A 62,401-nucleotide genomic window follows, 5' to 3' on the forward strand; every position below is an offset into this window, starting at 1 on the left:
CAGAAGGCAGTGGAGGCCAATTCTCTGAATGCATTCAAGAGAGAGCTGGATAGAGCTCTTAAGGATAGCGGAGTCAGGGGGTATGGGGAGAAGGCAGGAACGGGGTACTGATTGAGAATGATCAGCCATGATCACATTGAATGGCGGTGCTGGCTCGAAGGGCCGAATGTCCTCCTCCTGCACCTATTGTCTATTGTCTATTGTAAGAAAAGAACATTTAGTGCAAGGTAAAGCCAGCAAAGTCCAATCAAAGATAGTCCGATGAGATAGATAGTAGTTCAGTAGATAGTCTAAGCCTCGATCCCTGAGTTTAAATCACCCTGCCTCCTTGCCCCTGCAGTCTGGTAATTGCATTTCAATTATGTTTCTATCTGAATGCAGCCGATAATCGCGTTTTATTAACAATAGAGGTTTTTTTTTCTCTCGGCGATCGTCATCAGTTCCTGCCATTGCTTGGTTTCCATATTTACGCTCGCTTCCAATCTCGTTCTCCGAGCTTTAATTCACCTCTGTGCAGCCCTCTATATCCTCTGGCCCCCATCTGTCGTGCGGATCAAAGGGATTAGATTCCAATCTGTCCGTCTAGTTTACCGGCTCTTATCAAAAGCAAAACGCTGACTCGCCCAGAAGATTAATTACTTTGCTCTTATTTAGTCTCTGGCTAAATCTGAGTGATACAAGCAGGGTAGATTGGAACTGGCGGGCAAGATGCTCCATCCCATTTAGGTCAGGGGCTATTCTTTGTGTCTGAATGTTTTTGTTTTGGAGTGGGAGGGAGGGGAGGGAGGGGAGGGAGTGGGAGGGAGGTGAAAAGGAAACATTTTCTGCCCACTCCCCGTATATGTCCACACAAAATGCTGGAGTAACTCAGTGTGACAAGGATAGGTGACATTCCGCGTCGAGACCCTTCTTCAGACAGTCTAAAGAAGGGTCTCGACCCAAAATGTCACCCATTCCCTTCTCTCCGGGGATGCTGCCTGTCCCGCTGAGTTACTCCAGCATTTTGTGCCCATCTTCTCTCTCTCCCTCCCTCCCTCCGTGAAGGATGAGAGGAGATCTTATCGAAGCATATAAGATTATTAAGGGGTTGGACACGTTAGAGGCAGGAAACATGTTCCCAATGTTGGGGGAGTCCAGAACCAGGGGCCACACAGTTTAAGAATAAGGGGTAGGCCATTTAGAACTGAGATGAGGAAAAAAAATTCAGTCAGAGAGTTGTGAATCTGTGGAATTCGCAGCCTCAGAAGGCAGTGGAGGCCAATTCTCTGAATGCATTCAAGAGAGAGCTGGATAGAGCTCTTAAGGATAGCGGAGTCATGGGGTATGGGGAGAAACATAGACATAGAAACATAGAAAATAGGTGCAGGAGTAGGCCATTCGGCCCTTCGAGCCTGCACCGCCATTCAATATGAGAAGGCAGGAACGGGATACTGATTGAGAATGATCAGCCATGATCACATTGAATGGTGGTGCTGGCTTGAAGGGCCGAATGGCCTCCTCCTGCACCTATTGTCTATTGTCTATTGTCATTCCTCTCTTTCTCTCTCCCACTCCCTATCTCCACACCCCCCCCCCCCCCCTCTCTCTCTCTCTCTTTTCCCTTTGCCGAGCTGTGGTTCCAAATTTTTTCAGGATTCCAGCTCTGAAATTTGAGCACAGAATCCAGGTTCGCACTCCCAGTCTTGGAGTTACTGATGTTAAATCCAGGGAATGCTGCCCTTTCCAGTGGATGCAAAGAGCCCTTTTGTTGGAAGATCAAAGAAGTCTAGTTTAGTTTAGTTTAGAGATGCAGTGTGGAAACAGGCTCTTCGGCCCACCGTGTCCGTGCCGACCAGCGATCGACTAGCACTACCCTACACACACAAGGGACAATGTTACCAAAGCCAATTAACCTATAAATCTGTACGTCTTTGGAGTGCGGGGGGAAAACCGGAGAAAACCTGCGCAGGTCACGGGGAGAATGGACAAACTCCGTACAGACAGCACCCGTGGTCTGGATCGAACCAGGGGTCTCCAGAGCTGTAAGGCAGCAGCAAAATGGGATTAGTGTAGGTGGCGGTTGATGGTTAGCACGGGCATGATGGGCAGAAGGGCCTGTTTTTGATAATGAGAGATAGTGAGAGAGGGATGGAGAGAGATAGAGAGAAAAATAGAAAGAGCTAGGGAGAACGATCAATAGAGGGAGAGAGGGAAGGAGGGGGAGAGAGAGAGAGAGAGGAGAGGGACAGAGAGAGAGGGACAGAGGGAGGGAGAGAGAGGGAGGGAGGGAGGGAGAGGGACAGAGAGGGGGGGAGAGAGAGGACAGAGAGAGGGACAGAGGGAGGGACAGAGAAAGGGAGAGAGGAGGAGATAGGGAGGGAAGGAGAGAGAGGGGCAGAGATAGGGAGAGATCATTATCTCTGCAAAATTAGAAATGAGTGGATTTATCACCCCAACTGCTGGGTGACCACGTGAACAGTGCTGGTGTCCATCGGGGATATCTGCAGTCCCACAGCTTTGCAAAAACAAGCAGGATAAAAACATTTTTTTTTGTTGAAATCCACTTCAAGGGACCGAGCATTTAAACCGAGCCAGACCGTGCCCAGCACTAATCCTGACTGACACCAGTGTTACAGGACAAATAACCCCAGTCTCGCCTGCCCCAGCACGCTCCCTGTCCACCTCCCTCTCTCCCCCCCCCCCCCCCTCCCTCTCTCCCTCTCTGTCCCTCTCTCTCCCCCTCCCTCTCTCTCCCTCCCTCCCTCTCCCTCTCTGTCCCTCTCTCCCCTCCCTCTCCCTCTCTGTCCCTCTCTCTCCCCCCCTCCCTCTCTCCCTCTCTTCCTCTCTCTCCTTCTCTCTCCCTCCCTCCTTCTCTTCCTCTCTGTCCCTCTCTCCCTCCCTCCCTCTCTTCCTCTCTCTCCTTCTCTCTCCCTCCCTCCCTCTGTCCCTCTCTCTCTCCCTCCCTCTCCCTCCCTCTCTCTCCCTCTCTTCCTCTCTGTCCCTCTCTCCCACTCCCTCTCCCTCCCTCTCTCTCTCTCTCGCTCCCTCTCTCTCTGTTGAGAGACCTACTTTATATTTTGCCCTGCGGGGATCAAGTAATTACCAAACGGCAGTGATTAATTCTGAAGGGTTTGGAGCAGGTTCTAGTGCGGGGCAATACCAGGAAGAGAGGCGCCTTGCCTGGGAATCCTTTGACAGCTCAGCGACCTCACCCCCAGCTTTGAGATTTGCTCAGACAAACGAGGCCTCCCTTGTAATCTAATCAGGTTTGACACGCCCAGCTCAAATCGAGAAGAAAAGGAGGCCATTTCAGACGATGCCAGCAGGTCAAGAAGTTTATGGGTTCAATCCCCCTTCCCCTAGAGTACTGTGTGCAGTTTTGGTCTCCAAATTTGAGGAAGGATATTCTTGCTATTGAGGGCATGCAGCGTAGGTTTACTAGGTTAATTCCCGGAATGGCGGGACTGTCATATGTTGAAAGACTGGAGCGACTAGGAACAGCACCTCATATTTCGCCTGGGCAGTTTGCAGCCCAGTGGTATGAACATCGACTTCTCCAACTTTAGATAGTTCCTCTGTCCCTCTCTTCCCCTCCTCCTTCCCAGATCTCCCTCTATCTTCCTGTCTCCACCTGTATCCTTCCTTTGTCCCGCCCCCCTGACATCAGTCTGAAGAAGGGTCTCGACACGAAACGTCACCCATTCCTTCTCTCCCGAGATGCTGCCTGACCTGCTGAGTTACTCCAGCATTTTGTGAATAAATACCTTCGATTTGTACCAGCATCTGGAGTTATTGTCTTGTACTTATCAGTACATCAGTCTCCCCTCAGCGTCTGACGCTCCAGAGAGAACAATCCAAGCTGGCACAAAAGATCCTGTTCTGCGGAGGCAACTATTTTTATACGTGACGTGGCATCAATGTTTCTTTGATCATCCGCCCCAGAGAAGCTTTGTGATGCTTCAGAGCGTTATTTGATATTCAACGAGGTGCCACTTCAAAGGTCGGTGTGGAAGGTAAAGGCGTAGGATGTTGGAGGTGACACGCTGGCATGGGGAGAGAGTGGATGACTAACAGGAAATAGGCCATAAAATGGAGGCAAAACTGATGGAGAAAGCTAGAAAGCAAGTGGAGCACAGGAGTACCTTCCAAGATGCCTTGCCAAGATGCAGTACAGAACACCACAGGAGATCCTTCTTCCCTGTGGCTATCAAACTGTACAACTCCTCCCCCTTCTGCCTGGGGTAGACTGACTCCCCCCTTTGCACATCCCCAACCCTTTCCACTCATCACTTTAATTTCATGTTTCAAGTATTTTGTGTTTTATGACTGTTGCCAGATCAATTTCCCTCCTGGGATAAATAAAGTTCTATCGTATCGTATCGTAGATGCTGGTTTAAACCAAAGATAGACACAAAATGGCGGCACGGTGGCGCAGCGGTAGAGTTGCTGCCTTACGGCGAATGCAGCGCCGGAGACTCGGGTTCGATCCCGACTACGGGTGCCGTCTGTACGGAGTTTGTACGTTCTCCCCCTGACCTGCATGGGTTTTCTCCGAGATCTTCGGTTTACTCCCACACTCCAAAGACATACAGGTTTGTAGGTTAATTGGCTGGGCAAATGTAAAAATTGTCCCTAGTGTGTGTAGGATAGTGTTAATGTGCGGGGATCGCTGGGCGGCGCGGACCCGGTGGGCCGAAGGGCCTGTTTCCGCGCTGTATCTCTAAATCTAAAAAAAAAAGAAAAAAATCTAAAATGCTGGAGTAACTCAGCGGGTCAGGCAGCATCTATGGAGAGAAGGAATGGGTGACGTTTCAGGTTGAGACCCTTCTTTAGTCAGGGGAGAGTAGGGTTGCCAACTATCCCGTATTAGCCGGGACATCCCGTATTTTGGGCTAAATTAGTTTGTCCCGTACGGGACCGCCCTTGTCCCGTATTAGTAGGGTTGCCAACTTCCTCGCTCCCAAATAAGGGACAAAGGGTGACGTCACCGCCCCGCGCCCCACATGACCTCACCCAGCCAGCGGCCACGTGCTCCCGCTCCACCAATGGCGGCCGCCATTGGTGGAGCGGGAGCACATGGCCGCTGGCTGGGTGAGGTCATGTGGGGCTGTGACGTCACCTTGTCCCGTATTTGGGAGCGAGGAAGTTGGCAACCCGAGGGGAGAGAGAGACACAGATATAGAAGGGTAAGATGTGAAAAGGAGACAAAGGAGATGTGGATCAAGGAAAATGTTAGCTCGGGCAAGCTGACAACAGAGTATACAAAGATAACATTTAATCAGGAGGACAGTCAGACTGGTCCGAGAACTAGGATGGGGGAGGGATGGAGAGAGAGGGAAAGCAAAGGTTACTTGAAGTTAGAGAAGTCAATATTAGATGGGAGCAGGGAGAAGAAGGAATCACGGGGGTCAATAAGGATCAGTACTGGGGCCTCCACATTTGACCAGACATATATATAAATGAAGATAGACACAAAATGCTGGAGTAACTCAGCGGGACAGGCAGCATTTCTGGAGAGAAGGAATGGGTGACGTGTCGGGTCGGCAAATTTGCAGATGATACAAAGCTGGGTGGTAGTGTGAACTGTGAGGAAGATGCTATGTGGTTGCTGGGTGACTTGGACAGGTTGTGTGAGTGGGTGGATGCACGGCAGATGCAGTTTAATGTGGATAAGTGTGAGGTTATCCACTTTGGTGGTAAGAATAGGAAGGCAGAGTATTATCTGAATGGTGTCAAGTTAGGAACAGGGGACGTACAACGAGATCTGGGTGTCCTAGTGCATCAGTCACTGAAAAGAAGCATGCAGGTACAGCAGGCAGTGAAGAAAGCCAATGGAATGTTGGCCTTCATAACAAGAGGAGTTGAGTATAGGAGCAAAGAGGTCCTTCTGCAGTTGTACAGGGCCCTAGTGAGACCGCACCTGGAATACTGTGTGCAGTTTTGGTCTCCAAATTTGAGGAAGGATATTCTTGCTATTGAGGGCATGCAGCGTAGGTTTACTAGGTTAATTCCCGGAATGGCGGGACTTTCATATGTTGAAAGACTGGAGCGACTAGGCTTGTATACACTGGAATTTAGAAGGATGAGAGGAGATCTTATCGAAACGTATAAGATTATTAAGGGGTTGGACACTTTAGAGGCAGGAAACATGTTCCCAATGTTGGGGGAGTCCAGAACAAGGGGCCACAGTTTAAGAATAAGGGGTAGGCCATTTGGAACTGAGATGAGGAAAAACTTTTTCAGTCAGAGAGTTGTGAATCTGTGGAATTCTCTGCCTCAGAAGGCAGTGGAGGCCAATTCTCTGAATGCATTCAAGAGAGAGCTAGATAGAGCTCTTAAGGATAGCGGAGTCAGGGGGTTATGGGGAGAAGGCAGGAACGGGGTACTGATTGAGAATGATCAGCCATGATCACATTGAAAGGCGGTGCTGGCTCGAAGGGCCAAATGGCCTCTTCCTGCACCTATTGTCTATTGAATACTGTCTATTGTCTGTCCAGCTGAGTTACTCCAGCATTCCGTGTCTATCTTCAGTTTACACCAGCATCTGCAGTTCCTTCCTACACATATATAAAAATGACTCGGATACAGGCAATGAAGGTAGAGTCGCTGAGTTGACTGAAGACGCAAAGATTGGTTGGAAGAGGACATAGGGAAGATGTAGAGGGCAAAGTAGTCGTCAAAGTTCTGGCAGGTAGAGTATGATGTGGTAAAATATGAAATTGTTCACTTACGCAAGTAATACTAAAGAGAAACATATTTAAATGATGAGACATTTCAGAACAATGAGATGCAGAAGGAACTGCTTGTCCTAGTACACGATTTGCCAAAGGCTAGAACAGACAGTAATTAGGAAAACCAACAGAATATTTTTTAATTGAGTTTAGTTTAGAGAAACAGTATGGAAACAGGCTCTTTGGCCCACCGAGTCTTCACCGACCAATGATCTCCCGTTCACACTAGTTCTATGTTATCCCACTGCCTCATCCATTCCTACACACCAGGGCCAATTAGCCTACAGACCCACATGTCTTTGGGATGTGGGATGGCACAGGGAGAACGTGCAAACTCTACACAGACAGCACCTTTCAGTTGCGTTTAGTTCAGTTTAGTTTATTGTCATGTATACAGAGGTACAGTGAGAAGCTTTTGTTGCGTGCTGTGATGTAAGTAAAGTAAAGGGGGAGATGTGATGTAATTAAAGTCAAGGGGGTCATACATCACATATACATCACATCTCCCCCTTTACTTTACTTACATCACATCTCCCCCTTCAACGTTGGGGTCAAAACTAATAACCTAAAGCTCAATCCCAGAAAGTCGGTAATGCGCCCAAACGAGATTGAATATGTGGGACACGTCATCTCGCAAGCAGGCGTGTCGCCAAGCCCACCTCGTGTCAGCAGCACGCTACAAAAGGCCATACCCGACAAACAAGGCGAAGTGCAGACTTTCTTGAGGATGGTCACCTCCATGGCCAAGTTTATTCCCAACCTCTCGCCCCACTTAGACAGCTAACAGAAAAGGGAGTAGCGTGGCATTTTGAGCAGAAGCACAGACAGGCAGTAGACAAGCTGAAGTGTCTTCTCACATCGCCACCCGTACTCAAACCGTACGATGTGAACGCGCCCGTTTCAATTGCCACAGACGCTTCCAACAGCGGATTTGGAGCGGTCCTGATGCAAGACGAGAGACCGGTTGCATATGCATCACGGCCGAGCGCAATGATGCGACTATAGAGAAGGAGCTGTGTTCCATATTGTACGCGTGCAGAAAGTTTCATGACTTCATCGTTGGTCAATGCACAGTAATCCTTACTGACCACAAGCCATTAGTGGGCTTGCTCGCCAAGCCGCTACACAAATTAAGCCCCAGACTCCAGCGAATGCGAATGCACCTGCTACGGTACGACATGGAAATACGGTGGAAGCCGGGACGTGAAATGTTTGTCCCCGATGCCCTGAGCCGGCTGCCCCGTGCAGACACACCTGCGGAAGAGCACATCGCACTGCCGATCGTGATACAGGCTGTAGAAGCCATCCTACACATGTCAGACGAGCGCCTTGCGCAGTTCAGAGCTGAAACAAAAAAAGATCAAACCCTGAAGATCAAACCCTGACACTTGTGCGAGTTTATAAGAAAGGGTTGGCCTGGCCTAGTGACAGGCGTGATTTGCCCTCGGACTTGACTCCGTTTCATACATACCATGACGAGCTGGTTGAAGTCGATGGATTAGTCTTGAGGGAAAACCGAATCGTAGTCCCCCAAAGCATGCGGAGGCAGATGCTGAACGCGCTACATGAATCACATCTGGGAGTAGTGAAACTTAAACAACCAGCCCGCAATTTATTTGCGTGGCCAGGAATGAATGCACAGATTGAGGACACAGTGGGAACATGCTCGATATGCCAGGCGACTAGGAAAGCACAAGCAATCGAGCCGCTGCAACCACACCTCATCCCCAGCAGACCTTGGGCTAAGGTCGGCGCAGACATCTTCCATCTGGATGGAGTTGACCATTTGCTTGTAGTGGACTATTACTCCAAGTACCCAGAAATAGCGCAGTTGACAGACATAATAATGCATTAATAATGCATTACATTTATATAGCGCTTTTCAAACACTCAAAGACGCTTTACAGGGATTACTAGAACATAGAGAAGAAAGTAAATAGATAAATAAGTAAACAAACAGAAAAAGGAGACAGAAGGTGCGGTGACGGTCAGTGGTTGAGGGCAGTGCTGAACAGGTGAGACTTCAGTGATGTTTTGAATGTGGTGAGCGTGGGGGAGTCTCTAACGGTTTGGGGCAGTGAGTTCCAGAGGGTGGGAGCAGCGATGGAGAAAGCCCTGTCCCCCCAGGATCTGAGTTTGGTCCGGATGGGGGGGGGACAGGAGGTTGGCAGCAGCAGAGCGGAGGGTGCAGGTGGGAGTGTGCCTGTGGAGGAGGTCAGTCAGGTAGGATGGGGCCAGGTTATGGAGGGCTTTGTAGGTCATGAGGAGGATTTTGTACTGGATTCTCTGGGGGATGGGGAGCCAGTGGAGCTTGTAAAGGACGGGGGTGATATGGTCACGGATCGGGGAGTGGGTGAGTAGACGGGCAGCGGAGTTTTGAATGTATTGAAGTTTACTGATGATTTTTGAGGGTGCGCCATAGAGTCCAGACGGGAGGTGATGAAGGCGTGGATGAGGGTTTCTGCAGCTGTGGAGGAGAGGGATGGACGGAGACGGGCGATGTTTTTGAGGTGGAAGAAGGCTGTCTTGGTGATGTGTTTGATGTGTTTGTCGAAGGAGAGGGTTTGATTCCAAGATTCCGGATGTGAGGGGAGGTGGATGCTGGATGAACATGACGTCACATTCAGTGATACGTGAGATGATGGGCATGTTTGCCTGGAATGGCATTCCTGACTTGGTGATGACAGACAACGCGAGACAATTTGACTGTGCTGAGTTTCGAAGGTTCCAGGAGGACTGGGAATTTGCCCATGTCACCTCAAGTCCCATATATCCACAGAGCAACGGGCAGGTAGAGCGCTGTGTACAAACTATAAAAGGTCTCATGAAAAAAGCAAAAGGCAGCGGCCGAGACCCGATGTACGCCATCCTCGAATACCGCAACATCCCCCTTGATGGGACAGGCAGCTATGCCCCCTCACAGTTACTGAACAGTAGACTGTTAACAAGCAAATTGCTGTCGCCTCTATCGTTCTTATTGCCACATCATGTCCCTCCCATGGGACCGCAACTGGTCGCCCGGCAAGAAAAACAGGCAGCATACTTCAATGAGAAGGCAAGTGTCGAGCCGCTGCCCGCCTGGAATAACAACAACAACAGGTGTGGTTACGTGCCAAACCAACCGAGTGGCAACGTGGCCGCATTGCAAGAGAAAACCTGTCCACTCGGAGCTACGTCATCTCTACACCGAGCGGTACTGAGCTCCGCAGAAACAGGAAGGACATACGACCTGCGCACGAAGCAGCTGAGCAATGCCCTGGCAACACGCAGCAGACCAGCGCGAGCACTCTCCCACAAGGAGGAGCCCCTCTCCCAGAAGGAGCTCGTCTCCCAGATTCAAGAGGACTATCAAGAGGCGGCACGGTAGCGCAGCGGTAGAGTTGCTGCTTTACAGCGAATGCAGCGCCGGAGACTCAGGTTCGATCCTGACTACGGGTGCTGCACTGTAAGGAGTTTGTACGTTCTCCCCGTGACCTGCGTGGGTTTTCTCCGAGATCTTCGGTTTCCTCCCACACTCCAAAGACGTACAGGTATAATAATAATAATAATAATTCATTTATTTTATATAGCGCCTTATCGCATGCTCAAAGCGCTTTACAAAAACAATTAACATAGAAACAAACAGACAAACTATCCTGACGGAAAAGCGGCGAATACACAACGCCAGCGTCCTCTCACGTCAGGGTCCGGCAGTAGACATCAAAAAGCACAAGACACACAGATATAATTTTTTACACAAAACAGCCATCACAGTGATTGCTATAGGCATACCCTCACTGTGATGGAAGGCAAAGTCTTATCTCCTCCTCATTCTTCTCCCGTGGTGCCACGAGGTGATCGAGGCTCCCAACTTTTTGAAGCCCCCACCGGGCGATGGAAAGTCCCAGGGCCGAGCCGAGCAGGCCGATGAAAGTCCTGAGCCCCCACCGGGCGATGGAAAGTGCTGCGGCCGAGCCACGCAGGGCGATGAAGGGCCTGCGGGCGGTCGAAGCTGCTACGGCTGGAGCTCCCAAAAGCCGGTCGCCAGCCAGGGACCTGCGAACTCCCGATGTTGCGGTCTGCAGGGCCCACGGCCGAAGCCTCCGAGATGGTAAGTCCAGGCCCTGCGACCGGAGTCTTTGAGGTCGATCCCAGCTGGAGGCCGCCGACTCCACGATGTTAGGCCGTAGCGTGAACGGAGATACGACACGGTAAAGGTCGCATCTCCGTTGAGGAGGAGATTTGAAAAAAGGTTCCCCCCACCACCCCCCACATCCACAAAGTTAAAAAATATAACAAAACGTACATTTAACGACGACAATGACAAAAAAACAACAAAAAAAACAGAGAGACTGTAGGTATGTAGGTTAATTGACTGGGTAAATGTAAAAATTGTCCCTAGTGGGTGTAGGATAGTGTTAATGTACGGGGATCGCTGGACGGCAAGGACTTGGAGGGCCGAAAAGGCCTGTTTCCGGCTGTATCTATATGATATGATATGATATCACAGCCCACATCACAAGGTCCTGTGGTGGAGGAACCGGCTCAAAGCGAGCCAAGCCACACACGCATACAACATAAATACGTCACAGAACGGGTTGGAAATACGAGAAGTGGGCGATTGTCCAAACCCCCGGCACGGCTTGTTATGTAAGATTGATAGTTTTGTAGTTTCAAGAGCATTGTGTTATTTGTGGTGTTTCATCCACATTAAATTGATTAAAGCTTCAAGTTATTAGTTTTGACCCCAACGTTGAAGGGGGAGATGTGATGTAATTAAAGTAAAGGGGGAGATGTGATGTGTATGTAATGTAAATGCCAGTGCCCCCTTGAGGCCAAGAGCAGAAGCTGGCCAATGGGCTTGTGCCTTGTGACTGAGGTCAGAGGACCTTCTAGAATTTCTAGAAGGGTCTGGTGAAGGATCAGTAATAAAATCTTCTTACAAGATGTCGGGCGTATATTAATTGTGCTAGCCACAACAGGGTCTTACAGAGGACATTACATTGTTGCGTGCTAACCAGTCACTGTAAAGACAATACATGATTAACAGGGAGAACTTACAAACTCCGTACAGAGAACACCCCTAGTCAGGATCGAACCCGTGTCTCTGGCAGTGCTACCATTGCGCCACACCTGAGGTCAGGTTCTACCAGCTGTCCCTCTTGATATTGAGGGAGTGCAGCGTAGGCTCACCAGGTTAATTCCTGGGATGGCGGGACTGACATATAATGAAAGAATGGGTCGACTGGGCTTGTATGCACTGGAATTTAGAAGGATGAGAAGAGATCTTATAGAAACATATAACATTCTTAAGGGATTGGACGGGCTAGATGCAGGAAAAATGTTCCCGATGTTGGGGGAGTCCAGAACCAGGGGCCACACACAGTTTAAGAATAAGGGATCGTCCATTTAGGACTGAGATGAGGAAAAACGTTTTCACCCAGAGAGTTGTGAATCTGTGGAATTCTCTGCCGCAGAAGGCAGTGGAGGCCAATTCACTGGATGTCTTCAAGAGAGAGTTGGATTTAGCTCTTGGGGCTAACGGAATCAAGGGATATGGGGAAAATGCAGGAACGGGGGACTGATTTTGGATGATCAGCCATGATCATATTGAATGGCGGTGCTGGCTCAAAGGGCCGAATGGCCTACTCCTGCACCTATTTTCTATGTTTCTATGTTTTATAGATGCATCACGGAAACAGCCCCTTCAGCCCACCGAGTCTGTGGCGACCATTGATCACCCATTCACACTAGTTTTGTTTTATCCCACTTTCTCATCCACTCCTTATACACCAGAGGCAATTTACAGAGGGCCAATTAACCCACAAACAAAACTGTTTTTTTTGTGAGTGGAATTGAATGGGGAAGTACAACGTTTATGCTTCAGTTATTTAGGGCATTGGTGAGACTACGCCTGGAGTACTCAGTTCAGTAATAGTCTGTTTATCAAACAAAGAACATAAATGTGTTGGAAACAGTCCAGAGAATGTTTATGAGACTAATACCTGGAACGACCTGCTTTGTCTTTTGAGGAAAAGCCGGTCAGGTCAGACTTGTATACGGGGGAATTTGGAAACATGACGGTGTACTTGATTGTAACCTGAGGAGTCTTAATTAGATGTGTGAGAGAGGATTGTTTCTCTGCGTTGGGGAATCTAGAACCAGTGGTGAAGGAAGGAACTGCAGGCGCTGGTTTACACTGAAGATGGACACAAAATGCTGGAGTAACTCAGCGGAACAGGCAACATCTCTGGAGAGAAGGAATTCCTTCAATCATTCCCATTATTCCTTCTGTTAAATCCCATTTTTTCTATCCAGAGATGCTGCCTGCCCCGCTGAGTTACTCCAGCATTTTGTGTCTATCTTCGGTCTAGAACCGCGGGTCATAGTTTCAAAATGGTACATATAAATGACCAATCTGAATGGTGTCAGGTTAGGAAAAGGGAACCTACAACGAGATCTGGGTGTCCTAGTGCATCAGTCACTGAAAGGAAGCATGCAGGTACGGCAGGCAGTGAAGAAAGCCAATGGAATGTTGGCCTTCATAACAAGAGGAGTTGAGTATAGGAGCATACCCCCTTACAAGAGGAGTTGAGTATACCCCCTGACTCCGCTATCCTTAAGAGCTCTAACTAGCTCTCTCTTGAATGCATTCAGAGAATTGGCCTCCACTGCCTTCTGAGGCAGAGAATTCCACAGATTCACAACTCTCTGACTGAAAATGTTTTTCCTCATCTCCGTTCTAAATGGCCTACCCCTTATTCTTAAACTGTGGCCCCTTGTTCTGGACTCCCCCAACATTGGGAACATGTTTCCTGCCTCTAACGTGTCCAACCCCTTAATAATCTTATATGTTTCGATAAGATCTCCTCTCATCCTTCTAAATTCCAGTGTATACAAGCCTAGTCGCTCCAGTCTTTCAACATATGATAGTCCCGCCATTCCGGGAATTAACCTAGTAAACCTACGCTGCACGCCCTCGATAGCAAGAATAGCATTGATGGGCTTCCTAGTGGGCCTCTCAGGTGTTGTGTAGCCACAGCCTTATTATGGCACCAGTACTTCCAGTCTCCCTCCTGCTCTCTACCCTTCCCCAGGCCCCAAAGGCAAAACAAAAATAATCCTTCCATCTCAATTTTCTGATCTGCTAATCCCGGCAGAGTTTGTACGTCAAGCTAGGAGTGGTTGCAGGAGGCGAGAGGTGGCTGCTGTCAGATGCCGCCTCTCTAACAGCGCGAGTCCGGGCCTCAAGGAACAGCGGGTGCTGTGCTGGCTTGTCCAGCCCGACGCTGGGAAATTGCCGGGGGGGGGAAGGTGTTGGCGCTGGGCCCCGTTCCTGCTCCGCCTGCTCCTGAGGGGGGGGACTTCACATGCGGAGACTTCACGTCTGCCGTGGCACCTCCTGCCTGGCGGGATGGCACTAATCCAGACTCAGATTGCTGCAGGACGTTTCCCCACCGTTCTGTAATTACCTGTGTTTAGCTTTCCGACCTGTCATTCAGGACGTCTGCTCTGGTTCCTCAGGAAACATGATCTCCCCCGTCGCCCCCATCTCCCCTGCCAGCTCCCCCACCCTCCCCTTCCTTCACCATCCGCCCCACAGTTCTTGCATCGCTGCTGCTGCCTCACAATACCAGAGACCCCCCGGTTCGATCCTAACCTTGGGTGCTGTCAGGGTGGAGTTCGCACATTCAAGTCAAGTCAAGTCAAGTTTATTTGTCACATACACATACACGATGTGCAGTGAAATGAAAGTGGCAATGCCTGCGGATTGTGCACAGTTACAGCATATAAATAAAGTTAATAAAGTTAATATACAGCAGACAAAATTTAGTCCCTGGAGTTATAAAAGTCAACAGTCCTGATGGCCTGTGGGAAGAAACTCCGTCTCATCCTCTCCGTTTTCACAGCGTGACAGCGGAGGCGTTTGCCTGACCGTAGCAGCTGGAACAGTCCGTTACTGGGGTGGTAGGGGTCCCTCATAATCTTACTTGCTCTGGATCTGCACCTCCTGATGTATAGGTCCTGCAGGGGGGCGAGTGTAGTTCCCATGGTGCGTTCTGCCGAACGCACTACTCTCTGCAGGGCCTTCCTGTCCTGGGCAGAGCTGTTCCCAAACCAGACTGTAATGTTGCCGGACAGGATGCTCTCTACAGCACCAGAGTAGAAGCAATGAAGGATCCTCAGAAACACTCTGAATTTCCTCAGCTGTCTGAGGTGGTAAAGGCGCTGCTTTGCCTTACCCACCAGTGCGGCAATGTGTGTTGTCCATGTCAGATCCTCTGTGATGCGGACTCCCAAGTATTTAAAACTGCTCACCCTATCCACAATAATCCCATTTATCTCCAGTGGCGTGTACGTCCTTGGATGTTTAGCCCTTCTAAAGTCCACAATCAGCTCCTTAGTTTTAGTGACATTCAAGAGGAGGCTATTGTCCTGACACCAGAGTGCCAAATCAGCCACCTCCTCCCGGTAGGCCTTCTCATCGTTGTCGGAGATCCGGCCCACCACCACAGTGTCATCAGCAAACTTGATGATGGAGTTTGAGTTTGAACATTCACCCCGTTGTCTCTGGAACTGGTGCGTTACAATGCTGAGAACTACTGTATATGGTGCACCCTGTATCTTCCCCTTTGCTCTACCTGTTGTACTTGAGTCATAGAGTCATGCAGCGTGGAAACAGGCCCTTCAGCCCAACTTGCCCACAGCGACCAACATGCCCCATCTACACTAGTCCCACCTGCCTGCGTTTGGCCCATATCCCTCTAATCCTGTCCTATCCATGTCCCTGCCTAACTGTTTCTATAGTCCCTGCCTTAACTACCTCCACCGACAGATCGTTCCATACACCTACCACCCCTTGTGTGAAAAAGTGACCCCTCAGGTTCCTATTAAGTCTTGTTCAAGATTGCACTGTCGGAGGGCACGGCTTCGACAGTGGAGTGGGCCGCTGGAGGCCCTGCAGCAGCCTGGGGCTTGGCTGGACCAGGCGCCATTCCAAAAGGCCGAGCACGTGGGCCGCACACGTCCTACAGCGGTGGAGCAGCGGCGGAGGACACCACAGCTACGCTTGGCCTGGTCCACCCGCCAGGACAACAGAGCTTCATGGTCAGATCAAGATCCCAGCACTTACAACAACTGGGACTTCGAAATGGCGCCAAACCGGCGACTCTGTACACTGTCTCAGCGTACTACTGCTGTACACTTGTACCGTATATGAGATGCTTATCCAGTATGTATCTAAGTGCTTATGTGAAGTGACACATACTGAAATGTACACAAAAATGAATTTCACTGTTCCTCGGTACGTGTGACAAGAAAGGTACACATACCATAATCCTCCAAATAAAGTACCATAAATAAACAACCACAAATAAGTACCACAAATAAAATGCCATACTAATCCTACTATAGTATTTATCTAAGGTATTTATTCACAAAATGCTGGAGTAACTCAGCAGGTCAGGCAGCATCTTGGAGAGAAGGAACGGGTGACGTTTCGGGTCGAGACCCTTCTTCAGACTGGAAGTATTTATCTATAGCATTATCTGGTACAGTTTGTAAAATACATCAGTGTAAGTAGAGGAAGTAGGTCTCACCATTCCATTTATGCCCGGACGCTGTAGGCCCGGACACTGTAGGCCTGGACGCTGTAGGCTCGTGGGCCGCTGTGGGCCTGGACGCTGTAGGCCTGGACGCTGTAGGCTCGTGGGCCGCTGTGGGCCTGGACGCTGTAGGCCCGGACGCTGTAGGCTCGTGGGCCGCTGTGGGCCCGGACGCTGTAGGCCCGGACGCTGTAGGCCCGTGGGCCGCTGTAGGCGTGGACGCTGTAGGCCTGGACGCTGTAGGCCTGGACGCTGTAGGCCCGTGGGCCGCTGTAGGCGTGGACGCTGTAGGCCTGGACGCTGTAGGCGTGGACGCTGTAGGCCTGGACGCTGTAGGCCTGGACGCTGTAGGCCTGGACGCTGTAGGCGTGGACGCTGTAGGCCTGGACGCTGTAGGCCTGGACCCTGTAGGCCTGGACGCTGTAGGCCCGTGGGCCGCTGTAGGCCCAGACATTGTAGGCCCAGGGGCCGCTGTAGGCGTGGACGCTGTAGGCCTGGACGCTGTAGGCGTGGACGCTGTAGGCCTGGACGCTGTAGGCCTGGACGCTGTAGGCCTGGACGCTGTAGGCGTGGACGCTGTAGGCCTGGACGCTGTAGGCCTGGACCCTGTAGGCCTGGACGCTGTAGGCCCGTGGGCCGCTGTAGGCCCAGACATTGTAGGCCCAGGGGCCGCTGTAAGCTTGGACGCTGTAGGCCCGGACGCTGTAGGCCCGGGACGCTGTAGGCCACTGTAGACCCAGACAGTATAGGCTAACGGATTGTGTTCGGGGAGCAGGGCCAAGTTTGTTCGCCTGACGGAGGTTGCGCAGCAATCGGCCTCCCGGCCCGGGCGGCCGCCATTGGTGGAGCGGGAGCACGTGGCAGCTGGCTGGGTGAGGTCACGTGGGGCGCGGGGCGGCGACGTCAACCTTGGTCCCGTATTTGGGAGTGAGATAGTTGGCAACCCTAGTGGTGAGGGAGAGATAGATCGGCCGCGATTGAATGGCGGAAGAGACTGGATGGGCTGAGTGGCCTAACTCCACTCCTATCACCAATGACCTTCAGGCCGGTCAGCGGCGGGGAGGGCGGGAACTAATGATGGAGGAGGGTGGGCGGCTGATCACACAGCGCGGTGATTGGAGGAAGGACTGGGCGGGACTGAGGATCGAGGGCGCCGATTGGACGAGCAAGACGTCAGTCAGCAGCCAGTAGGGGCGGGACACGCAAAGTCAGCGCGCTGATTGGAGGAGGGGAACGTCGGTCAGCGTTAGTTGGGGGGGCAGGACTGCTAATAGGTGCTGCGATTGGACGAGGGAGTCGTCGGTCAGCCCAGGCGAGGGGGCGGGACTTGCTGATTCAGCGCGGCGATTCGAGAAAAGAGACGTCAGTCAGCGGTAGTGGTGGGTGGGATATGGTGATTCAGCGCGATGATTGGAGGAAAGAGACGTCGGTCAGCGGTAGTGGTAGGCGGGACATGGTGATTCAGCGCGGTGATTGGAGGAGGACGTCGGTCAGCCCTAGCGAGGGGGCGGAAACGGGTGGCAGGACTGCTAATCGTGTGCTGTGATTGGAGGACGGAGACGTCAGTCAGCGCTACCGGGAGGTGGGAGGTGTCGGGTAGCGGTAATACTGGGCGGGACATGGAGAATCAGCACAATGATTGGACGAGAGCGACGTCGGTCAGCGATGGCGAAGGGGCGGGACGTGAAGACTCAGCGCGGTGATTGGAGGAGGACGGCGTCGGTCAGCGCTAGGGAGGGGCGGGACCAGGCGAGTCGAGGCCTGGTGAAAAGAGGTAGTGACGGCAGCGGCGACAACAGCGCAGGTCGGGGCAGCGGCACCGGGCCATTAAGCGTCTTTAAAGCAAGTAAGAGGGAGTGTGTGAGCAAAGGTGAGGGGTTCCCTGTGAGTGTGAGCAAAGGTGAGGGGTTCCCTGTGAGTGTGAGCAAAGGTGAGGTGTTCCCTGTGAGTGTGAGCAAAGGTGAGGGGTTCCCTGTGAGTGTGAGCAAAGGTGAGGGGTTCCCTGTGTGAGTGTGAGCAAATGTGAGGGGTTCCTTGTGTGAGTGTGAGCAAAGGTGAGGGGTTCCTTGTGTGAGTAAAGGTGAGGGGTTCCCTGTGAGTGTGAACAAATGTGAGGGGTTCCTTGTGTGAGTGTGAGCAAAGGTGAGGGGTTCCCTGTGTGAGCAAAGGTGAGGTTCCTTGTGGGTGTGAGCAAAGGTGAGCTTCCATGTGGGTGTGAGCACAGGTGAGGGGTTCCCTGTGAGTGTGAGCAAAGGTGAGGGGTTCCCTGTGAGAGTGTGAGCAAAGGTGAGGTTCCTTGTGTGAGCAAAGGTGAGGGGTTCCCTGTGAGTGTGAGCAAAGGTGAGGGGTTCCCTGTGTGAGTGTGAGCAAAGGTGAGGGGTTCCCTGTGTGAGTGTGAGCAAAGGTGAGGGGTTCCCTGTGAGTGTGATCAAAGGTGAGGGGTTCCCAGTGTGAGCAAAGGTGAGGGGTTCCCTGTGTGAGTGTGAGCAAAGGTGAGGGGTTCCCTGTGAGTGTGATCAAAGGTGAGGGGTTCCTTGTGTGAGCAAATGTGAGGGGTTCCCTGTGTGAGCAAAGGTGAGGGGTTCCCTGTGAGTGTGAGCAAAGGTGAGGTTCCTTGTGTGAGTGTGAGCAAAGGTGAGGTTCCATGTGGGTGTGAGCACAGGTGAGGGGTTCCCTGTGAGTGTGAGCAAAGGCGAGGGGTTCCCTGTGTGAGTGTGAGCAAAGGTGAGGGGTTCCCTGTGTGAGTGTGAGCAAAAGTGAGGTTCCTTGTGGGTGTGAGCAAATGTGAGGGGTTCCCTGTGTGAGTGTGAGCAAATGTGAGGGGTTCCCTGTGTGAGTGAGCAAAGGTGAGGGGTTCCTTGTGTGAGTGTGAGCAAAGGTGAGGGGTTCCGAGTGTGAGCAAAGGTGAGGTTCCTTGTGGGTGTGAGCAAAGGTGATGGGTTCCCTGTGAGTGTGAGCAAAGGTGAGGGGTTCCTTGTGTGAGTGCGAGCAAAGGTGAGGTTCCTTGTGGGTGTGAGCAAAGGTGAGGGGTTCCCTGTGTGAGTGTGAGCAAATGTGAGGGGTTCCCTGTGAGTGGGCAAAGGTGAGGGTACCCTGTGAGTGTGAGCAAAGGTGAGGGGTTCCCTGTGTGAGAGTGAGCAAAGGTGAGGGGTTCCCTGTGTGAGTGTGATCAAAGGTGCGGGGTTCCTTGTGTGAGTGTGAGCAAAGGTGAGGGGTTCCCTGTGAGTGTGAGCAAAGGTGAGGGGTTCCCTGTGTGAGTGAGCAAAGGTGAGGGGTTCCCTGTGAGTGTGAGCAAAGGTGAGGGGTTCCTTGTGTGAGTGCGAGCAAAGGTGAGGTTCCCTGTGTGAGTGTGAGCAAAGGTGAGGGGTTCCCTGTGTGAGTGTGAGCAAATGTGAGGGGTTCCCTGTGAGTGTGAGCAAAGGTGAGGGGTTCCCTGTGTGAGTGTGATCAAAGGTGAGGGGTTCCCTGTGTGAGTGTGATCAAAGGTGAGAGGTTCCTTGTGAGTGTGAGTAAAGGTGAGGGGTTCCCTGTGTGAGTGAGCAAAGGTGAGGTTCCTTGTGAGTGTGAGCAAAGGTGAGGGGTTCCTTGTGTGAGTGAGCAAAGGTGAGGTTCCTTGTGGGTGTGAGCAAAGGTGAGGGGTTCCATGTGAATGTGAGAAAAGGTGAGGGGTTCACTGTGTGAGTGTGAGCAAAGGTGAGGGGTTCCTTGTGTGAGTGAGCAAAGGTGAGGTTCCTTGTGGGTGTGAGCAAAGGTGACGGGTTCCCTGTGTGAGCAAAGGTGAGGGGTTCCCTGTGTGAGTGTGAGCAAAGGTGAGGGGTTCCCTGTGAGTGTGATCAAAGGTGAGGGGTTCCCAGTGTGAGCAAAGGTGAGGGGTTCCCTGTGTGAGTGTGAGCAAAGGTGAGGGGTTCCCTGTGAGTGTGATCAAAGGTGAGGGGTTCCTTGTGTGAGCAAATGTGAGGGGTTCCCTGTGTGAGCAAAGGTGAGGGGTTCCCTGTGAGTGTGAGCAAAGGTGAGGTTCCTTGTCTGAGTGTGAGCAAAGGTGAGGTTCCATGTGGGTGTGAGCACAGGTGAGGGGTTCCCTGTGAGTGTGAGCAAAGGCGAGGGGTTCCCTGTGTGAGTGTGAGCAAAGGTGAGGGGTTCCCTGTGTGAGTGTGAGCAAAAGTGAGGTTCCTTGTGGGTGTGAGCAAATGTGAGGGGTTCCCTGTGTGAGTGTGAGCAAATGTGAGGGGTTCCCTGTGTGAGTGAGCAAAGGTGAGGGGTTCCTTGTGTGAGTGTGAGCAAAGGTGAGGGGTTCCGAGTGTGAGCAAAGGTGAGGTTCCTTGTGGGTGTGAGCAAAGGTGATGGGTTCCCTGTGAGTGTGAGCAAAGGTGAGGGGTTCCTTGTGTGAGTGCGAGCAAAGGTGAGGTTCCTTGTGGGTGTAAGCAAAGGTGAGGGGTTCCCTGTGTGAGTGTGAGCAAATGTGAGGGGTTCCCTGTGAGTGGGCAAAGGTGAGGGTACCCTGTGAGTGTGAGCAAAGGTGAGGGGTTCCCTGTGTGAGAGTGAGCAAAGGTGAGGGGTTCCCTGTGTGAGTGTGATCAAAGGTGCGGGGTTCCTTGTGTGAGCAAAGGTGAGGGGTTCCCTGTGAGTGTGAGCAAAGGTGAGGGGTTCCCTGTGTGAGTGAGCAAAGGTGAGGGGTTCCCTGTGAGTGTGAGCAAAGGTGAGGGGTTCCTTGTGTGAGTGCGAGCAAAGGTGAGGTTCCCTGTGTGAGTGTGAGCAAAGGTGAGGGGTTCCCTGTGTGAGTGTGAGCAAATGTGAGGGGTTCCCTGTGAGTGTGAGCAAAGGTGAGGGGTTCCCTGTGTGAGTGTGATCAAAGGTGAGGGGTTCCCTGTGTGAGTGTGATCAAAGGTGAGAGGTTCCTTGTGAGTGTGAGTAAAGGTGAGGGGTTCCCTGTGTGAGTGAGCAAAGGTGAGGTTCCTTGTGAGTGTGACCAAAGGTGAGGGGTTCCTTGTGTGAGTGAGGAAAGGTGAGGTTCCTTGTGGGTGTGAGCAAAGGTGAGGGGTTCCATGTGAATGTGAGAAAAGGTGAGGGGTTCACTGTGTGAGTGTGAGCAAAGGTGAGGGGTTCCTTGTGTGAGTGAGCAAAGGTGAGGTTCCTTGTGGGTGTGAGCAAAGGTGACGGGTTCCCTGTGTGAGCAAAGGTGAGGGGTTCCCTGTGTGAGTGTGAGCAAAGGTGAGGTTCCTTGTGGGTGTGAGCAAAGGTGAGGGGTTCCCTGTGTGAGTGTGAGCAAATGTGAGGGGTTCCGTGTGAGTGTGAGCAAAGGTGAGGGGTTCCCTGTGTGAGTGTGAGCAAAGGTGAGGGGTTCCCTGTGAGTGTGAGCAAAGGTGAGGTTCCTTGTGGGTGTGAGCAAAGGTGAAGGGTTCCCTGTGAGTGTGAGCAAAGGTGAGGGGTTCCTTGTGTGAGTGCGAGGAAAGGTGAGGTTCCTTGTGGGTGTGAGCAAAGGTGAGGGGTCCCCTGTGAGTGAGCAAAGGTGAGGGTTCCCCGTGAGTGTGAGCAAAGGTGAGGGGTTCCCTGTGTGAGAGTGAGCAAAGGTGAGGGGTTCCCTGTGTGAGTGTGATCAAAGGTGAGGGGTTCCTTGTGTGAGTGTGAGCAAAGGTGAGGGGTTCCCTGTGAGTGTGAGCAAAGGTGAGAGGTTCCCTGTGTGAGTGAGCAAAGGCGAGGGGTTCCCTGTGAGTGTGAACAAAGGTGAGGGGTTCCCTGTGAGTGTGAGCAAAGGTGAGGGGTTCCTTGTGTGAGCAAAGACGAGGGGTTCCCTGTGTGAGTGTGATCAAAGGTGAGGGGTTCCCTGTGTGAGTGTGATCAAAGGTGCGGGGTTCCTTGTGAGTGTGAGTAAAGGTGAGGGGTTCCCTGTGTGAGTGTGAGCAAAGGTGAGGGGTTCCTTGTGTGAGTGTGAGCAAAGGTGAGGTTCCTTGTGGGTGTGAGCAAAGGTGAGGGGTTCCATGTGAGTGAGCAAAGGTGAAGGGTTCCCTGTGTGAGTGTGAGCAAAGGTGAGGGGTTCCTTGTGTGAGCAAAGGTGAGGTTCCTTGTGGGTGTGAGCAAAGGTGAGGGGTTCCCTGTGAGTGTGAGCAAAGGTGATGTTCCTTGTATGTGTGAGCAAAGGTGAGGGGTTCCCTGTGTGAGCAAAGGTGAGGGGTTCCCTGTGAGTGTGAGCAAAGGTGAGGGGTTCCCTGTGGGTGTGAGCAAAGGTGAGGGGTTCCCTGTGAGCGTGAGCAAAGTTGAGGTTCCTTGTAAGTGTGAGCAAAGGTGAGGGGTTCCTTGTGTGATTGTGATCAAAGGTGAGGGGTTCCCTGTGAGTGTGAGCAAAGGTGAGGGGTTCCTTGTGTGAGCAAAGACGAGGGGTTCCCTGTGTGAGTGTGATCAAAGGTGAGGGGTTCCTTGTGTGATTGTGATCAAAGGTGAGGGGTTCCTTGTGAGTGTGAGCAAATGTGAGGGGTTCCCTGTGTGAGTGAGCAAAGGCGAGGGGTTCCCTGTGAGTGTGAACAAAGGTGAGGGGTTCCCTGTGAGTGTGAGCAAAGGTGAGGGGTTCCTTGTGTGAGCAAAGACGAGGGGTTCCCTGTGTGAGTGTGATCAAAGGTGAGGGGTTCCCTGTGTGAGTGTGATCAAAGGTGCAGGGTTCCTTGTGAGTGTGAGTAAAGGTGAGGGGTTCCCTGTGTGAGTGTGAGCAAAGGTGAGGTTCCTTGTGGTTGTGAGCAAAGTTGAGGGGTTCCCTGTGAGTGTGAGCAAAGGTGAGGGGTTCCTTGTGTGAGTGCGAGCAAAGGTGAGGTTTCTTGTGGGTGTGAGCAAAGGTGAGGGGTTCCCTGTGTGAGTGTGAGCAAATGTGAGGTGTTCCCTGTGAGTGTGAGCAAAGGTGAGGGGTTCCCCGTGAGTGTGAGCAAAGGTGAGGGGTTCCCTGTGTGAGAGTGAGCAACGGTGAGGGGTTCCCTGTGTGAGTGTGATCAAAGGTGAGGGGTTCCTTGTGTGAGTGTGAGCAAAGGTGAGGGGTTCCCTGTGAGTGTGAACAAAGGTGAGGGGTTCCCTGTGTGAGTGAGCAAAGGCGAGGGGTTCCCTGTGAGTGTGAGCAAAGTTGAGGGGTTCCCTGTGAGTGAGCAAAGGTGAGGGGTTCCTTGTGTGAGCAAAGACGAGGGGTTCCCTGTGTGAGTGTGATCAAAGATGAGGGGTTCCCTGTGTGAGTGTGATCAAAGGTGAGGGGTTCCTTGTGAGTGTGAGTAAATGTGAGGGGTTCCCTGTGTGAGTGTGAGCAAAGGTGAGGTTCCTTGTGAGTGTGAGTAAAGGTGAGGGGTTCCCTGTGCGAGTGAGCAAATGTGAGGGGTTCCGTGTGTGAGCAAAGGCGAGGGGTTCCCTGTGTGAGTGTGAGCAAAGGTGAGGTTCCTTGTGAGTGTGAGCAAAGGTGAGGGGTTCCTTGTGTGAGTGTGAGCAAAGGTGAGGTTCCTTGTGGGTGTGAGCAAAGGTGAGGGGTTCCATGTGAGTGTGAGCAAAGGTGAGGGGTTCCCTGTGTGAGTGTGAGCAAAGGTGAGGGGTTCCTTGTGTGAGTGTGAGCAAAGGTGAGGTTCCTTGTGGGTGTGAGCAAAGGTGAGGGGTTCCCTGTGAGTGTGAGCAAAGGTGATGTTCCTTGTATGTGTGAGCAAAGGTGAGGGGTTCCCTGTGTGAGTGTGAGCAAAGATGAGGGGTTCCCTGTGAGTGTGAGCAAAGGTGAGGGGTTCCCTGTGGGTGTGAGCAAAGGTGAGGGGTTCCCTGTGAGCGTGAGCAAAGTTGAGGTTCCTTGCAGGTAAACAGTCAGTTTAACAGGAGCACCAAAGGGACAATAGACAATAGGTGCAGGAGTAGGCCATTCGGCCCTTCGAGCTGGCACCTCCATTCAATGTGATCATTACTGATCATTCTCAATCAGTACCCCGTTCCTGCCTTCTCCCCATACCCCTTGAGTCCGCTATCCTTAAGAGCTCTATCTAGCTCTCGAATGCATTCAGAGAATTGGCCTCCACTGCTTTCTGAGGCAGAGAATTCCACAGATTTACAACTCTCTGAGTGGAAAAGTTTTTCCTCATCTCTGTTCTAAATGGCCGACCCCTTATTGTTAAACTGAGGCCCCTGGTTCTGGACTTCCCCAACATTGGGAACATGTTTCCTGCCTCTAACGTATCCAACCCCTTAATAATCTTATATGTTTCGATAAGATCCCCTCTCATCCTTCTAAATTCCAGTGTATCAAGCCTAGTCGCTCCAGTCTTTCAACATACGACAGTCCTGCCATTCCGGGAATTTACCTTCAGGCACAGGCACAGAGTCAGTACGGCGGGGGGGGGGGGGGGTGGGGGGGAGAGGGGAGAGGAAGGAGGAGGTAGGGCTTGGATGAAGGGATTAAAAGTACCATTAGCAAATTTGCAGATGAGGTCCTTCTGCAAAGAGTCCTTCTGCAGTTGTACAGGGCCCTAGTGAGACCGCACCTGGAGTACTGTGTGCAGTTTTGGTCTCCAAATTTGAGGAAGGATATTCTTGCGATTGAAGGTGTGCAGCGTAAGTTTACTAGGTTAAATCCCGGAATGGCGGGACTGTCATATGTTGAAAGACTGGAGCGGCTAGGTTTGTATACACTGGAATTTAGAAGGATGAGAGGGGATCTTATCAAAACATATAAGATTATTAAGCAGTTGGTCACGTTAGAAGCAGGAAACATGTTCCCAATGTTGGGGGAGTCCAGAACCAGGGGGCACAGTTTAAGAATAAGGGGTAGGCCATTTAGAACGGAGATGAGGAAAAACTTTTTCAGTCAGAGAGTTGTGAATCTGTGGAATTCTCTGCCTTGGAAGGCAGTGGACGCCAATTCTCTGAATGCATTCAAGAGAGAGCTGGATAGAGCTCTTAAGGATAGCGGAGTCAGTGGGTATGGGGAGAAGGCAAGAACGGGGTACTGATTGAGAATGATCAGCCATGATCACATTGAATGGTAGTGCTGGCTCGAAGGGCCGAATGGCCTCCTCCTGCACCTATTGTCTATTGAATACTGTTGTTCGCCAGTTCCCGTGAGTGTGTGCACCTTCTCTGGTCCCTGTGAGTGTGAACATTATTGTTCACCAGTCCCTGTGAGCGTGAGCACTGTTGTTCACCGCCCTGCGACTGTGAGCACTGTTGTTCACCAGTCCCCGTGAGGGAGAGCACTTGTTCACAAGTCCCCAAGCACTGTTGTCCACTCACTGGGAGTGTGAGCACTGTGGATCACTGATTCCTGTGAGTGTGTGCACTTTTGATCACACCCCTCCTGAGTGAGCACTGTTGATCACTGGTTCCCTGTGAGTGTGAGCACAGTTCACCACTCCCCATGAGTGTGAACACTGTGGAACACTAGTCCCCGTGAGTGTGCAGGTGGAGTCAGCTCAGAATGACATGACAGTCTCGTTGGGCTGAATGGCCTTCAGTTCTGATTAAGTACCAGGCTCACTTGCAGCCTAGCCCGCCCGGCCTGGTTTCCCTTCAATGCCCAGTACACTCCCACATCTACCAGAGGTGGCTCAGCACTTCAACTCCCCCTCCCATTCCCAGTCTGACCTTTCTGTCCTGGGCCTCCTCCATTGTCAGAGTGAGGCCCAGCGCAAATTGGAGGAACAGCACCTCATATTTCGCTTGGGCAGCTTACACCCCAGCGGTATGAACATTGACTTCTCTAACTTCAGATAGTTCCTCTGTCCCTCTCTTTCCCCTCCCCCTTCCCAGTTCTCCCACTACATCCTAGCTTTGTCCCCCCTCCCCTGACATCAGCCTGAAACGTCACCCATTCCTTCTCTCCCGAGATGCTGCCTGACCTGCTGAGTTACTCCACCATTTTGTGCCTACCGGAGGAGGTCATTGAGGCAGGTACTATGGCAGCGTGTAAGATGTACTTGGACAGGCACTTGGATGGGAAAGGTTTGGAGGGATGTGGGCCAAACGCGGGCAGGTGGGATGAGCTGAGATGTGTCCGTGCTGTGTGACTCCTTTGATTTTAATCCAGCGCCCGGATTTGGTTGTAGCGATGTGGAGCGAGACTCTCAGTGTGCTGCGGGGAGCTGCACGGGTGGGGAAGGCCTTTGCAGACACGCAGGGGGACCAGCTGCGGTTCGCTGTCTGCAACTCCGTGCTGGGCAACAGGCTGAAGACGGTGCAGGTCTCTGCTGAACAATGCATCAGCTCGCTGCTCGTGGTCAACAAGGTAACGGCCAAATGCTGCCTTGCCCCACACCCTCGTACCCCCACTCTCCATCCCATCTTCTTCACCCCCCCCCCACACACAATCGCTCACACCCTCCACATCCCTTCCCCATCTTCACCCCCCTTTACCTCACTCTCACTCTACTCCCCACCCACACCCTCCCATCCACCCTCGCCCCCTCCACACCCTCACCCCCTCCACGCCCTCACCCCCTCCACGCCCTCACCCCCTCCACGCCCTCACCCCCTCCACGCCCTCACCCCTTCACACCCTCACCCCCTCCACGCCCTCCCCCCTCCACGCCCTCACCCCCTCCACGCCCTCACCCCCTCCACACCCTCACCCCCTCCACACCCTCACCCCCTCCACACCCTCACCCCCTCCACACCCTCACCCCCTCCACACCCTCACCCCCTCCACACCCTCACCCCCTCCACACCCTCACCCCCCTCCACACCCTCACCCCTTCACACCCTCACCCCCTCCACACCCTCACCCCCTCCACACCCTCACCCCCTCCACACCCTCACCCCCTCCACACCCCCACCCCTTCACACCCTCACTCCCTCCACACCCTCACCCCCTCCACACCCTCACCCCCTCCACACCCTCACCCCCTCCACACCCTCACCCCCTCCACACCCTCACCCCCTCCACACCCTCACCCCCCTCCACACCCTCACTCCCTCCACACCCTCTACCTCCCTCCACACCCTCACCCCCCTCCACACCCTCACCCCCTCCACACCCTCACCCCCTCCACACCCTCACCCCCTCCACACCCTCACCCCCTCCACACCCTCACCCCCTCCACACCCTCACCCCCTCCACACCCTCACCCCCTCCACACCCTCACCCCCTCCACACCCTCACCCCCTCCACACCCTCACCCCCTCCACACCCTCACCCCCTCCACACCCTCACCCCCTCCACACCCTCACCCCCCTCCACACCCTCACCCCCTCACACCCGCATCCCCTCCACTCCCTTATCCCCATCTGCTCCCCCACAGTCATCCTCACCCTTTCACCTCCCCATCTCCACTTTCGCTCTCACTTCCACCCTCCATCTCCAATCCCCCTTTACCTGACTCTCACCCCCCCCACCTTCACCCTCAAGCCTCTCCATGTCCCCAACCCACCTTCACTTTCCCTTTCGGGGGAAAAAAACTGCAGATGCTAGTTTAAATCGAAGGTAGACACGAAATGCTGGAGTAACTCGGCGGGACAGGCAGCACCTCGGGAGAGAGGGAATGGGTGACATTACGGGTCGAGACCCTTCTTCGATACCTTTTCTGATACGGAACGATCTGTCCTCAGCGGAGGCCTCCCCTTTATTCCCCCCCTGCCCCCACCTCAACGAGTGCAGGGTCGGCCACGATGTGGAGCTCTTCTTCTGTCGCCTCCAGGCCTTTTTCTATGGGAAGGAGTCCTCACCCCCCAGTGATGACCCCCCTTCTCCCGTCTCCAACTCTTGGACTCCCCCGGATGGCCATCTACCTTCATTAGACTTTTTCATTTCCAACCGCCTCAGATTTTCCGCTCCCCCGACTTACTCTAACCTCTCAGGAAGAAGGGTCTCGACTCGAAACGTCACCCATTTTCCTTCTCCCCCGAGATGCTGCCCGACCTGCCGTGTTACTCCAGCATTTTGTGTCCACCTTCACTTTCCCTTTGCCTTACTCTCATTCTCCTCCCCACCTTCAATCCCCGTCCACCTTCACCATCACCCCCATCCTCACTCCCCTCCCACCTTCACCCACATTCTTCACCCCCCCCCCAACTCACCCTCATCCCCTCCAGCTCCTCGTGCCCACCTTCCACCCTTCAGCGTCCTGGTTGTCGTCGGCAGTTGTACTTTGCCTTTTTCGCCACGTCTTCTGTTGCTCTTCCCTTCCAGCGAGGAGTCCCTGAGTTTAAAGAGGTGCCGACTCCTTTCCCAGAGGAAGACGACGCTTCGCAGTGGAACCTGGCGTCGGAAATGGCTCCGGAATATTCTGCCGGAGACACCGCGGGAGGGCACCGGGTCGGTGCACGGGCGTCCGACGGTGGGGGGGCGCAGAGACCGGGCGCCACCCCGCACCAGGCGGGCGGGTTCAAGGCCGGCAGTCCGGACTTTGCCAAGCCACCGGGCCCCGGAGTCGGGCAGACCAGGCGCTTCCACGAGGAGACCTCGGTGAGGGGCCTGACCCCTGAAGACATCGCCATGGCAAGGGACGGCAAGCAACACAGAGACAAGAGGAGTCAAACCAAAGGACCAAGGCAGACGGTAAGCCCACTCACTGCGTGTAGTACCTGCTGCAACAGGCTCTCGTTCGGACTTTTTTCCACAAAATGCTGGAGTGACTCAGCAGGTCAGGCAGCATCTCGGGAGAGAAGGAATGGGTGACGTTTCGGGTCGAGACCCTTCTTCAGACTGAAGGAACCCGTTTGGTCTTGTCCCACCACTCAACAAGATCGCGCCACACCTGTGGCCGAATTTCCCATCCGCTGTCCAGATACAGGTGCTCCTCGGCTTCCGATGGGGTTCCGTTCCGAGAAACCCATCGCGCGCAGCGGTAGAGTTGCTGCTTTACAGCGAATGCAGCGTCGGAGACTCAGGTTCGATCCTGACTACGGGTGCTGCACTGTAAGGAGTTTGTACGTTCTCCCCGTGACCTGCGTGGGTTTTCTCCGAGATCTTCGGTTTCCTCCCACACTCCAAAGACGTACAGGTATGTAGGTTAATTGGCTGGGTAAATGTAAAAATTGTCCCTAGTGGGTGTAGGATAGTGTTAATGTACGGGGATCACTGGGCGGCACGGACTTGGTGGGCCGAAAAGGCCTGTTTCCGGCTGTATATATATGATATGATGATGATAAACCGAAGGTATTGTAAGTCAATACACCTGGTCACCTGTGGGGGCGGAAGCGAGCTGTGGCTCACTACAGTCGCTGCGGTTTGCACCATGGCCAAGTCGAAATATCGCAAGTCGAAACGTTGTAAGCCGGGGAGCGCCTGTAATCTCATTTCGTCGAATTCAAGGGATGTCCCGATCCGAAACGTCACCTATTCCTGGTCTCCAGAGATGCAGCCTGACCCGCTGAGTTGCTCCAGCTTTTTTGTGTCTGTCTTTGGTTTAAACCAGCATCTGCAGTTCCTCCCTGCACTCAACGATTCAATTGTACTCTAATGTCACGTGTACCTAGCTACAGTGATATTCTTTGTTTTGGCAGAGTGTGGTAAAATCGTACAGCAGACTTCACCACGGCAGAACACAAAGAGTTTATGGTATTCACAAAATTTCAAAGGTTCATAAGATCATAAATGATAGTAGAATGAGGCCATTCAGCCCATCAAGTCTACTCTGCCATTCAATCATGGCTGATCTATCTCTCCCTCCTAACCCCACTCTCCTGCCTTCTCCCCATAACCCCTGACACCCGCACTAATCAAAAATCTATCTATCTCTGCCTTAAAAATATCCACTGACTTGTGGCCTCCACAGCCTTCTGTGGCAATGAATTCCACAGATTCATCACCTGAGGTCGGCACGGTAGCACAGCGGTAGAGTTGCTGCCTTACAGCGAATGCAGCGCCGGAGACTCAGGTTCGATCCTGACTACGGGCGCCGTCTGTACGGAGTTTGTACGTTCTCCCCGTGACCTGCGTGGGTTTTCTCCGAGATCTTCGGTTTCCTCCCACACTCCAAAGACGTACAGGTTTGTAGGTTAATTGGCTGGGCAAATGTAAAAATTGTCCCTAGTGGGTGTAGGATAGTGTTGGTGTGCGGGGATCGTTGGGCGGCACGGACCCGGTGGGCCGAAGGGCCTGTTTCTGCGCTGTATCTCTAAAAACAAAATCTTCTGACTAAAGAAATTCCTCCTCATCTCCTTCCTAAAAGAACGTCCTTTAATTCTGAGGCTGTGACTTCTGGTCTAAACTCTCCCACCAGTGGAAACATCCTCTCCACATCCACTCTATCCAAGCCTTTCACTTTTCTGTATGTTTCAATGAGGTTCCCTCTCATTGGTGTCAGTGAGGTCCACCCTCAGGTTCCTGGTTCAGTCTTATCTTCTCGCAGCAGCGAACCAGTTTAGTTTCCCTCTTTAGTTTTAGTCTAAAGGGTCCCACGTACCTTTTTGATGATCTATTAATTTCAGATTCTAAAACTCTTACGATGGCGCAGTGGTAGAGTTGCTGCCTCACAGCGCCAGAGGCACGGGTTCGATCCTGACCACGGGTGCTGTCTGTACGGAGTTTGTACATTTTGGTTTCGAGGCACTTGGGCCAAACGCAGACAAATATGACCAATGCCGAATGCTAATTAGGTGGCACGGACAAGATGGGCCGAAGGGCCTATTTCCATATTGCACTGCTCTGTGACGCTCACTGTTTGCTAGTGGTCCCACAGTCGAATAAAAGCTCGTGTATGTTGGAAGGAACTGCAGATGCTGGTTTACACCGAAGATAGACACAAAATGCTGGAGTAACTCAGCGGGACAGGCAGTGTCTCTGGAGAGAAGGAATGGGTGACGGCGTTTTGGGTCAAAGTCTGAAGAAGGGTCTCGACCCGAAACGTCACCCATTCCTCCTCTCCAGAGACGCTGCCTGTCCCATGGAGTTACTCCAGCATTTTGTGTCTATCTTCAATTTGAAAACTCTTGACTGCCTGAGCCGGTCTCGGGGTAGGAGAGAGCCTGGTGGAAGTCCAGCCTCCTGTGCGTCACGACTTTCAATCTATTATTTTAATTCTGTTTATCTTTTATCTCAGTTAAGCGACCGAGCCCGTGAAAGCAAAGTACCATCGTCACGGATCAGTCGGCTGGCCAGCTTCGGAGGTGAGCCATGTTCACAAGTTCCATCAGTAGAATTAGGTCCCTCGGCCCATCCATTCTATCTGTGCCTTTCGTTATTCTGCAAGTTTCAGTGAGGTCCCCCCCTCAACCTTCTAAACGCCCCTCGTGTGAGGCATTGACTTCATTCGGTCCTAGAGCACTTGGACGTTTTCCGTGTGGCGCAGTGGGTAGAGCCGCTGCCTCGCAGCGCCAGAGACCTGGGTTCAATCCCGACCTCTGGTGCTGTCTGTGAGGAGTTTGCACCTTCTGCCTGTGACCTTGTGGCTTAGCAGGTGCTCCGGTTTCTCCCCACACCCCGACGACGTGCCGGTTTGTAGGCCAATAGGCCTCTGTGAACTGCCCGTGGCGTGCGGGGAGTGGATGAGAAAGTGGCAGAACCCAGAACTAGTGCGGGCGGGAATTTTGCAGAGGGCCGGTTAACCTACAAACCCGCACGCCTTTGGGATGTGGAGGGGAACAGAAGCACACGGTCACAGAGAGAACGTACGAACTCCCCACAGACAGCATCCGAGATTATCATCAAAGCTGGGTCTCTGGCACTGTGAGGCAGCAACTCTACCAGTTGCACCACTGTGCAACACCCATAGCATGCAAGACGAAACCTTTCACTGTACCTCGGCAGATGTGACAATAATAAGCCTAAACCTAAATCCGTATGCTTCTGTTGACTACAGGTTTGGCAGTGAGTTTGGGCATCGGTGCCTTGGCAGAAGTAGCCAAAAGTTCATTGAATGGAGGACGGAAATCGAACGGTGAGCTCTTGCAACTCTGCACCCTTGCCTCTCAGCAAACCGTGGGAGCTGCTGCCTGACAATTCTCCAGCTCCTAATGGGTACCGTTAAGCAGGAAGGACTGCAAAGAAGGTTTCTTTTTCAGACAGGAGTAGTTCAGCTGGAGTAGCTCAGCGGGTCAGTCTGAAGATGGGTTCCAACTCAAAACGTCACCTGTTCATGTTCTCCTGAGATGTGTACAATACAATATATCTTTATAATAATAATAATAATAATAATGCATTACATTTATATAGCGCTTTTCATATACTCAAAGACGCTTTACAGGGATTTAAAGAACATAGGGAAGTGAATAAATAGATAAATAAGTAAACGAACAGAGAAAGGAGACAGAAGGTGAGGTGACCTTCAGTGGTTGAAGACAGTACTGAACAGGTGAGACTTCGTTGATGTTTTGAATGTGGTGAGTGAGGAGGAGTCTCTGACGGTTTGGGGTAGTGAGTTCCATAGGGTGGGAGCAGCGATGGAGAAAGCCCTGTCCCCCCAGGATCTGAGTTTGGTCCGGATGGGGGGGGGGGGATAGGATTTATAGGACAATAGGATTTATTGTCATTGTACAGGGGTACAACGAGATTGGGAAGGAACTGCAGATGCTGGTTTAAACCAAAGGTAGACACAAAATGCTGGAGTAACTCATCGGGGCAGGCACCATCTCTGGAGAGAAGGAATGGGTGACATTTCAGGTCGAGACCCTTTTTCAGACTCAAATGCTGGGGGGTTTACACCGAAGATAGACACAAACTGCTGATGTAACTCGACGGGACAGGCAGCATCTCTGGATAGAAGGAGATGTTGCCTGGCCCACTGAGTCCATCCAGCACTCTGTATGAACTTGGATGGGCTGTCTTTGTTTGCACTAAATACTTGGGTGTTTTTGCTCATATTGTGGTTATTAAATTATTGAAGTTATGTTTAACATTTATTGTGTATATGTGTTGTTTCAACAGGCCTGTTATGCTGCTGCAAGTAAGAATTTCATGTGGCCAGAGATGATTAAACTAAGAAAAAGACACAAAGTGCTGGAGTAACTCATCGAGTCAGGCAGCATCTCTGGAGAACGTGGTTAGGTGACGTTTCGGATCAAGACCCTTTTTCAGTCTTTTCAAGGTTTTGACCTAAAATGCCATCTGTCCGTGCTCTCCAGAGATGCTACCAAACCCACTGAGATACTCCAGCACTTTGTCTATTTTTCGGGGGGTAAACAAACATCTGGAGTTCCTTGTGTCTCCAAATGATGTACGGACTCTTTTTGGCGGCACTAAGAACTTTGGATTGCTTTGCTCTCGTATTTAGTTTCGTTCTTGGTTTAGTTTCGAGATACAGCACGGAAACAGGCCCTTCGGCCCACTGAGTCCGCACCGACCAGCGATCCCCGCACACTAACACTATCCTACACACACTAGGGACAATTTACACGTACACCAAGCAAATTAACCTACATACCTGCACGTCTTTGGAGTGTGGGAGGAAACCGAAGATCTTGGAGAAAACCCACGCAGGTCACGGGGAGAACGTACAAACTCCGTACGGACAGCGCCCGTAGTCGGGATGGAACCCGGGTCTCCGGCGCTGCAAGTGCTGTAAGGCAGCAACTCTACCGCTGTGCCACCGTGACCGCCCAATTGTGGTTATTAAATGATTGAAATTTTAATATATTTATAGGTATTGTATTAGCAGGCCTGTTATGCTGTTGCTGTCGAGTTCGCGTTCCCGGTCAGTTGGTTGATAATAATCAGAGTCGGCACAGACCTCACTTATCCGTAGTTTATTAGAGCTCTCGTAGACAGGTTTCTAAAAGCACACACAGAGTTGCGGACTCCGGGGCCAGTGGAAACGTGTCTCACCAGCCCCTAGAATTAAGCCCACTTTATTCCCAAAAACCGCAAAATTTACAGTTATTACAACCAATCAATATTGGAACAAAGTCAGTTTTCCCTTATAAGGCCCTAACATGCTATTATTCTAGGTTTAGCCGGCGTCTGTTTACTGTTTTTTGTTCTTATACATTGTGTTTTTCTCCTCTGAAGACGAGCTGGAACATTCTGCGGTTTGGGCTACTGATTACTACTAGCTTTAGCAAGTTCAGCATTTTTGTGATTACATAGCCTCAAGCAGGTGAGAGAGAGAGAGAGAGAGAGCCTCAAGCATGTGCTTTAACCTAGCACATAAGGTTGCAAAGCCCATGCAAAGTCCAGTGGCCCAAGCAAAAAAACAAGATAGATCTGGCTCTGCGCTCCTCATCTCCACATTGCATGTAAGAGTTTAATTGTTCCGTTGTCGGTACATATGCCAATGAAACTCTCCTGACTGTTGATGGTCCTGTGTCACCACAGACAGTAAAGCACTCCTTGACTCCAACCCCTTCCTGTCTGAGGCAAACGCTGAGCGAATCGTGGACACCCTGTGCAAGGTGCGGGGAGCGGCGCTGAAGGTCGGACAGATGATGAGCATTCAGGGTAAGCAAGCTCGCACTCTGCAAACGCCCTCTCTCAACCTGGCTGTGGCTGAAGGCTGCATCCTCCCTCCCCCATTGACGAACTGTACACTGCAAGGGCCAGGAAGTGAGCGGGTAAGATCACGGTGGCGCAGCGGTAGAGTTGCTGCCTTACAGCGAATGCAGCGCTGGAGACTCGGGTTCGATCCTGACTACGGGCGCCGTCTGTACGGAGTTTGTACGTTCTCCCCGTGACCTGCGTGGGTTTTCTCCGAGATCTTCGGTTTCCTCCCACACTCCACAGACGTACAGGTTTGTAGGTTAATTGGCTGGGCAAATGTAAAAATTGTCCCTAGTGGGTGTAGGATAGTGTTAGTGTGCGGGGAACGCTGGGCGGTGCGGACCCGGTGGGCCGAAGGGCCTGTTTCTGCGCTGTATATCTAAATCTTAAAATCATCTCTGACCTCTCTCACCCTGGAAGGCGACTCCGGATTGTCAAAGCAGCCACAGCCGGACATAAAAACAGCTTTTTTTCCACGAGCAGTAGCTCGTGGTCGACAATCCAAAAGTCTGTAGCCTCTTTTTGCTCTGGTATTTTATTTCATTCACATGTTTAAAGTATCATGTTTTATTCTTTATGGTTTTATTCTTAATTGTTCACTGTATGCGGTGTTGTTACTTGTGAGCGGAGCACCAAGGCACATTCCTTGTGTGTGTCCATACTTGGCCAATAAACTTATTCAATTCAATTCTCTCTCCCTGACTGCCCGCTCCTTCCGTTTACGTCAGGGCACGGTATCCCACCCCCATTCATGTTGTCAACGATTACGGGGAGAAGGCAGGAGAATGGGGTCGATAGGTCTTTGGACCAGAGGTCATGGGCTCAGAATGAAAGGACCTTCCTTTAGGAAGGAGATGAGGAGCAATTTCTTTAGCCGGAGGGTGGTGAATCTGAGAAATTCTTTGCCACAGATGGCTGTGGAGGCCAAGTCAATGGCAGAGATAGATAGATCCTTCTTCAGATTTAAACTGAAACGTCACCCATTCCTTCTCTCCCGAGATGCTGCCTTACCTGCTGAGTTGCTCCAGCATTTTGTGTCTACCTTCGAATTAAAGCAGCATCTGGGTTTTTTTTTTCTATTACATCGGTAGATTCTTGATTAGTGCGGGTGTCGGGTTATCGGTAGAAGGCAGAAGAATGGGGTTAAGAGGGAACGATAGATTAGCCATGATTGAATGGTGGAGTGGACTTGATGGGCTGAATGGCCTAATTCTACTCCTATTTAGTTTAGATGGATGAGAGGGGATCTTATCGAAACGTATAAGATTATTAAAGGGTTGGACACGTTAGAGGCAGGAAACGTGTTCCCAATGTTGGGGGAGTCCAGAACCAGGGGCCACAGTTTAAGAATAAGGGGCAGGCCATTTAGAACGGAGATGAGGAAAAACTTTTTCAGTCAGTGAGTTGTGAATCTGTGGAATTCTCTGCCTCAGAAGGCAGTGGAGGCCAATTCTCTGAATGCATTCAAGAGAGAGCTGGATAGAGCTCTTAAGGATAGCGGAGTCAGGGGGTATGGGGAGAAGGCAGGAACGGGGTACTAATTGAGAATGATCAGCCATGATCACATTGAATGGCGGTGCTGGCTCGAAGGGCCGAATGGCCTCCTCCTGCACCTATTGTCTATTATCACTTATGGCCTTATGACTTAGGTTGGGTGGGCAAGTTTGAGTCGGGGTGGGGTTGATTGTGATGGGACTGGGTCAGGCCCGGGTTGCATCTGGGTAGATTGGCTATGGTCAGCTTTGGCCCGGTCCTGGTTTACTGCTGAATATTTTCCAGTCTACAGAAGATAGACTACAGTTCTAGTCTCTAATTAATTCATGTAGCTGATCCAGGGTGGCAGAGTGGCACAGTGGCACAGTTGGTAGAGCCACTGCCTCACACCGTCGGAGAGATGGGTCCTCTGGTGCTGTCCGTGTGGAGTTTGCACGGGTTCCCTGTGACCACGTTGCAGTTCCTCCCACATTCCAAAGGACGTGCAGGTTCAGGGCGAGAGACTCTACATCCATCCGCCCGATCTATTCCCCTCGTGATTTTACACTCCTCTATAAGATCTGAAACCAAAGATACTAGAGGAACAAGATGGACCACTCCGTTGAAATCGCCTATACTGAAGTGTAGCACGCAAAGGAGCGTAACGTCCGCCATTTTAGTAAGCAAAACCCGTTATCTGTTGTGCCTCTCGCAGTGTAATCAGTGTTGTGGGGGAACAGTATGCGTGATGATACCATTAAAATGCAGAATATATCTCGTGTGTCAATTCACAGATTTTTGTTACTTAATAAAAATGTTTCTGCAAGTTTCTGCCTACTAAAATGGCGCCGTGACGTACCACGGTTTTTAGGGTCGAGTGGTCTATCTTGTTCCTCTCGTATCTTTGTCTGAAACTAACAAAAACTTATAGAATCTTATAGAAACTTACAAAATTCTTAAGGGGTTGGACAGGCTCGATGCAGGAAGATTGTTCCCGATGTTGGGGAAGTCCAGAACAAGGGGTCACAGCTTAAGGATAAGGGGGAAGTCTTTTAGGACCGAGATGAGAACGTTTTTTTTTCACACAGAGAGAGTGGTGAATCTGTGGAATTCTCTGCCACAGAGGGTAGTTGAGGCCAGTTCATTGGTTATATTTAAGAGGGAGTTAGATGTGGCCCTTGTGGCGAAAGGGATCAGGGGGCATGGAGAGAAGGCAGGTACAGGATACTGAGTTGGATGATCAGCCATAATCATATTGAATGGCGGTGCAGGCTCGAAGGGCCGAATGGCCTACTCCTGCACCTATTTTCTATGTTTCTAAAAGAAAACCTAATAAATTTTCTGTGTGCACAGGCACCAGCTTGATTAATCCCCAGGTCCAGAAGATCTTTGAACGTGTGCGACAGAGTGCCGACTTCATGCCGACCTGGCAGATGATGGTGAGTGTGGTGAGACCAGATTCTTACCCCCATTGCGTGGACAATATAACCTAATCGCTCTTCAAGAATCTGTCAACTCTGCCCAAATAATATGCAGTCACTTGGCTTCCACAGCCTTCAGCGGCAATGAATTTCACAGATCCACCACCCTCTGACCATAGAAATGTTTTGTTTAACGTGTACGCCATGTGTTCCTGTGGCCGCCTATAATTTGAAATGTTTAGCTTGGTTTTTTTTAGTTTAGAAATAGAACATAGAAACATAGAAAATAGGTGCAGGAGTAGGCCATTCGGACCTTCGAGCCTGTACGCACCGCCATTCAATATGATCATGGCTGATCATCCAGCTCAGTAACATGTACCTGCCTTCTCTCCATACCCCCTGATCCCTTTAGCAAAAAGGGCCACATCTAACTCCCTCTTAAATATAGCCATTGAACTGGCCTCAACTACCTTCTGTGGCAGAGAATTCCACAGATTCACCTCTCTCTGTGTGAAATACAGCGCCAAAGCAGGCCCTTCGGCCCCCTGAGTCCGCGCCGATCAGCGATCGCCGCACATTAACACTATCCTACACACACACTAGGGACAATTTACACTTGTACTAAGTATACAAACCCAAGCCATTTAACCTACAAACCTGTATGTCTTTGGAGCGTGGGAGGATTTCGGAGAAATCCCACGCGGTCATGGGGAGAACTTACTAACTCCGTACAGACAGCACCCGTAGTCCGGATTGAACCCCCATCTCTGCAAGTGCTGTAAGACAGCTAATTCTACCGCTGTGCCACCGTGCTGCCCGCAATGTGTTAACCCATCTCTTACAGTGGCAGGCTGTTTCTTCGCAACTTTTTCCCCCTTCCCCTCCCCATCTTTTTGTTTAATCAAAAATATTTATTCAAATATTTAAAATATATATACAATACAATAAAACCAAAAACAGAACCCACCACCACAATACAAGACCGACAATAAACTATTATACAACTATCTTACAATCCTTGTCCAGGATGCATTCAACCCCCCGCGGTGCCCGGATCTCCTGGAAACCCCCCAGGGTGCCCCTGGGCAGCGCGTAGTCCCTCTCTGACATCACCCGGGAGCGGACGTAACCTCGGGAAGGGGGCAGGCAGCCGGCTCGGGCAGAGCCCTAGTCTGCCTGGCGCCGTGAGTCGCGGATGGCCAGCTTGGCCAGGCCCAGGAGCAACCCAACCAGGACATCTTTGGCCCCACCCTCTCCCCTACGCACAGGGGTGTCCAAAGACGAGGATGGTGGGTGGAAAATGCAGGCAGAAGGCAAGGAACAGCCCCTTTCGACAATGAAACGGGCTGGCCCCTCCCCCCATCTTGGTGTCTGCCTCTTGTGTTCGGCACTACTTTGTTCACAGAGCAACAAAAGACTTGTCTTTCTGCACGGCAATGAAACGTGGTGAATGATGTCACTGTCAATCTTGAAATACTTGGCAACCGTTCCTTCAAGGCCCTCTGCTAGATATTTCCAAAGCTTCACGATCCTCTGAGCGAACAAATCGTTCTCTGTACTCTGACCATTCAAAGCGTTTGAAAAACATTGTAAAAAGGATAGATTTTGGATGTGGGAGAGGTTGCCCGGACAGTGGCTGGTTTTAAGGAGCCATCCCAAAGTTAACATATAACATATAACAACTACAGCATGGAAACAGGCCCGTTCGGCCCTTCCAGTCCACGCCGACCACTCTCCCTGACCTAGTCTCATCTACCTGCACTCAGACCATAACCCTCTAATCCCCTCTCATCCATATACCTATCCAATTTACTCTTAAATAATAAAATCGAGCCAGCCTCCACCACTTCCACCGGAAGCCCATTCCATACAGCCACCACCCTCTGAGTAAAGAAGTTACCCCTCATGTTACCCCTAAACTTTTGTCCCTCAATTCTGAAGCTATGTCCCCTTGTTGGAATCTTCCCCACTCTCAAAGGGAAAAGCCTACCCACGTCAACTCTGTCCGTCCCTCTCAAAATTTTAAAAACCTCTATCAAGTCCCCCCTCAACCTTCTACGCTCCAAAGAATAAAGACCCAACCTGTTCAACCTCTCTCTGTAGCTTAAGTGCTGAAACCCAGGCAACATTCTAGTAAATCTCCTCTGTAAGGAGCTGTTGAACGTGTAAAACAGTGCAAGGTAAAGCCAGCAAAGTCCAATGGTTTGTGGGTCACCAAAGAGGTAGATAGTAGTTCAGCGCTGCTCTCTGGTTGTGGTCGGATGGTTCAGTTGCCTGCTAACAGCCGGGGAGAAACTGTCCTTGAATCTGCAGGTGTGTATTTTTATAACTTTTAGCTAATGGGGGATTTGTGAAGGATCGGTGAATTAAACCAACATCTTCAATGGTCTTTACACAGAAGGTTCTGGACACGGAGTTGGGCCCAGACTGGCGGGACAAGCTGGCAGTGTTTGAGGAGAAGCCATTTGCTGCTGCCTCCATCGGGCAGGTGCACCACGGAGAGCTGAAAGATGGGCGCGAGGTGGCCATTAAGATCCAGGTAACTCCATGCACGCTTTGCAGTGAACAGCTCAAATGGATGGGATGGGATTCCATCTTCTGTATTGGTGGTCTCAGTGGAATGCGACTCCATCTTCTGAGGCACGGTGGCGCAGCGGTAGAGTTGCCGCCTTACAGCGAATGCAGCGCCGGAGACTCAGGTTCGATCCCGACTACGGGCGCCGTCTGTACGGAGTTTGTGCGTTCTCCCCGTGACCTGCGTGGGTTTTCTCCGAGATCTTCGGTTTCCTCCCACACTCCAAAGACGTGCAGGTTTGTAGGTTAATTGGCTGGGCAAAATGTAAAAATTGTCCCTAGTGTGTGTAGGATAGTGTTAGTGTGCGGGGATCGCTGGGCGGCGCGGACCCGGTGGGCAGAAGGGCCTGTTTCTGCGCTGTATCTCAAAATCTAAAAAATCTAAACAGCTCAAATGGATGGGATGGGATTCTATCTTCTGTATTGGTGGTCTCAGTGGGGTGAGATTCCATCTTCTGCATGAGTGGTCTTGGTGGGATGAACATAAACATAGAAATTTAGTAAATAGGTGCAGGAGTAGGCCATTCGGCCCTTTGAGCCAGCAACAAAATCCATTCAATATGATCATGGCTGATCATCCAAAATCAGTACCCCGTTCCTGCTCCCCCCGCCCCCCATACCCCTTGATTCCGTTAGCCCTAAGAGCTAAATCTAACTCACTCTTGAATACATCTATGTATGGGATGAGATGAGATGAGATTCCATCTTCTGTATTTGTGGTCTTGGTGGAATGAGATTCCATCTTTTATTAGAGCACCATATTACCAATGCCTCAATTGCGCTCAGCGGATTTAATTAAGATAGACAATAGACAATTGGGGCAGGAGGAGGCCATTCGGCCCTTCGAGCCAGCACCGCCATTCAATGTGATCATGGCTGATCATTCTCAATCAGTACCGCGTTCCTGCCTTCTCCCCATACCCCCTGACTCCGCTATCCTTAAGAGCTCTATCTAGCTCTCTCTTTAATGCATTCAGAGAATTGGCCTCCGCTGCCTTCCGAGGCAGAGAATTCCACAGATTCACAACTCTCTGACTGAAAAAGTTTTTCCTCATCTCAGTTCTAAATGGCCTACCCCTTATTCTTAAACTGTGGCCCCTTGTTCTGGACTCCCCCAACATTGGAACATGTTTCCTGCCTCTAACGTGTCCAACCCCTTAATAATCTTATACGTTTCGATAAGATCTCCTCTCATCCTTCTAAATTCCAGTGTATACAGTCATGCAGTGCCGGAGACCCGGGTTCAATCCCGACTACGGAGTTTGTACGTTCTCCCCGTGACCTGCGTGGGATTTCACCGAGATCTTCGGATTCCTCCCACGCTCCAATGATGTACAGGCTTGTAGTTAAATTGGCTTGGTAAATGTAAACATTTAACAAAAATTGTCCCTAGTGGGTATAGGATAGTGTTAATGTGCGGGGATCGCTGGTCGGCGCGGACCCGGTGGGCTGAAAGGGTCTGTTTCTGCGCTGAATCTCTAAAATTAACTGTGACTGTGCTGTCTGCTCTTGTCTCATCAGTATCCAGGAATCGCCCAAAGCATCAAGAGTGACGTTGAGAACCTCCTGTCCTTGTTGAAAATGAGCATCAACCTGCCCGAAGGTAAAGCGGTCACAGCGTGATAGCCTAAGGTATCACAAAATGCTGGAGTAACTCAGCGGGTCAGGCAGCATCTCTGGAGAGAAGGAATGGGTGACGTTTCGGGTCGAGACCCTTCTTCAGACCGGTGGATCTGCCCCCACCCCTGCCATCAGTAAAGGGCGGCACGGTGGCGCAGCGGTAGAGTTGCTGCCTTACAGCGAATGCAGCGCCGGAGACTCGGGTTCGATCCCGACTACGGGCGGAGTTTGTGCGTTCTCCCCGTGACCTGCGTGGGTTTTCTCCGAGATCTTCGGTTTCCTCCCACACTCCAAAGACGTATAGGTATGTAGGTTAATTGGCTGGGTAAATGCCAAAATTGTCCCTAGTGTGCGTAGGATAGTGTTAGTGTGCGGGGATCGCTGGGCCGAAGGGCCTGTTTCCGCGCTGTATCTCTAAATCTAAAAAAAAATCAGTCTGAAGAAGGGTCTCGGCCCGAAACGTCACCCATTCCTTCTGTCCAGAGATGCTGCCCGACCCGCTGAGTTACTCCAGCATTTTGTGCCTGTCCATTGAGATCCTTTCCTGCGCTTTTGTCCAGGAGCCTCACTGTGTCGATGCCTCACTGCCTCTCTCTTGTTCCATGCAGGTTTGTTTGCGGAGAGTGCCATTGTGGTGCTGAGGCGTGAGCTGGAGTGGGAATGTGACTACATACGAGAGGCGGCCTGTGCCAGGAGATTCAGGTATAATGAACCATTCCCAGTCACTCTACAGCCAGTGCTGAGATTTCAATGGCACTGTTAGTGGCGCTGCCGTCAGAGCTGCAGCGTCACAGCGCCAGAGAACCCGGTTCGATACTGACCTCGGGTGCTAGACACAATGTGCTGGAGTAACTCAGCGTGTCAGGCAGCATCTCTGGAGAAAATGAATAGGTGACATTTTGGGTCGAGACCCTTCTACAGACTGCACTCCATGTGCGGTTTGTACGTTCTACCCGTGACCACGTGGGTTTCCTCCGGGTGCTCCGGTCTCCTCCCACATCCCAAAGACGTGCGGGTTGGTAGGTTAAGTGGCCCTCTGTCAATTGTCTCTGGTGCGTAGGAAATGGATGAGAAAGTGGGATAACATAACTCCGTAACTCCCTGGTCCACTCGTCCCTTCCTACCCAAACCACCCCCTCCCCAGGCACTTTCCCCTGCAACCGCACGAGATGCAACACCTGTCCCTTTACCTCCCCCCTCAACTCCATCCAAGGACCCAAACAGTCTTTCCAAGTGAGACAGAGGTTCACCTGCACCTCCTCCAACCTCATCTACTGCATCCGCTGCTCTAGATGTCAACTTATTTACATCGTCGAAACCAAACGCAGGCTCGGCGATCGCTTCGCCCAACACCTTCGCTCAGTTCGCCTCAACCAACCTGATCTCCCGGTGGCTGAGCACTTCAACTCCCCCTCCCACTCCCAGTCTGACCTTTCTGTCATGGGCCTCCTCCAATGCCATAGTGAGGCCCACTGCAAATTGGAGGAACAGCACCTCATATTTCGCCTGGGCAGCTTGCAGCCCAGTGGTATGAACATTGACTTCTCCAACTTTAGATAGTTCCTCTGTCCCTCTCCTCCCCTCCCCCTTCCCAGATCTCCCTCTATCTTCCTGTCTCCACCTATATCCTTCCTTTGTCCCGCCCCTCCCCTGACATCAGTCTGAAGAAGGGTCTCGACCCGAAACGTCACCCATTCCTTGTCTCCCGAGATGCTGCCTGACCCGCTGAGTTACTCCAGCATTTTGTGAATAAATACCTTCGATTTGTACCAGCATCTGCAGTTATTTTCTTACACTAGAACTGGTGATGGATCGTTGGCGTGGACTCAGTGGGACGAAGGCCCTGGATCTCTAAATTTAAAAAAATGTAATTCATCTGGTAACGAGGCGTTTAACAAGAAAGGAATCGTGCAAATGCTGACAAAAGGCCACTTAAGAAGCCAAGAGGACAGATGAGCAGAAGCATGGTCAAATGGGTCAGCTGTAATGGAGAGAGACGCAGAAGGAGGCATTGGAGTCAAGTCAAGAGTATTTTAATTATCAAATCTGCCTGGAATGGAATAATGAAATTCTTACTTGCTGCAGATTTAGACAATAGGTGCAGGAGGAGGCCATTCGGCCCTTCGAGCCAGCACCGCCATTCAATGTGATCATGGCTGATCAGTCTCAATCAGTACCCCGTTCCTGCCTTCTCCCCATACCCCCTGACTCCACTATCCTTAAGAGCTCTATCTAGCTCTCTCTTGAATGCATTCAGAGAATTGGCCTCCACTGCCTTCTGAGGCAGAGAATTCCACAGATTCACAACTCTCTGACTGAAAAAGTTTTTCCTCATCTCAGTTCTAAATGGCCGACCCCTTATTCTTAAACTGTGGCCCCTGGTTCTGGACTCCCCCAACTCTCCGAAATCATCAGTTTCCTCCCACACTCCAAAGATGTGCAGTTTTGTAGGTTAATTGGCTTGGTGTTTGTGTAAATTGTCCCACGTGTGGTAATAGCGTTAATGTGCGGGATGATCGCTGGTCGGCACGGACTCTTTGTATGTATCGCTGTATCTCTAAACTACGCTAAACTCAAACTATCCAAACCATCATTGAGGTGGTGGTTTTCAGGCTGCACCACAGGAGGCCATGGATGTAAAACAAAATAATTGGGAGTTGTAAACTAGGCTACGCACAGGCCTCTCACCCAGTGCCAGCCCACAGTCATGCTTCCATCAAGAGTTATAGAAAGATATTGCCAAGCTTGAAAGGATTCAGAGATTTGAGCTAGATAGAGCTCTTAAGGATAGCGGAGTCAGGGCGTATGGGGAGAAGGCACGGTAGCGCAGCGGTAGAGTTGCTGCTTTACAGCGAATGCAGCGCCGGAGACTCAGGTTCGATCCTGACTACGGGTGCTGCACTGTAAGGAGTTTGTACGTTCTCCCCGTGACCTGCGTGGGTTTTCTCCGAGATCTTCGGTTTCCTCCCACACTCCAAAGACGTACAGGTATGTAGGTTAATTGGCTGGGTAAATGTACAAATTGTCCCTAGTGGGTGTAGGATAGTGTTAGTGTACGGGGATCACTGGGCGGCACGGACTTGGTGGGCCGAAAAGGCCTGTTTCCGGCTGTATATATATGATATGATGATGAAGGCAGGAACGGGTACTGATTGAGAATGATCAGCCATGATCACATTGAATGGCGGTGCTGGCTCGAAGGGCCGAATGGCCTCCTCCTGCACCTATTGTCTATTTACGAGGATGTTGCCAGGACTAGAGGGTCTGAGCTATAGGGAGAGGTTGAGCAGGCTGGGTCTCTATTCTTTGGAGCGCAGGGGGATGAGGTATGATCTTATAGATGTGTACAAAATCATGAGAGGAATAGATCGGGCAGAGTCTCTTGCCCAGAGTAGGGGAATCGAGGACCAGAGGACACAGGTTCAAGGTGAAGGGGAAAAGGTTTAATAGGAATCTGAGGGGTAACTTTTTCACACAGAGGGTGGTGGGTGAATGGAACGAGCAGCCGGAGGAGGTAGTTGAGGCTGGGACTATCCCAACGTTTAAGAAACAGTTAGACAGGTACATGGATAGGACAGGTTTGGAGGGATACGGACCAAGCACAGGCAGGTGGGACTAGTGTAGCTGGGACATGTTAGCCGATGTGGGCAAGTTGGGCCGAAGGGCCTGTTTCTACACTGTAGCACTCTATGACTCTAGTCACAAAATGCTGGAGTAACTCAGCAGGTCAGGCAGCATCTCTGGAGAGAAGGAATGGGTGACGTTTCAGGGTCGAGACCCTTCTTCAGACTGAGTAATGCACTAGCAAAATCCCAAAGGGAGAATTATCATCATTTCCCAGGGGCAGGGACTGCAGATCATCTCTCCACCACTGGGTGGTGCCATCAGCTCAGCTTACCAGCTCTCTTCCCAAAGTTCTTGTTCCATTAACCTATGTCCTCAAATGCACCCTCATGCTGATCGCCTGGGTTGTTAAGTGTAAGAAAATAACTGCAGATGCTGGTACAAATCGAAGGTATTTATTCACAAAATGTTGGGGTAACTCAGCGGGTCAGGCAGCATCTCGGGAGAGAAGGAACGGGCGGCGTTTTGGGTCGAGACGTCACCCATTCCTTCTCTCCCGAGATGCTGCCTGACCTGCTGAGTTACTCCAGCATTTTGTGAATAAATACCCTGGATTGTTAAAATCACCTGGGAGGGGTGGAGGGATGGGGAGGGAGGGAAAGCACGGGCTATTTGATGTTAGCGAAGTCCATGTTCATACCGCTGGGGCGTAAGCTGCCCAAGCGAAATATGAGGTGCTGTTCCTCCCAATTTGCGCTGGGCCATAGTACCTGCCTCAATGACCTCCTCCGGTAGGCACAAAATGGTGGAGTAACTCAGCGGGTCAGGCAGCATCTCGGGAGAGAAGGAATGGGTGACGTTTCAGGCTGATGTCAGGGGAGGGGGGACAAAGCTAGGATGTAGTGGGAGAACTGGGAAGGGGGAGGGGAAAGAGAGGGACAGAGGAACTATCTGAAGTTAGAGAAGTCAATGTTCATACCGCTGGGGTGTAAGCTGCCCAAGCGAAATATGAGGTGCTGTTCCTCCCAATTTGCGCTGGGCCTCATTCTGACAATGGAGGAGGCCCAGGACAGAAAGGTCAGTGTGGGAATGGGAGGGGGAATTAGAAGTGTTTTTGTTACTTGCGCCAAGATCGCTGCCGGTTACAAGCCCGGCCTTTGAAGTGTAATTGTCACAGGCTACCTCTTACTCAGCAGTGCCCAGGGCACTCAGTCTGTCCCCTTCAAAGTCTCAGAAGGAGCTCTAGTTTTTTTTTTTAGTTTTAGTTTTCGAGATACAGCGCGGAAACAGGCCCTTCGGCCCAGCAAGTCCGCGCCGACCAGCGATCCCCGCGCATTAACTCTATCCTACACACCACACACCAGGGACAACTTGCATCTACACCAAGCCAATTAACCTATAAACCTGTAGGGATGCTGGTTTAAATCGAAGGTGGACACAAAAAGCTGGAGTAACTCAGCGGGTCAGGCAGCATCTCTGGAGAGAAGGAATGGGTGACGTTTCGACCCGAAACTTCACCCATTCTTTCTCTCCAGAGATGCTGCCTGACCCGCTGAGTTACTCCAGCTTTTTGTGTCTACCTTCATCCAACAAAATTGTACGTCTTTGGAGTGCTGAAGGAAACGGGAGAAGAATATATATAGAGTTTGTACGGAAATAACTGCAGATGCTGGTACAAATCGAAGGTATTTATTCACTATATGCTGGAGTAACTCAGCAGGTCAGGCAGCATCTCGGGAGAGAAGGAATGGGTGACGTTTCGGGTCGAGACCCTTCTTCAGACTGAAGAAGATGCACGCAGGTCACGGGGAAAACGTGCAGGCAAGCACACGTGGTCGGGATGGCACCCGGGTCTCTGGCGTTGTAAAGCAGCAACTCTACCGGGTGCTCCACCGTTCCGCCCTGCTGTGCTCGGTTCTAACCCGCTGTCGGTGTTGATTCGCAGGGAGCTGCTGAGGGACGATCCTTCCTTCTACGTTCCAGCGGTGATCGACGAACTCACCACGAAGCGGATTCTAACGGCGGAGCTCGTGACGGGCTTGCCCCTGGACAAGTGTACCGGGCTCGACCAGTGCACTCGAAATAAGGTTTGACCGCAGATTCTCTCTTTTAGTTTCTAAACAAAAACCCTTCGGCCCACCGGGTCCGCGCCGCCCAGCGATCCCCGCACACTAACACTATCCTACGCACACTAACACTATCCTACACCCACTAGGGACAATTTTTACATTTACCAAGCCAATTAACTTACAAACCTGCACGTGGGAGGAAACCGAAGATCTCGGAGAAAATCCACGCAGGTCATCGGAGAACGTGCAAACTCCGTACAGACAGCACCCGTAATCAGGATCAAACCTGAGTCTCCGGCGCTGCATTCGCTGTAAGGCAGCAACTCTACCGCTGCGCCACCGTGACCGCCCCCATTACCTGCTGCTTCTCACATTACCCAGTTCCCTCTTTCCCCCACAGTTCATCAGCTCATAAGTCATCGGAGCAGAATTAGGCCATTCGGCCCATCAAGTCGACCTCGCCATTCAATCAAGGCTGAAATATCTCTGCCTCTTAGCTGCATTCTCCTGCCTTCTCCCCATAACTCCTGACACCCTTCTGAAGACTGGTTAAGGGTCTCCACTGGAAACGTCGCCTGTCAATTATTTATTCTTCAGACCCGAAACGTCGCCCATTCCTTCTCTCCAGAGATGCTGCCTGTCCCCCGCTGAGTTACTCCAGCATTTTGGGACTACGGCTTCTGTCTCTGCCCGGCTCTTCTGAAACTTGTTCGGTCTTGAGGTGAATGAGATGGTAATGGACCCGCCCTGCCTGATTGTATTATGAAAAGTACAGTGACAAACTAGGTAGAAAGTTGTGTCGTTTAATGGTCTGTTCACCAGCCAACTGTCATTGGATTTAAGCTTGCAATTCCACGCACCCTCAAACAGTTAATGTCCTTCAGGCAGTTTTAACCTTGTAGTCATCTTGACTAAATAATGTACATCGATTTCCACATTAGAACATTGTGATCCTTCTGAAATTGTTATAGTCATACAGCAGGCCCAACTCATTCATGCCGACAAAAGATGCTCCATCTCAGCTTTGCCTGCGTTTGCCCGTATTCCTCTAAGCGTTTCCTACCCATGCACTTCTCCAAATATCTTTTAAATGTTACCAGGCGGCCCTTGGACCCATTGGGTTCCCGTTGTGGCAGCGGTCGATTGGGAAAAAAAACAGACACACAATTTTAATATCATTGAGTGGTCAAACTTTAAAACTTGAAGAAAATTGGAGCATTTACCTCAGGAGTTCAACGAAGCAGACGTTTAATGGCAATATTTGAACACGGAAGTATTAGATCAAAATGGCGATGTTTATTCTATGGGGTAGGTGTCCGAAATACAGCCAAGACGGTACACTACAGTGAACACTTTGAACGAAACTTGATACTGCACACCGCAGGTGAATGGTGAGTAAGGTAGTCCTAAAATTGATGCGCTATCGTGCACCGTTTTGGCTGTATTTTGGGTACATACATACATATATATATACATACATACATACATATATATATACATACATACATACATATATATATATACACACACACACACATATACACACACACATATACACATACATATGCATATACATATATATATTCCCGAAATACAGCCGAAGCAGTATATATATATAAAACGGTATATATATATATATATATGATGATGAGATTCTTTGTAATATCGGCACGGTAGCGCAGCGGTAGAGTTGCTGCTTTACAGCGAATGCAGCGCCGGGAGACTCGGGTTCGATCCTGACTACGGGCGCTGCACTGTAAGGAGTTTGTACGTTCTCCCCGTGACCTGCGTGGGTTTTCTCCGAGATCTTCGGTTTCCTCCCACACTCCAAAGACGTACAGGTTTGTAGGTTAATTGGCTGGGTAAATGTAAAAATTGTCCCTAGTGGGTGTAGGATAGTGTTAATGTACGGGGATCGCTGGGCGGCACGGACTTGGAGGGCCGAAAAGGTCTGTTTCCGGCTGTATATATATGATATGATATGATATATATAGATTATGGTACGTTCCTCAACTACTTCTGGCGGCTCAATCGTTATACCCGCGACTCTGAGAAAACGTTTCCCCTCTAATTCCTATCTTTCCTCTTTCCTTTCTCATCTTAAACCGATGTCCTCCAGTTTTTTGTTTTTTAAAAATATTTAGAGATACAGCGCGGAAACAGGCCCTTCGGCCCACCGAGTCCACGCCGCCCAGCGATCTCCGCACATTAACACTATCCTACACACACTAGGGACAATTTTTACATTTTACCCAGCCAATTAACCTACATACCTGCACGTCTTTGGAGTGTGGGAGGAAACCAAAGATCTAGGAGAAAACCCACGCGGGTCACGGGGAGAACGTACAAACTCCGTACAGACGGCGCCCGTAGTCAGGATCGAACCTGAGTCTCCGGTGCTGCATTCGCTGTAAGGCAGCAACTCTACCGCTGCGCCACCGTGCCGCCCTACCCTGGGGGAAAAGAAGACTCTGCATTCACCATTATATTATCATGATTTTACATAAGATCACCACTCGGTCTTCTGCACTCCAAGGAATAAAGTCCTCGCCTGCCCAACCTTTCTCCACAGCTCATGCCCTCGAGTCCTGGCAACTTCCCCTCTCCCATCGGGCAAGAGGTACAGAAGTGTGAAAACGCACACCTCCAGATTGAGGGACAGTTTCTTCCCAGCTGTTGTCTGGCAACCGAACCATCCTACCACTAGAGGGCCGTCCTGAGCTACTATCTGTGTCATAGGAAACCCTCGGACTATTTGTGGTCGGACTTTGTCTTACACTGAACGTTATTCACATTATTCCGTTTACCGTGTCCACTGTGGGCGGCTCGACTGTAACCGTGTGTTGTCTTTCCGCTGACTGGTTAGAACGCAACAAAAGCTGTTCACTGTACCTTGGTACACATGGCAATAAACCGAACTAAACATCCTTGTAAATCTTCTCTGCACTCTTTCCAGAATGTCATCTTTTCCATAGCAGGGTGACGAAGGTGAATAAATGAGGGAATTAATTTATTATATTTAGCATCGTCGCGAGTGATTTATGAGAATGTGACCTATTTTTTTGTTTTCTTAACGAATCCTTGTTTTGCTGAAGGTTTTTGTCTTCTGATTTTCAGATTTGCTCCAACATACTCCAATTATGCCTCCGTGAAGTCTTTGAGTTCAGGTTCATGCAGACTGACCCAAACTGGTCCAATTTCTTCTTCGATGCGGAGAAAGGGAAGGTGAGTTCCATGACTTGGAATAGGCACGGTGGGGCAGCGGGTCGAGCTGCTGCCTCACAGCGCCAGAGGCCCGGGTTCCATCCTAACTACAGGTGCTGTCTGTACGGAGTTTGTACGTTCTCCCCGTAACCTCGTGAGCTTTCTCCGGGTGCTCCGGTTTCCTACCGCACTCCAAAGACGTGCAGGTTTGTAGGTTAATTGGCATTTGTAAATTGTCACTAGTGTGTGTGTGTAGGACAGAACTAGTGTACGGAGTGAGCACTGGTCAGAGTGGACTCGGTGGGCCGAAGGGCCTGTTTCCACCATGTATCTCTAAAATTCAGACAACATTTGTAATGAGCTGGGTTTCCGTGCTTGCCTCATTCCCAAACCGGCACGGTGGCGCAGCGGTAGAGTTGCCGCCTTACAGCGAATGCAGAGCCGGAGACTCGGGTTCGATCTTGACTATGGGCGCTGTCTGTACGGAGTTTGTACGTTCTCCCCGTGACCTGCGTGGGTTTTCTCCGAGATCTTCGGTTTCCTCCCACACTCCAAAGACGTACAGGTTTGTAGGTTAATTGACTGGGCAAATGTAAAAATTGTCCCTAGTGTGTGTAGGATAGTGTTAGTGTGCGGGGATCGCTGGTCGGCGCTGACTCGGTGGGCCGAAGGGCCTGTTTCCACGCTGTATCTCTAAATCTAAAAAATCTAAATCCTAACACCCAGTATGGTAACGCACACCAGCATCTGAAGGAAGACTGTTCCTTTTTCCTCCCAATTAAGAGATGCTGCCTCTCCAAAAAGAAGCGTGCCACGGTGGCGTAGCGGTAGAGTTGCTGCCTCACAGCGCCAGAGACCCGGGTTCAATCCTGACTACGGGTGCTGTCTGCACGAAGTTTGTACGATCTCCCCGTGACCGTGTGGGGTTTCTCCTGGTGACATCCGTGTTTTTAGGTTAATTGGCCTCTGTAAATAAGTGTAGGAAAATAACTGCAGATGCTGGTTCAAATCGAAGGTAGACACAAAGTGCTGGAGTAACTCAGCGGGTCAGGCAGCAAGAGAAGGAATGGGTGACGTTTCGGGTCGAGACCCGAAACGTCACCCATTCCTTCTCTCCTGAGATGCTGCCTGACCCGCTGAGTTACTCCAGCACTTTGTGTCTACCTTCTGTTAATAGGTGTGTTGGGAATGGACGTAAAAGTGGTATAACAGAATTAGTGTGCGTGGGTGATCGATGCTCAGTGTCGACTTGGGCCAAAGGGCATATTTCCATGATGCATATTTCAATTCAATTCAGTTTAATTTAATAAGATCTGAGCATGATTAATTGAAAGATACAGCATGGAAACAGGTCCTTCAGCCCACTAAGTCCACGCTCACCTGTTCATGCCAGTGAGCACGTGGGTTTCCTCCGGGTGCTCCGGTTTCCTCCCACATCCCAAAGACGTGCAGGTTTGTAAGCTAATTGGCCCTCTGCAAATTGCCCCTAGTGTGTAGATGTTGTCAGAAGAGGGCAGAGCATTAAATATATTTAATTGAAAAGGGTCTCGACCCGAAACGTCACCCATTCCTTCTCTCCAGAGATGCTGCCTGATAAGGGGTAGGCCATTTAGAACTGAGATGAGGAAAAACTTTTTCAGTCAGAGAGTTGTGAATCTGGAATTCTCTGCCTCAGAAGGCAGTGGAGGCCAATTCTCTGAATGCATTCAAGGGAGAGCTAGATAGAGCTCTTAAGGATAGCGGAATCAGGGGGTATGGGGAGAAGGCAGGAACGGGGTACTGATTGAGAATGATCAGCCATGATTACATTGAATTGCGGTGCTGGCTCAAAGGGCCGAATGGCCTCCTCCTGCACCTATTGTCTATTGTCTATTGGATGAGAAAGTGGGATAACATAGAACTGGTGATCAATGGTCGACATGGGCTCGGTGGCCTGAAGGACCTGTTTCCTTGCCATATCTTTCAATTTGCTGATCTTATTAAAAGGTCGACACAAAATACTGGAATAACTCAGCAGGTCAGGCAGCATCTCTGGAGAGAAGGAATGGGTGATGTTTCGGGTCGAGACCCTTCAGTCTGATGTCAGGGGAGGGGGTGGGACAAAGATAGAATGTAGTCGGAGACAATAAGACTAGTGGGTGAACTGGGAAGGGGGAAGGGGATAGAGAGGGAAAGCAGGGACTATCTGAAGTGGGAGAAGTCAATGTTCATACCGCTGGGGTGTAAACTACCCAAGCGAAATATGAGGTGCTGTTCCTCGAATTTGCACTGGGCCTCACTCTGACAATGGAGGAGGCCCAGGTCAGACTGGGAATGGGAGGGAATTGAAGTATGCATCATTGAAGTACGCCCTTCAGCCCACCGAGTCCACGCCGACCATCGATCACCCATGCGCAGTAATTCTGTTACCCCACATTCACATCCGCTCCCTAACACACTTACTTACAGAGGTCAATTCATCCAGGAGCAGGCATACCTTTGGGGTGAAGAAGGAAACCGGAACCTCTGGAGGAAACCCACGCCGGCACAGAAACATGTTTAGTTTCGTTTTTAGTTTATTCAAGTCTAGTCAATTTTATTTGTATAGCACATTTAAAAACAACCCACGTTGACCAAAGTGCTGTACATCAGTTCAGGTACTAAGAAACGAACACACAATGGCACACAAACATAACAGCACATACATAAACAGTTCCCAGCGCCCCCTCAGAGGGCCTCAAACGCTTTCGGGAGTAGAAATAGGGTTTTGAGCCTGAACTTGAAGGGGTCGATGGAGGAGGCAGTTCTGATGGGGAGAGGGATGCTGTCGAGCATACCGAGGTGAAGTGAAAAGCTTTTTAGCGTGCTAAATGTGCAAACTCCACACAGGCAGCAGCCGAGGTCAGGATTGAACCCGGGTCTACTGGCTAAATGAACATGCACAGGATGGCCCTGCAGAGAGTAGTGCGTTCGGCAGAACGCACCATGGGAACTACACTCGTCCCCCTGCAGGACCTATACATCAGGAGGTGCAGATCCAGAGCCAGCAACATTATGGGGGACCCCTACCACCCCAGTAACGGACTGTTCCAGCTGCTATGGTCAGGCAAACGCCTCCGCTGTCACGCTGTGAAAACAGAGAGGATCAGACGGAGTTTCTTCCCACAGGCCATCAGGACTGTCAACTTTTATAACTCCAGAGACTAAATTTTTGTCTACACTATAGTAACTTATTAACTTTATTTATATGCTGTAACTGTAATTCTTTTTTGTGCACAATCCGCAGGCATTGCCACTTTCATTTCACTGCACATCGTGTATGTGCACGTGACAAATAAACTTGACTTGACTTGAGATTGCCTGTTATCATACAGTATCCCAAGATTGAAAGTGATGTTCCAGTGATGCTTTAAGCAGCGGTTTAGACTGCAGGATTTAACTTTGTATTTCTTCTCCAACAGTTAACTTTATTGGACTTTGGTGCGAGCAGGGAATTTGACAAAGAATTTACAGATAACTACATTGAGGTATGCAGAATGATTCCCTTTGCTTTTCTCACAAAAAGTAAAGCACCTTTCGGGGGAGTGGTGGGGAATGTGCTGTTGGTTTCTCAGACACTAGGTGGCAACTTAGAGTCACAGAGTGATCCAGCGTGGAAACAGGTCCTTCGGCTCAACTTGCCCACACCGGCCAACAATGTCCCATCTACACTAGTCCCACCTGCCTGCGCTTGGCCCATATCCCTCCAAACTTGTCCTATCCATGTACCTGTCTAACTGTTTCTCAATCGTTCGGATAGTCCCAGCCTCAACTACCTCCTCCGGCAGCTTGTTCCGTACACCCAGCACCCTCTGTGTGAGAAAGTTACCCCTCAGATTCCTATTAAATCTTTTCCCCTTCATCTTAAACCTAAGTCCTCTGGTCCTCGATTCCCCTACTCTGGGCAAGAGACTCTGTGCGTCCACCCGATCTATTCCTCTCATAATTTTATACACCTCTTAGATCACCCCTCATCCTCCTGCGCTACAAGGAATAGAGACCCAGCCTGCTCACCCTGTAGCTCTCCCCCTCTAGTCCTGGCAACATCCTCGTAAAACTTCTTCACAATGGCTCAGTAGGTTCCCCGCCTACCTGTGAAGGTGAAAGGTTGACGGTTCTAATCCCACCCCAGACCTCTGTGTTGTCACTTTTGTACTAAGCATAAATTTAACTATTTGGCACAGCAGGATCACAATCTTAGATAAAATCCAGTTGGCAATGTCACAGACCAAAGGGCAGAGCTTTAAGGTGAGAGGAACAAAGTGTAAAGGAGATGTGTGGGGCAAGTGTTTTTTAAACAGTCGACCCAAAATGTCACCGATTCCTTCTCTCCAGAGATGCTGCCTGTCCCACTGAGTTACTCCGGCATTTTGTATCTATCTTCGGGCCTGTTTCTTTGTATGTCTAATCTAAACAAATTTAAACTAAATTCAGATGCTTAGTAAACAATAGACAATAGGTGCAGGAGGAGGCCATTCGGCCCTTCGAGCCAGCACCGCCATTCAATGTGATCATGGCTGATCATGCACAATCAGTACCCCGTTCCTGCCCTCACCCCATATCCCATGACTCCGCTATCATTAAGAGCTCTATCTAGCTCTCTCTTGAAAACATCCAGAGAATTGGCCTCCACTGCCTTCTGAGGCAGAGAATTCCACAGATTCGAGTGAAAAAGTTCTTCCTCATCTCCGTTCTAAATGGCCTACCCCTTATTCTTAAACTGTGGCCCCTGGTTCGGGACTAGCGTGTCCAATCTCTTAATGATCTTATACGTTTCATCCTCTCGTCCTTCTAAATTCCAGAGTATACAAGCCCAATCGCTCCAGCCTTTCAGCGTACGACAGTCCCGCCATTCCGGGAATTAACCTGGTGAACCTGTCCCTGGTTTTAAACAGTTCTGCCCCCTCCCCATAGCTCCATCTTCATGGTCCAGAACCAGGGGCCACAGTTTAAGAATAAGGGGTAGGCCATTTAGAACTGAGATGAGGAAAAACTTTTTCAATCAGAGAGTTGTGAATCTGTGGAATTCTCTGCCTCAGAAGGCAGTGGAGGCCAATTCTCTGAATGCATTCAAGAGAGAGCTAGATAGAGCTCTTAAGGATAGCGGAGTCAGGGGGTATGGGGAGAAGGCAGGAACGGAGTACTGATTGAGAATGATCAGCCATGATCACATTGAATGGCGGTGCGTTCAGGCTCGAAGGGCCGAATGGCCTCCTCCTGCACCTATCGTCTATTGTCTATGGTCTCCCACAGGTGGTCCGAGCTGCTGCCGACGGCGACCGAGGGAAAGTCCTCCAGAAATCCCGGGATCTGAAATTCCTGACCGGCTACGAGACAAAGGCAAGTTGGCGATCTGAGCGTGGGATGGGGAGTCGGGTGCTGTAGACCTTCGTTCACGGAGTGGCGCGGCGGTAGAGCTGCCGCCTCACAGCGCCAGAATCCCAGGTTTGATCTTGACCGCGGGTGCTGCCCGTATGGAGTTTGTACGTTCCTCCTGTGGCCTGGTGGGTCTTCTCCGGGTGCTCCAGTTTCTCCCCCCCCCCCCCCCCCCCCACACCAAAGACGTACAGGTTAATTGGCCTCGGTAAAAATTGTAGATTGTCCCTAGTGTAAAGGATAATGTCAGTGTTTGGAGTATCGGCCTGTTTCCACATTATAGACAATAGACAATAGGTGCAGGAGGAGGCCATTCAGCCCCTCGAGCCAGCACCGCCATTCAATGCGATCATGGCTGATCATTCTCAATCAGTACCCCGTTCCTGCCTTCTCCCCATACCCCCTGACTCCGCTATCCTTAAGAGCTCTATCTAGCTCTCTCTTGAATGCATTCAGAGAATTGGCCTCCACTGCCTTCTGAGGCAGAGAATTCCACAGATTCACAACTCTCTGACTGAAAAAGTTCTTCCTCATCTCCGTTCTAAATGGCCTACCCCTTATTCTTAAACTGTGGCCCCTTGTTCTGGACTCCCCCAACATTGGGAACTTGTTTCCTGCCTCTAATGTGTCGAATCCCCTAATTATCTTATATGTTTCAATAAGATCCCCCCTCATCCTTCTAAATTCCAGTGTATACAAGCCTAATTGCTCCAGCCTTTCAACATACGACAGTCCCGCCATTCCGGGAATTAACGCCCTCAATAGCAAGACTATTACTAAAGCAAACTAAACTAAACTAATGTTTTGTCCCGAAACGTCACCTACTTCTTTCCTCCAGAGAAGCTGCCTGACCGGCTGAGTTACTCCAGCACTTTGTGTTTTTTGCTCGAGAGGCCAGCAGGTCAAGTTGTGGTTCAGCAGCAGAAGGCAGGGTGGCCTTTCTGACCCCCTACCCAGGGGATTCTCTTGAGCTCAGACCCTGGAACCTACTTTTTAAGAGCCATTGGGAGACGAACCGAGTATCCTTTGCCTTCTGAGGAAGTGGTTCATAAGTTCTAGAAGCAGAATTAGGCCATTCGGCCCGTCAAGTCTACGCCGTTATTCAATCATGGCTGATCTATGTTTGTCTCAACCCCATTCTCTTCGCCCCATCACCCATACTAATCAAGAATCTGTCAATCTCTGTCTTAAGAAATATCCATTGACGGCCTTCACTGCCGTCTGTGGCAAAGAATTCCACAGATTCACCACCCTCTGACTAAAGAAATTACTCCTCATCTCCTTTCTGAAGGTACGTCCTTTTATTCTGAGGCTGTGGCCTCTGGTCCTAGACTCTCCCACTAGTGGACACATCCTCTCCCCATCCACTCTATCCAAGCCTTTCCCTATTTGGTAAGTTTCAACGAGGTCGTCCCTCATCTAAACTCCAGTGAGTACAGGCCCAGTGAGCGCAGGCCCAGTGAGCGCAGGCCCAGTGAGCGCAGGCCCAGTGAGCGCAGGCCCAGTGAGCGCAGGCCCAGTGAGCGCAGGCCCAGTGAGCGCAGGCCCAGTGAGCGCAGGCCCAGTGAGCGCAGGCCCAGTGCCGTCAAACACCCAAGTAAAGGCGCTGTTGCTTTTTTTTTTTGAGATACGGCGTGGAAACAGGCCCTTCGGCCCACCGAGTTCGCACCGCCCTGCTATCCCCGCACACTAACACTATCCAACACACACTAGGGACAATTTTACATTTTATATCAAGCCTTTTAACGTACAAACCTGTACGTCTTTGGAGTGTGGGAGGAAACCGAAGATCTCGGAGAAAACCCACGCAGGTCACGGGGCGAACGTGCAAACTCCGTACAGACAGCGCCCGTAGTCGGGATGGAACCCGTGTCTCCTGCGCTGTGAGGCATCGACTCTACCGCTGCGCTGTCGCGTCGCCTGGTTATCTGGAGGCGATCGTGACTTGCCGGCCGAGCAAGCAGGAGATCTGCCGTTGGGTTGGCCAGAGAGAGTGGGCGGAGAGCGAGACGTTTGGTGGTGGTGTAGGTATGAGATGGGAAGCCACGACTGTGGCTGGGCAGAGGATTGACCGGAGCCATCGATAGTGCAGGAAAGGCAGCGCATTGAGAACATTCCTTGAGCTGGTGGGATGTTCAGTTTAGTTTATTGTCCCGTGTACCGAGGTACAGTGAAGAGCTTTTGTTGCGTGCTAACCAGTCAGCGGAAAGACAGTACATGATTACAATGGAGCCGTCCACAGTGTACAGATATTTAATGTGGATGTTTACCGCCGCCCTCCCAACAGGGGGCGCAGCGGTAGAGTTGCTGCCTCACGGCACCAGAGATCCGGGTTCGAGATTTAGATTTAGATTTAGAGATACAGCTCAGAAACAGGCCCTTCGGCCCACCGGGTCCGTGCTGCCCAGCGATCCCCGCACACTATAACACTATCCTGTATTCCACTATCTGGAATTTAGAAGGATGAGAGGAGACCTTATCAAAACGTATAAGATTATTAAGGGGTTGGACACGTTAGAGGCAGGAAACATGTTCCCAATGTTGGGGGAGTCCAGAACAAGGGGGCACACAGTTTAAGAATAAGGGGTAGGCCATTTAGAACTGAGATGAGGAAAAACTTTTTCAGTCAGAGAGTTGTGAATCTGTGGAATTCTCTGCCTCAGAAGGCAGTGGAGGCCAAGTCTCTGAATGCATTCAAGAGAGAGCTAGATAGAGCTCTTAAGGATAGCGGAGTCAGGGGGTATGGGGAGAAGGCAGGAACGGGGTACTGATTGAGAATGATCAGCCATGATCACATTGAATGGCGGTGCTGGCTCGAAGGGCCGAATGGCCTCCTCCTGCACCTATTGTCTATATCCTACACCCACTACGTCTTTGGAGTGTGGGAGGAAACCGAAGATCTCGGAGAAAGCCCACGCAGGTACACGGGGAGAACTGTACGGAGTTTGTACGTTCTCCCCGTGACCTGCGTTGGTTTTTCTCCGGGTGCTCCAGTTTGTTTCCCCACGTTCCAAAAACATTTAGGTTTTGTCGGCTAATTGGCTTGGTAAAATTGTAGATTGTCTCGAGCGTGCGTAGGATAGTGTTAGCGTGCGGGTTTGGTAGGCTCGGTGGGCCGAAGGGCCTGTTTCAGCGTTGTATCTCGACAGTAAACTCTTTGACGGATTGACACAAAATGCTGGAGTAACTCAGCGGGTCAGGCAGAATCTCCGGAGAGAAGGAACGGGTGACGTTTCGGGTCGAGATCCTTCCTCAGACTGATGCGTCTGGAGAAGACTGATGCGTCAGGGATCGTACAGGCTAATTGGCTTCAGTTAAAATTGTCAACTGAACAGAACATCCCGCCAGCTCAAGGAATGGTCGCTGATGTGTCTGAAGAAAGGTCTCGACCAGATACATCACCCGTTCCTTCTCTCCAGAGATGCTGCCTGACCCGCTGAGTTACTCCAGCATGTTGTGTCCATGTTCGGTGTAAACCACCATCTGCATTTGCTTCGTACACGGCGCCCTGACGGAGCGGATATGCTCTGCTGTTTCCAGGTGTTCGAGGAGGCCTTCTTGGACGCGGTCATGACCCTCGGGGCGGCCTTTGCCGAGTGCCAATCCTTCCACTTTGGGTCGCAGGACACCGTGCGGCGAATCCAGAGCCTGATCCCGGTGATGCTGAGGCACCGGCTGACCCCCCCTCCTGAGGAGTCCTACTCCCTCCACCGCAAGATGGCCGGCTCCTTCCTCATCTGCTCCAAACTGCAGGGCACCATCCCCTGCAAGCACATATTCGACCAGATCTACACCAGGTACCTCAACCAACCGCACCAGGAGCCCGTCGAGGTGAAGCGCCCAATGGTGGCCTAGGTCGGGGATGGGACGTCTTCAAGCCTGCCCTTGCTATTGGTGCCTTGTGGGTGGACTCTCTATCCAATCAGGCACCATCAGCCGTGATCATGGTGAATGGCGGTGCTGGCTCGATGGGGCCGAATGGCCTACTCCTGCACCTATTGTCTATTGTCCATTGGCGGTCGATGGTCGGTGCGGGCACAGTGGGCTGAATGTGCAGGAAGGAACTGCAGATGCTGGTTTAAACCAAAGATAGACACAAAATGGTGGAGAAACTCAGCGGCACAGTCAGCATAGAAACATAGACGTACAGGTATGTAGGTTAATTGGCTGGGTAAATGTAAAATGTAAAAATTGTCCCTAGTGGGTGTAGGATAGTGTTAATGTACGGGGATCGCTGGGCGGCACGGACTTGGTGGGCCGAAAAGGCCTGTTTCCGGCTGTATATATATGATTGAATGATATGATATGATTATAGAAAATAGGTGCAGGGGGAGGCCGTTTGGCCCTTTGAGCCAGCACCGCCATTCATTGTGATCATCCACAATCAGTAACCCGTGCCTGCCTTCTCCCCTCATCCCTTGATTCCGCTAGCCCCTAGAGCTCTACCTAACGCTCTTTTAAATTCATCCAGTGAATTGGCTTCCACTGCCCTCTGTGGCAGAGAATTCCACAAATTTACAACTCTCTGAGGTGAAAACGTTTTTCCTCACCTCAGTTTTAAGCATCGATGGAGAGAAGTAATGGGCGATGGTTTCGGTCGAGACTCTTCTTTAGGTCTGATGACGGGACTCGACCCGAAATGCCACCCGTTCCTTCTCTCCAGAGATGCTGCCTGTCCCGCTGAGTTACTCCAGCATTTAATGTCTATCTTCAGCCAAAACCAGCATCTGCAGTACATTCTGACACATCTCCTTCCATTGAGGCTGGTCGAATGGGGGTGGGGTGAGGAGGGGGGGGGGGGGGAGGAGGAGGGGGGAGGAGGAGGGGGGGGGGGAGGAGGAGGGGGGGGGGGAGGAGGGGGGGGGAGGGAGGAGGGGGGGGGAGGGGGTGGGAAAGAGGTTCACCTCTAGAATGCTGCTAATCTATTTATACTGACATCTCCTCAATAAGTGTACTTGAATATTGAACACTGATGCTGTTATCACTGGTGTAACGTTTGTGTATTTAAAATAAATATTTAGTAAGTAGGAATTGCTATTATTTTGCATAACTTGTACTATGAAACCAGGAAGATCTTTTGTCAATTTTTTTAAAAAAGACACTAAGTGCTGGAGTAACTCTGCAGCAAGAAAAGATCTAAAGTACTGGAGTAACTCTGTGGGTCAGGCAGCATCTCTGGAGAACATGAATAGGTGGCGTTTCGGGTCGGGACCCTTCTTCAGTCTGAAGAAGTCTCAAGAATCGGGGAATCAGTCTGAAGAAGTGTCCCGACCCGAAACGTCACCTATCCATGTTCTCCTGAGATGCTGCCTGAGCCACCCAGTTATTCCAGTACTTTATATCTTTTCTTGTAACCCAGCGTCTGCAGTTCCTTTGGTTCTTTGAAACATCATCATCACAGCGAGAGAAATATTTATTACAGTCCTGGTCGCAGCGGTAGAGTTGCTGCCTTACAGCGAATGCAGCGCCGGAGACTCCGGTTCGATCCTGACTACGGGCGCCGTCTGTACGGAGTTTGTACGTTCTCCCCGTGACTTGCGTGGGTTTTCTCCGAGATCTTCAGTTTCCTCCCACACTCCAAAGACACAGGTATGTAGGTTAATTGACTGGGTAAATGTAAAAAAAAATGTTGTCCCTAGTGTGTGTGTAGGATAGTGTTAGTGTGCGGGGATCGCTGGGCGGCGCGGACTCGGTGGGCCGAAGGGCCTGTTTCCCCGCTGTATCTCTAAATCTAAATCTAAAAAAATCTTTATCACAGTGTAGGAAATGAGCAGCTAATTGCCTCAAAGCCAGCTTCCACAAACAGCAGTGGGTCGGTGACTAGATTAGTTCAGTTTAGAGACACTGGAAACAGGCCCTTCGGCCCACCGAGTCCGCACTGACCAGCGATCCCTGCACACTAACACCACCCCACACACACCGGGGACAATTTACAATTACACTGTAGCCAATTAGCCTACAGACCTGTACGTCATTGGAGTGTGGGAGGAAACCGGAGCGCCCGGAGAAAATGCACGCAGGTCACGGGGAGAACGTACAAACTCCGTACAGACAGCACCCGTAGTCGGGATCGAACCCGGGTCTCTGGCGCTGTGAGGCGACAACTCTACCGCTGCGCCACCGTGATGCCAATGATGATGCTAGAGAGTGGCAGCAACACCAGAGGGAACTCTAAAATGGTGGCAACACACAAGTATCTGTGGAGAGAGTTAGAGGCAATGTTTCAGGTGGATAACCCTTCATCGGAATAAAGGAGAGCCCACTCCCCTTGGATCAAGACTCAATTGTTTAATTGTCATATGTCATGTCAAAGGAACAATAAAACGTCATCCACACCTTCTCTCCAGAGATGCTGCCTGTCCCGCTGAGTTACTCCAGCATTTTGTGTCTATCCGCTGGGTAATTCTACCTTGCACACATGTCAGCACCAACTGATGCAGGAGTA

General features: G+C 50.9%; 1 protein-coding gene across 5 annotated transcripts; it reads left to right on the forward strand.

Moving 5' to 3' along the window:
- Nucleotides 1–18,038: 18,038 nt before the first annotated feature.
- On the forward strand, nt 18,039–60,728 carry coq8b (coenzyme Q8B). Of its 5 annotated transcripts, none has more exons than XM_078431071.1 (15): nt 18,039–18,098; nt 26,335–26,513; nt 28,413–28,781; nt 31,267–31,333; nt 32,026–32,103; nt 34,476–34,598; nt 37,464–37,549; nt 39,930–40,070; nt 41,627–41,708; nt 42,334–42,427; nt 47,235–47,376; nt 50,476–50,583; nt 54,003–54,068; nt 55,834–55,920; nt 59,497–60,728. In XM_078431071.1, the coding sequence occupies exons 2-15, from the start codon at nt 26,337–26,339 to the stop codon at nt 59,809–59,811; spliced, it is 1,935 nt and encodes a 644-aa protein (XP_078287197.1). In that variant the 5' UTR covers nt 18,039–18,098; nt 26,335–26,336; the 3' UTR covers nt 59,812–60,728. The 5 variants fall into 5 exon arrangements, with proteins under 5 accessions (XP_078287197.1, XP_078287200.1, XP_078287198.1 ...); XM_078431074.1 differs by having other exon boundaries at nt 18,058–18,140; nt 26,316–26,513; XM_078431072.1 differs by having other exon boundaries at nt 18,063–18,164.
- Nucleotides 60,729–62,401: the final 1,673 nt, after the last annotated feature.

The sequence above is a fragment of the Rhinoraja longicauda genome, chromosome 41 (assembly GCF_053455715.1).
Source record: "Rhinoraja longicauda isolate Sanriku21f chromosome 41, sRhiLon1.1, whole genome shotgun sequence".
NCBI classification, from domain to species: Eukaryota; Metazoa; Chordata; class Chondrichthyes; order Rajiformes; family Arhynchobatidae; genus Rhinoraja; species Rhinoraja longicauda.

Excerpts from the sequence above, each read along its gene's own strand:
- coq8b (XM_078431071.1), top strand. The coding sequence starts at position 26,337 with ATGTGGAGCGAGACTCTCAGTGTGCTGCGGGGAGCTGCACGGGTGGGG. Across the intron at positions 34,599-37,463 it reads ACAGATGATGAGCATTCAGG|GCACCAGCTTGATTAATCCC; the intron begins GTAAGCAAGCTC and ends CTGTGTGCACAG. Across the intron at positions 40,071-41,626 it reads AGGTGGCCATTAAGATCCAG|TATCCAGGAATCGCCCAAAG; the intron begins GTAACTCCATGC and ends TTGTCTCATCAG.